Here is a 72089-nt window from a genome sequence, read left to right on the forward strand (position 1 = left end):
TGATGAAAAATGCAAACCACGTTATCCTTGTCTCATTTGTGACGATGAACATTTTACAAGAGACTGCCCTCATCGTGCAGAGGTTGCGAAGATTGTCAAAGGTTCCTAAACGCCTGCTGTTTTGAAGGATCCTTTTCCAGCTCAAGACAGTAAGATGATAGGTTCTTCCTCGAGTGCCAATGAAGAACCCATACTGATGATGTCCCATGTTAGGATTGCGACTCGATCGCAAGATTATGGTAGTAAAAGTCCTGTTGATGGTAAAGAAGCAGAATCTTCTCATTCTAATCCATCAACCTCAGCTCCCGGTTCCGATCCACTACAGATCGAGAAACCTAATCCAGACTTGGTAATCAAACCGCCTGCCAAGGGTATACTTCGAAAGTCAGCTTTCAATCCACATGCGAGAGCGGCTCAGAACTATAACATTGTTGAGGATTTAGCTGTTTCACCCTCAGCAATGTTGGCTTTGGAGGTGCTGCAATCATGTCCAGCACAGCGTAAATTACTTTTGTCGGCTATAGGAGCTGTTGACATTCAGGACTCGAACCTAATGATTTTCGATCTAGAAAATAGTACACCACGTTTGCCTCATCAAATGGCTTTCCAGATCCCAGTGATAGTCAAAAACAGGCCCATTCATCGGACTGTGATTGATGAGGGAGCCTGAACGTGTATTATGTCGATACAGTGTTGGAGATCGCTTGGTTCTCCTTCGCTAAATCAATCTCCGACGATTCTAAAGGCCTTTGATGGCCATGGGTTTCATCCTTTTGGCATTCTACAGGATTTGCCTATAGGGGTTGAAGGAAAAACCGTTAATCTAGATGTGGAGGTGGTTGATGCCCCTCTAGATTACAACCTTCTCTTGGGTCGAAGTTGGTCTTACGCTATGACAGCGGTCGTTTCATCGGTCTTTCGGGTTATAAAGTTTCCTCATAATGAAATCGTAACCATAGACCAGCTGGCTTACTTTTCATTCGACCCAGCCTCTTCTGAAAGTATTCAGCATGTCGGTAAAACGACTATCCCGTATAAGGATGTTGGAGTAGGACTAGTTAAAGATGCCGGTTTACTGGGAACTTTTCCTTTTCCTCCGATCATCGCATCGTCTTCGTTTGCAACCATTCATATGATTACGTCAGACACCATTGTTTATGATGATCCTTGGATCATTCCTTCCGAATCTGAGATAGACTCATTTGGTGATGTCATGCCTTTGAGTCCATATGAAATTGCGTATCAGGCCGTGCAATCGTTTACCGACCCATTTTCAACTGAAATTGACCTAATGAATGTGGTCCGTGAAGAATCACTTTTCACATCAAGCTCGGATTCGATCACATTTTCTGAACTTGTTCACTCTAATGAGCAAATTCGTGAAATCCTATGTGTAGATGATTTACCATGGGAAGATCTCCATCACAAATCTTCGTTTTTACTCGAGAATGATCGTTTCGAAAGTGATTTTTCATCAATTTTTACGACTGAATATGTCAAGGAACCTCAGAATCCAATGAAACATCCTAATTCCGAGTTAAATTTGGGGAACATCTCTCGAACTATTCCTATTGACATTTCGGTTAAGCCTGGAATTGTTGAGAACATTCATATAGGTGCCTCGTGTACAGATAACGAAATTCAAATATATAAGGCCCTATTTCAAGAATTCCGCGACGTGTTTGCCTGGTCCTATGAGGAAATGCCAAGAATTGATCCCGTGATTGTTGTTCATAAGATCAAGACTTACCCAGATGCTAAACCCGTCCGGCAACGTTTGCGTCAGATTCACCCAAGAAAAGCTGCTGCAATTAAAGCAGAAGTTGAAAAATTACTCAAAGCAGGTTTCATTTATCCGATCCCGTTAACGGATTGGGTATCGAATATTGTTCCGGTTAACAAAAAGCAAGGAACAATAAGAATATGTATCGATTATAGGGACATCAATCGAGCCTGTCCAAAGGAAAATTACCCAACTCCCTATATCGATCAAATCATTTATGATTGTGCCGGCAGCGAAATATTCTCCTTCATGGATGGTTTTTCCGGATACAATCAAATCAATATTCTACCTGCCGATCAACCAAAAATGGCTTTCATTTGTCCATGGGGGACATTTTCTTATTGCAAGTTACCTTTTGGGCTCAAGAATGCCGGAGCAACTTTTCAAAGGGCCATGTCTTATGCGTTTCATGACATCAAGCACATTGTGCAACCCTATCTCAATGACTTGCCTGCACATTCGTTACATCGAGTAGATCACCTCGTCCATTTACGAGCAATCTTTATGAGGTGTAGGCATTATCGGATTCGGTTGAACCCACACAAATGTGTCTTCTGTATAGAAACGGGTCGATTGCTGGGGTTTTTAGTTTTGAAAACCGGCATTCGCGTCGATCCCTCGAAGGTCGAAGCTATTGTAAAATTGCCTCCTCCTTCGAGTCTTCGCCAACTCCAAAGTTTGCAAGGGAAAGCAAACTTTTTACGACGATTCATTCCTAACTACGTCAAGGTTACAAAGGGTTTTACCCGGTTGTTGAAACAGAATACTCCATTCTATTGGGATGAGATAGCTCAGAAATCTTTTGATGCACTCAAACACGCGTTGACCCATGCACCGTTATTGCATCCTCCCAACTACAACCAGGATTACTTCTTGTATCTCGCCGCCTCTCATTCCACCATTGGAATGGTCTTAGTTCAGGAAGATGAATTCGGAACTAAGCATGTGATATATTACCTTAGTCGAACTTTAAATCCAACTGAGCTAAAATACTCACATGTGGAAAAATTAGCGTTGGCAGCTGTTCAAGCTGTCCAACGTTTTCGTCACTACATTTTACTACGTAAAACTACAGTAATTTCTGATTGCAACCCTATGATCTACATTTTGACCAAGCAATTGCTAGGGGGCAAGTACTTTAAATGGATTGTCATCCTGTAGGAGTTCGACTTGGAATTTGAGAAATCTAAGTCTAAGAAATCTTTAGTTTTTACGGAATTAATGTGTGATTTCCCGCGTGCTGATACGAAAACTGTGGCGGAGGAGCCCATTGTGGACGAATCCTTGTTTCTAATCAGCACTTTAGATCCATGGTATGGGGATATCATCGTTTATCTCCAGACCCAATCCTTTCAGCCAGAAATTTCAAGGTCAGAACATCGGAAAATACGACTCCAGTCCCAACAATTCAGGATTATTGGAGATACTCTTTATTGCCGTGGGGCGGACTCTGTTTTTCGATGTTGCTTAACTCACGAAGAGGCTGAAAGGGTTCTAAATGACTGTCATTCTGGAGCATGTGGCGGTCATATGTCTGGGTATGCCACAGCCCAAAAGATATTGCGCGCTGGCTACTTCTGGCCGTCTTTGTTTAAAGATTGTATTACTGCGGTCCAAAAATGCCACAACTGCCAAATTTTTGATCGAAAGATGCGCGCTCCACCTGCTCCTCTCCACCCTATAATTGCCGTTGGTCCTTTTGCCAAATGGGGTATCGATTTTAGTACATGTAACCCTCACTCGGCCGGGGGAATGCGTATATCATCCTTGCGGTAGATTATTTTACCAAGTGGGCCGAGGCGATGCCTACATTTGAGGCAGACGGTAAGACAACTGCAATTTTCGTGTTCAATCATATAATTCCTAGGTTTGGTGTCCCACAAGTGATAATCACTGATCATGGGCATCATTTTCGAAACGTTATGATGACCGAACTTACAGGCCAGCTTGGTTTGTGTCACGATAGTTCAACCCCTTATTATCCACAAGCTAATGGTCTGGTTGAATCCATCAACAAAGTTTTAGTCATCATGATTCGACGAATAATTGGGATTCATCGGTCGAATTGGCATAACATGCTATTTTCAGCGCTTTGGGCGTACCGAACTTCAGTAAAAACATCAACAGGGTTCACTCCTTTTCAACTAGTCTATGGTCTGGAAGCTGTGTTACCCATTGAATGCGAAATCCCGTCACTGCAAATGGCCATCGAGTTACTTCTAGCCACTTCTGAAGAGGAAAATCGTTTGTTATACTTGGCGCAATTAGATGAGAATCGACGTAATGCTACATTGGCAATCGAAACTCACGCAAAACGTATGAAAGCTCAGTATGATCGAAATGTGACCCCTCGAAATTTTTCGGAAGGAGATCTAGTCTTAGTTTACGATCAAGGTAATGATAAATTAGAAGCTGGAAAATTCGTTCCTATGTGGCATGGTCCCTATGTTGTCAAGCGAAAGCTAGCAAAAGGGGCCTATGAATTGGTAGACTTTGACGGGGACTCTTTAGGTAAACCCAGAAATGGTCTTTACTTGAAGAGGTATTATGCTTAAAGAATGGGTATGGAGATTTTTAGTTAGGATAACTTTTCTTTCTAGCTAGTGTGTTTTAGTTTAAACAGCGTGCTTAGCTTAGAGAGTGTTGTTTCGTCATTATTCCTGCTTATCTTGGTTTTACTCTTGATATTGCAGATGTCGATGCCTCTCCAAACATACATTGGTTTCGCTGATGGTGCTTGTCGTAATACACGGAACATTTCTTCCGCAGCTTGGGTTGTCTATTCGCCCTCTGACGAGTTAGTATCTATGCATGGGGTAAGCCTCGGTCAAACAAAGAACAACATTGCCGAGTATAGTGCAGTGATTGAGTTATTATTTGAATCTATTTCATTTGGGATTCGGAGTTTGATAGTGAGGTTAGATTCTGAACTCGTTGTATTACAGCTTAATAGAGTGTATGCCATTAGAAATCCAGTGTTACTAAGATTATTTTTGAGAGTGCGTCTCTTGGAACGTGAATTTGATTATATTGAATATCAGCATATTCCAAGATCTTTAAATACATTAGCATATGCAATTGCTTCTCGAATGTTAAGTAGACATTTGCAATAATCATACATGTAAATTTAAAACCATTCCATAACATGATTTACAAGATAAGCCGATAATAGTGATATATATATATATATAGGAGTGTGTCAAAAAAGACATCGTCCTTGATCATAGGATGAAAAACACCTTATGATAGGCAAAAATGATAAGTACAAAAAACAAAAATGTCATATGTGCCCACAATAGGTGATCATCCTATCACTGGTGATGATCTCGATAAGGAACCACTGCACGGGCCACCTTGCAAAGGAACCTCCTAAAAGGTCCTGGGACCCCAATCACATAGCGCTGAAGTCGACGAGGAATGTCATCTATAGTGGTCTCCGGAATATATCCTGTCAAGCGCTCGAGATGACCCTCCAACTCGGCCAAAACCTCTGCTGATTCGTCCTGTGGGGCTGGCGCGGCTGCAACTGGTTGTTTCCTCTCGTAAGGCCGAAGAGTGGCTGGTCGCTGTGGACCCACGTCTGCATTTGAAACTTTTGCTATCAATTTTTGGACGATGGAAAAATAACAATAAAAATTAAAATAAGGAAAATGTTGAAAATGTTTTTACCTGAGTCATCCCACTGCTCTCCTGGTGGAAGAGCCATGTCTGGGTCACCACAAAAATCTACTCCAGCGTAAGGGAAGTCCTGAATAGAAAAAAACGGGTTTTCCAACCATTGGAAATACTCAGGTTTGAATCGAGCAACCTCTGTCCTCTCGTCCGAATGACGGGCCATAACTGCGACCCATCGCATCAGTTTGGGCTCTCGAGGAAGCCCAGCTCCAACAGTAAGGTGCTGCGGGATCAACATGGGAACCCTCTCCAGACCAAAACTCACAACCAAAGCCCCATAACCAAAGGTCTTTAGTTGTCTGTTCTTGGCCCTGGTCAGTTGGCCTTTCACATTAGCCAACACAGCATCGCACCAGTTGAAGATGGTGCCTCGAAAGCAATCAATTGCCATACGCATCTGGGATCTGGTGGCAATATGTAATGCGGCACTCCCGCAAATTCTGGTGACAGTAAACGTGATCACCATGAGTTCAGGACGGGATATGGTTTTTATGTCTATCCCTTTGTCTCTAGCCTGGCTATTGCAGAACTCTAGCTGGAGGCTATCGACAGACTGGCCACCTAGCCTAGCCCCGAATTGAGTCAAGTCTTCGCCTCTCTTAGGCAAACCAGTCAAGAAATATATGTCCGCCGGCTTGATTTCGAGCTGGTGGCCACCAATGAAGAAGCACTGGTCCTGTATGCTCCATCTGTCAACCAGCCACTGTAAGAAATCCACCTGAGCCCTCATGCCAGGAATGGCCCAGAATTTGTACAGGCTGCACGCCTTCAAAGCATCAATCGAAGGTTGATGATTCCATGCGGCAGAATCCATGTCCTCATACTCTCGTTCACGCCAATCTAGCATGATGTACTCTCTGCATCAAGTAAAAAGATAAATTAGAATGCTAGAAATTATTTTGTTTGGGCCAATTTTGAGAAATTTTGGGTTAAAAACCCTTGCGGCGGGGACCGCACCCTCCGGGTTAGACACAGTGCGTGGGACCGCACCTTGTCTACATGGAAGGTGCGGACCCCTGACTTTTTCCCAATGGAGAAAAAGTCGGGGTCTGCGGGTCAGCAGTGGTACACCTGCAGGCCCCCGCGCGCGGGTTTTAAGCCTAAAAACCCTCCAAAAAATGAAATGAAAGCCTAAAACAAGAAATGAAACGGTTAAAAATGAAGAGTAGGATGATGTGGATTACCTGGAGAAGACGGCGTTTGATTCCGACGGTTGGATTTTCCGCAATCTTCACGGGAAGTTTTCTGGACAAAAGCACTATTTTCTCACCCAAAACTCAAACGGTAAAAATGAATTGACGAAGACCCTTTTTATAAGTTTTTTGAGTAAATAAATTGCAAATTTGTTTATGTTTCACTTTGGAAAGGTATTTTTGCAACATTTTTATCCATTTCAAACAGCTATGAGTAATGTTTGCATTTTTGTTCAGGATAACGAATTATTCCGACGAAATCTATCATTTTCGACGGAAAAACATTTAGAGTCACCTTTAAGCTCTTTTCTGACTCCTAAAACATGAAAAGATCGCTGAGTTTTTCTTTTAAACTCGTTAAAACGGAATTAAAAGACGGTCCACTTATAGCTCTTTTCTGACCGTAAAAACATGAAAAGATTGCCGGATTTTTGTCGTTTCAAATTCGATATTGGTTATAAAATGACGCGTCGTTGATTGCTTTTTTACTTTTTCGGATCAAGGGCACTAATTACGAAAAGTACTCCTTGGTCGTAAAAGATCAAGCGGTTCTCTCAAGTATTATTTTATACTTTTTCGGGCTTGGGAGACACGAATTTACGAAAAAGGTCAACCCTGGAGTTTTCTTAAGTTTTTTCAGACTCTCTAAAATTGAAAAACGTCGAGTTTCTCCTATACTGGACTCGTTAAAATTTCACAGTAAAGGACCTGTTCAATTACAAACAGGAACGAACCACTCCTTCTTAGGGTTCGAATTTAAACTAAGTTGGACTCATCCGAAGGATGATCTTATAATCAAGCAAATGTTATCCTCCTCAAGCTTGTCAAAAAATAAAGAGGTACTCGCCAAAAATGGTGGGGGAAAAGAGAGAAAAATGAGCCTGTTTGTCATACTTTGTAACCACTCTTGAACACGACACTTTTATTCACCTGGGTTGGGAAATCCTTTGCCTAACAGTTGATCAAACCACAATGAAAGTCTTCAGCCGGTTTCTGGGTATTAACTTTGGGTCAATTGTCACCAACCCATCTGTCGTGTCGTTATGTGTTCAAGAGGTCACTACCAATAAGCCATTCATCTGCAAAATATTTGTCATCCATCTTGACCATCCCTGAGTCAGTCCTTGCAACTAAATTTCTTCAACTTGATCTATGATTTCGTGTTGTGGGCTTGCCTGCGACGGATCGCTTTCTATCGACTTCAGCTCATTATCTAGAAAGATGATCTAGAAATCGTCAGTACCTTGGATCTGCATGCCTCAATGGCAGGTTTCTCGCCTTTGACGACAGGTTGCATCATTGACCTTCGATCAAAGGATTCCGTGACATGTTCGACTTCAACACATTTATTCGCATGGATAGAATCGTACTATGTCGAGAAGTAGAAATGAAGACCCTGGATCTAGTTTCCACAATCCAGGCTGCGAGGAATTCTGTATTCATTATATAATGGACTATTCATAAACAGATGGCTGCATCCATACTGTGTCCACATGAGTCTATACTTGTGATGTTTTACAAGATCATTCCTGTATCAGAGCAGTAGTTAGTTTTGATTTGAGTATGGGAATGCCTACCTTAGCGATGATATGATCTCATATATATATCTTGCATTGAATGTTTTTACAGGTTCCAACCGGGCTCTCCACAAGATGATCCTCGAAATGATAAAGTACTTCACTCTTCCTAAATGATAAATGAAATCCTCATCTACTACAGACTTCGCACTTTAGGGGGCAATCTGTTACACAAAAATATCATCACCATGATTATTTGCAGTCAGTATGGGTCTATCATCACTTGTACTGTCCTCCTAAGCAAGTCTCAGACCTCAGCTCTTCAAGTCAAGCTTTAAAAATGAGAGAAAGACATTGAAAATCAATAAAACTCTGGTTCCGCACTTTCTCTCACTGTTACCTGCGATCCCGCACCTTCTGTTTACAAAAACTACGGACCTGCCCGCTCTGTCCCTAAAGGTGTGGGTGCGGACCCCTGTGAAAGTCAAAAAGGCGCAAGTTTATTCTAAAAAACTCACTTTGGGTTAATTCTAGATGATTCTAGAAGGAATTTTGATGTGGATTTGCCGCTCTTAGGTGGTTCATGCATCCCAAAAGAGAAGGAGCTAATCCCTTGATGAGAGGAGCTATCCCTTTGAAGGAGGGCTTTATCCCTTTGAAGGAGGACTTGGTAACTTCCCTCCATTGCACTATAAATTCAGGCATTGGGCTGGTTGCTAGAGAGGTTAGAAGCTGAACATTTTTTAGGGTAAATGCTGGTGAAATTAATACTTCCTAGTTGAGCTTGAGAGGAGAGATCACATACCTTTTTGGCTTCATTGGGAAGAGAGTGAAACTTGGCAAAGTAGAGGAGACTTCTTGCTGGACCCTGGGAGGAGCTTGTACAGCGTCAAGGCACAGGTTGTAAAGTTCTTCTTCTTTTGAATTAATACAATCAAACTCATTTTTCTCAACAAGTATCTCATGTTATTTGTTTCATGAACTCCTTGACTTTCATGTTAAATATGTTTTATGATATTGGCTTTTCAAGTGCTATTTAATTTGTTTGCTTGTTTGTGTTTGCAGATTCGCGACAAAGGAGCTCATTTGGATCGAAGGAGCAAAGGCTTCCACAAACTCGCGTTGGACCTAAGGTAGGCCCTAAAACACTTGTTTGCCTTTGTTTATAAAAGCGTATTTAGAGAAAGATAGTGTCTGGTTGGTTTGCTTGTCATTAGGTCTTCTTTAGATTCTAGGAAGGTCTATCTTGTCTGCAAGATCGACTTATTCCGTGTGACATGAGCATTGCAAACCTTGGTCAATGAGTTTTCGAACACTTTGTTGAATGCTTCCACTGTCCCGTTAGCCTGCAGGTGATAAGGTGTGCTTTTCTGGTGGTATACCTGAAATTCCTCCATCAGCATGCTGGTCATCTCATTCAAGAAGTGTGTACCATGATCACTCATCAAGATCTTTGGACAGCCAAATCACACGAGTACATGCTCAAAGAGGAATTTTGGAATAGTCACGCCTGTGAAATCCTTCATTGGCTGTGCCTCTGCCTAACAAGTCAAATATTTCGTCGCGGTGATAATGTACCTTGCTCCTATCTTTCCTTGGGGCTGAATGGGGCCCACAAAGTCTATCACCCATTTCTCAAAGGGCTGCAACGTCATCTGTGGATTCAAAGGCATCTCATCCCTCCGCGATGGCCTGCGATTCCTTTAACACACATCACATGCCTTGCAATATGCTTCTGAGTCCTAGTGGAGGGTTGGCCACCAAATCCCTGCTCGTAGAATCTTCTGCGTGGTTTCTCTTCCTGCCTAATTTCCTCTCACGACACCCGATGAGCATTCGCGAGGATGCTGCTTCTTTCACACTCAGGTACATACCGTCGCAATATCTCATCAGTCGTCATCTTGTACAGATGCCCAACAATGACAGAGAAATCTATTGCGCGCACCACTAATTCCTTCCTTTGCTAGATAGTGTATCCTTCCAGTGTAGTACCTGTCATTAGGAAATGTATTATATCCTCAAAATGACCATCCACGATGTGCACTGCAAATAGTTACGCATCAGGCAATCCCTCCTCCAAATTAGTGGGTTATTCTCATGTTTCGATGCGTGACAGATGTTCTGGTCTTGCGTTCAGTCGTTTAGGCTTCACAAAAACTTCAAAATCATACTCCTGGAACAATAAGAGCCACCTATAGATTCTCCCCCCCAACACAGGCTTATTGACCAAGTACTTTAGTGTGGAGTGATCTGTATACATTTTAAAATGGCCTCCCAACAAGTAGTGCCCAAAATTCTGGAGTGCATAAACCATAGGTAGCCATTTGCACTCGGTGGTGGAATATTTCTTCTCTGCTTTGGATAATCTTCAGCTTGTGAATGCGATAGGATGGTCCAAGCCTTCTCCACTAGCCTGTGTCAGTACTGCTCCTAGTGCGATACATGACGCATCGACACATACATGAAACTCCTTCTTCCAATCCAGGAATACTAGAATCAGCGTGTGACCATCTTTTCTTTCAATATATCCAAGCTCTTCTTACAATCATCATTCCAGCCAAATGTGACATCCTTCTTCAACAATTTCTCCATAGGCGCGGTGATCTGGGAATAACCTTTGATAAAGTTTCTGTAATATCCCATATGTCCCAGGGTAGCGCGCAGTTGTTTCACATTCCTCAGTGCTTCCAAGTTCAATATCACCATGATCTTCGCGGGGTCTACCATCAATCCCTGTATGCAAACCACATGCCCCAATAGGTTCCTAAAAGGAACACAAAATAGACACTTCTTGAGATTGAGTGCGATCTGGTATCTTCGACAGGTGTCTAGCATCAGGCGCAAGCTTTCTACATGGCGTTTAACCAACCCAAACATGGTCCCATCATCAAAATATACTTCCAGGAACTTATGAATAAATTCCTTGAATGCAGCCACAACTACGCGTGAGAAGATCGCAGGCGCATTCTTCAATCTAAACGGCATTATAGTGTATTGAAAACAACCCCACTCAGTTGCAATGATTGTCTTACTCCTATCCTCTGATGCGATTTTGATCTGGTGGTATCCTGAGAACCCATCGGTGAAGGAATATGCTTCCTAGACACCTACATTGTCCAACACTTCATCAGCAAACGAAGTTGGGAAAGGATCATGCACACAAGCGCCATTCAACTTTCTAAGATCCACACATATCCTTATTTCATCCTTTTGCTTCTTCTCCTATACCACCATTGGTCTTACCTAGTCAGATTCTTCCATAGGCTCAATGATGCCTACCATGAGCATCTTCTCTAGCTCTAAGCGGACCTTCTCCCTATATTTTAGATTGAGACGGTAATGTATTTGCTTAACTGGATTCGTGTCGAGCTTCAACGTAATCTTCATCATTCCTTGGTCCCCAATTATCCCCTTCAGATCCGTAAAATTGGTAGGGAATAAATCCTGGTATTCGCAGAGCAATTCAGTGACCTTGTCCACTTTCGCGTCATCCCAATAGTCTCCAATCTTCACAAATTTGGGTTCTTCCTCCGTACCAATGTTTAACTGTTTGGTTTTCAACAGCGCGGTTATATCAGAGTTCTCAATTTGCGGTCCTTCAACCTCGTGGAGACCCTCTATTTTCAGAATGTTAGTCTTCCACAGATCCTCCTCCTCTTCTTCAACAATTACATTATAACATTCTAGCACGTGACTCAGCTAAGTAGACCATTCAGGCCGAATCAGGTCTAAAGGATCCTAAGGTATCCTAAAGATTGCTTCTTTCACCTCTTGTAGCACTTCGTCAATACTATCAAACTTGTCCTCAAAATTGAATGTCATCATGAATCCCTCGTGCAGGATATGCCATTCACCTGTCCAATGGTGGAGCTTGGTTTCTACATTCCAGTTCATCAGGACAACATCCAGGGTGTGACAAAACAAGTGCACCCTTTTAGGTTGGGGCTTTTGTCCATAAGCTCAGGTCCATTTGGCCAAATGCGCATGCAGATCATCCTGCTCATAATACTTGTCTGTCATTCGCATCTTAGGCTTTCCAAATTGTGTTCTCGTCATCTTCCTACATTCGTGCCAATCATCAAAGATTCCCTTATGCGTACCCCACCATCTTGAGGGCATAGCGTGCAGTGCCCAGTCCAATGCCTGGAATCGCTGCTTTTCTGGTACCTCCCTTTCGAATGCATCCAGAAAGATATCTACCTCATTCATACCATCATAAGTAGGTAGATTTATTACCTTTGAGGACACACAATGCAGTGATTGGGTCATCATGTCGCAATGCAGCGTAGTCACTTCATGTAACAGGTTCTGCCAGTTCTCTAACTCTTCATCGGAGTTCGAAGTGTAGGAACTCTCACGATCCCATGTGATTCGTCCATCCACTATGGGATTCACCCAATCTTGGTCTTGCGCTGTTATCTTATAGATACAGTCCAAATCGTCATGACTCTCATAATTGCGAACTGGTTCAGTATAGCGCGATCCCTCAGCAGGATCTAGAGGTACTATTACGCGTAGTGATTTCTTCTCAAAGATCATCTTTCGCTTCTTTAGATTGATTACCCTATTCATATTAGTAGCCCAATAAATTCACAGGAGTGCAAGATAGGGATTGCTATCATCCACTATCTCTATTACTTCAAAGTCAGCCAGCGAACTCGCACCTTCAATATCCACAGTCACCCCTGCAACCATCCCATGGGGATGATCTTCTGCTGATTTTCCATCCTTAGCTAAATCAGAGACCATTGTAGCAGGGGTCTCCCCATCCGTTCCCAAGTCTGCTTTGGTAGGAAATTCGCGTCTGACCCTAGGTCCAAAATAACCTGATCCATTTCATACTCTCCTATCTACACGATCAGTCTCATCTCTCGTCTCGTTCTTGTTTTATGCTTGCTAATATTTCATACTATGCGCGGGTCACCTGACGGGGTTCCAGCGCATCTATTGATGAGATCTTGTAGCCCTTTCACAGCCTTACTATCATGCAGTAACTTCATACAAGTCTCCAGGAAAGTTGTGAGCATAGAGGGGTCCATCTCTTGCTCAGGCTTATCCTTGTTATCTGAGGTGGAGCCCTCAGCGAAGCTCTTCTTAGCTTCCATGAAGGTTTCACATGCGCACTCCAAATCGAACTCAGCCTCCATCATCAGAGCTTTGCAAAACCATGTACTATCTTCTGGCTGTTTTCCCTTGTCATCTGTTGTCACGATTCCACTTCTAAGCACTATATTTATATTTGGATACTCTTTGTGCGGCTCAAACATCATCATCTGCAGGTTCTGATTCGGCGGAGGTGGTAGCGACCATTTATCACGTATCCTAGCTATCAATGTAGGGCAGTCTTCCATTTCATGATCAAACAGCATGCAATACTTGTACGACAGACGTGTTGGGTTAGTGTAATCACGGTCACAGTGTCTTGGTCCTCTGCAATTGTAGAAAATCAACTATCCTCGACCTCTGCTTGGTCCTCCTCCACGTCAGCCTCGTCTGCACCCCTGAAATCATGTTCATGTCATCCCTGCGCTCTAGTCTAGGGGTCGCGTTTCTGCCTGAACCCTGTAGGCAGGAGTTCTATCCATCATTAATTCATAACTCCTACTATTATGCTCATCATGCCCTACCAACCTACAAAAGTTGCAGAAGAGCTGTTGCGTGCTTGTACAAACTTCTGCAGCAAATGCTAGTTATCCGTGGCATGTTTTCTTGATACCTCACACATACCGCACCATAATGCAGGCCCCACGCTAGGTCTTGCCTGAGCTTCTGGACTTAAAGATATCGGTCCCCCTCCTGCAATATAGTTCGCAAAGACTAGGAAATGGTCCTTGCCATGTCCCTGACTCTTGCATTTCAAGGACCACACCTCCTCGTGCACCTCTGGTCGAACCGTCGTCTACTGCGTCACACTTTGCATCTCAAGGCATAGGTTCTTCAGCCATGCATGGATCTGCTGAACCCCTAGGTTTGCATCTTGCATTGGAGTTTCATGTAGTCTCATGGAAATCTCTAAGGCCTCTACCTGAGTGGTTATCTTATGCTGCGACAGCGTGACCCTTAATTGTGGTAGTAGTGAAGCGACAAACCACTCGCGATGTTGTCCGTTTGTCAAATTCATGTTGGATTTGTGGATTGTACGCTTCAACCTCTGATCTAATTCCCAAGGCATCTCACTTGGTTTCATCGCGATTTCTTTGAATCCCACGATCGACTGTGCCTCAGATTTAGGCCTACTGAATTCTCTATTCAGTGTTGTCTGGATGTCTGTCACTCCAGCATTTGGGTTATCGTTAGAGTACTTAATATACTAGGTTAGCCCATGATCTTTCATAGCACTAACCAGTGTCACCTTCTTTATGTGATCATCTATAACACCTTGAGCTTCCCGTACAACCCTCACAATGAGCCAGAATTGGTCTGGGTCCTCACTTCCCAAGCCTTTGAACAAAGCCTTCTTTACTGTATTTGCCATACTGAACTATGGTGGAGGTGGAGGTGGTATGGGTGAAGTTGGGGGCGATGGTGGTGAGGTTAGAGGTGGTGTGGGCAGAGGTGGTATTCATGGGAATCCTTGTCTTATTAACTGAATAGCACTTCGCGGAGAAACCTTCGCTATCCCTTCTTTATCACATCGTGAAGGTGAAATCAAGGGACTATACTCTAGACCCTTTTTACCTTCATTTTTGTAAGTTTTTTTGCTTTGCGTATATCCGAACATCAAGGTAGCTGCATAACCCATTTTTTACACAATATCATTTTAATCCAATTATTCAAAGATTTTACATACTTACGTCATGGTACTTTGAAAAAGCGTCGCTCCGCCTCATTGTAGCTGACTAAGGTGTCGACCACGAACTCAATCACAAATCTTCCTATGATGCGATCGAGCTAATTATCAACAGCATGTACCATCTTGTCCTCAGATGCTTCCAATTTCTCTATTATCTCCGGGGTCCAAAAAATAGGGCCGTTAAGTTTCCACCTTCCTTGGCTATCTGCTAGCTTCGCGATCCACTCATATAGCTCAATAGGAAAGGAGTAGAAAAAGATCTCATGGATCTCTGTATATAGGTATCTATCCAACCACTGTTCCTTTATCAGTCACGGGTTTCTGTTCTCCTACGCTGCGAATTCATGGACCTTTCTATCCAACCAGTATCCAATCTCCTTGTTAGTTGGATTCCAGTGATACGACATCACATATCTCTTATGCATATTCTGGTCCCGGCAATAGAACCATTTGTTGGCTTGAGGGGGCATGACCCAGGTTCAACGTTAATTAGCCAAACAAATCCCTACACTACTGGCCCTTTCGGCATCAACTCATGGAGCGCAGACCAAAGTCTCACCCAAAGTAGTATGGGGGAATGCTGGAACCAAGTTTTTGCACCTTGAGATGGTTGTGATGTCATTTGTTCCCTTTATCCCCACCTTTGCGCAAGTTTCTTTGCTCTAGGGCTTGCAAGACAAGCCCTCTATTCTAACCTTTAATACCTCCGCGAAAGGGTATGGTCAACTTTTGCGCAACCTTAGCCTGCTACTCAGGTACTTTTGTGCTGCTACGGCAGCGAGCCGTGTAGATTCCCAAATTAATCTAAGTGACTTTCTTATCTTATCAAACAATTATAGTTAGCACCGCATAAATAGATATTCGTAATTGTATTCAATTATTCAATGTAATTGCATTCATTTGCGCATCACATAAGCATAATAAAGGAAATTCATTTATAACATATCGAGATGCATCAACAGAACAAAGACATAGAAATTTTAGAATATCTCTCCTTAGTAATATCTTCCAAGTGTTTACAAACTCTATCCACCCTGTGCACACAGCTGCAGGGGTTCGTGCACTCAGTTGCGGACTTCTACCCTAGGCCTCTGCGCACTCAGCTGCAGAGCCTCTACCTACGCTAGAATCCAAGACATAGACTTCTTGCTTCAAAGCTATGACTCTCTTACATGTTATGTCTATAAAACTACTTATTTGTTGGCTTGAGGGGGCCTAACTAAGGTTCAGCGTTAATTAGCCAAAAAAATCCCTACATTACTGGCCCTTTCAGCATCAGCCCGCGAAGCATGGACCGAAGTCTCACGCGAAGCAGTATGGGGGGATGTTGGAACCAAGTTTTTGCACCGTGAGATGGTTGTGATGTCTTTTGTTCCCTTTATCCCGACCTTCACACAGGTTGCTTCGCTCTAGGGCTTGCAAGACGACCCCTCTATTCCAGCCTTTAATACCTTTGCGAAAGGGTATGCTCGACCTTCGCGCAGCCTTAGCCTGTTGCTGAGGTACTCTCACGTTGCTACAACAGCGAGCCGTGCAGATTCCCCAATTAATCTAAGTGAATTTCTTATCTTATCAAATAATTATAGTTAACACCGCGTAAAGAGATATTCATAATTGTGTTCAGTTAGTCAATGTAATTGCATTCATTCGCGTATCACATAAGAATAATAAAGGAAATTCATATATAACATATCAGGATGCATCAACAGAACAAAGACACAGAAATTGCAAAATATCTCTCTTTATTAATATTTTTCAATTGTTTACAACTATGTCCACCCTACACACACAATTGTAGGGGTCTGCTCACTCAGCTGCAGACTTCTACCCTAAGCCTCTACACACTTAGCTGCAAAGCCTCTACCTATGCTACAACCTAAGACTTAGACTTCTTGCTTCAAAGCTATGACTCTCTTACATGTTATGTCTCTAAAAGTACTTAGAGATTAGCTCTTGTTATACAATCCCATGGTCCGCGGACCATGGGTAGATCTCTTACAGCCGACTTTACTTTACAAAACTAAGGGTAGACTACCCTTTATGACACATGACACCTTCGGGCTCTGCTACCACAAAATGTGGAGTCTTTACATTTTTATTACAAAATTTGACTCAAACATGGGATTTTAGCCCCAAAACTTCCCTTTGGGGGATCCTGCTCCCAACATAAGCACTCGACCAAGCCCTCTCTTGCAAGAATCTGTACACACCAGGGAAAATTTTAAGAACCCCCCTAAATTTATATGTATAATAAATGGGTGAATCCCATGATACATAGGAAAATAGAAGGTGATTTTATTAATAATATAATATGTAAATATAATTTTTTTGGTGAATATCTCACCAAATTATATTATCTTGTAAAATCATAGCGAATCACTAGTACAAAATGGCAAATCACTAGTATAAAATGGTGAATAGCTACGAAATACAAGGGTTGTTGCAATATCTTGGCACTAAGAGGGTATTCAAGAAGAAACCATAAAAGAACTTGACAAAATTGTTGGTGAATTAGATGAGCTTGACTAATTACCATCAAGCGCGCCACTCTAGTCACTAAATCATACAGATCTTGAACTAGCAGTTGTCGCCTAACAACTAATAGGCCGAAGTAAAGTAAGTTTTTGTTTTTAGTTAGCAAAGGTAGTTACAATAATCAGGATATAATCACTTATAACTTCAAAATGTAGTTTTTCATATTGAAAAGTTGAGAACCATGAGTATTTCTTTATTATGAGGTAAATTATCAACTTTGGAACCTTTATTCCCTTTGCTTTAGGTGGAGGTAGCTTCCTTGGCAACTCGACTTGATAATGAACTTATTCTCTTCCTTAATCTATCCTTCAAAGGAGACTATGATACCTCGGCTTCTTCTGCAGTGGAAAACACCCTTTCTTCACATGTATGGAGTAGATCAACCCAAAAGAAATTAAAAAATGACCTCAGTTATATTTTTCCTTCCTTTGCTTGGTTATAGGCTTCCTTGATGAACTTCGCACCTCCTATTGTAGACTTCTCCTTGACTGAAATTTTGTCTCTGAAATGAGGCTGAGATGCCCTATTTATAGTGGTTGGAGCATCCATAATAAGATGACTTGAACTGTGGGTGAGCTGACATATCTTTTGGAGCAAATTTATTATTTCATTTAAGGCCGACTTGAAGGAGATGCTTGAGCTTGGTCTTGGAGGGCTATTTGACTCTTTCATTGACTCATATACAAATGTAACATGCCCAAGAAGGGTCCTTCATACATGACATTGACTCAATTTGACTTTATGACCAATCATAAGGGCTCCCAATGGGAGACATTACTAAAAATAAAATTCCTTGCTCATGAAACCCATGAGACAAGCATTACAATAATAATTTTATTTTTCTTCTTTACATCAATTACATAAAATCACAAATACACATGTCATTATGAAGACTGAACCTAGTTACATTTTTCAATAGATAGAAGGGACTAGCATCCATAATGATGGTAAAAAATCACAAAAATTTTAATGTTTCTCTCCCTCCTAAAATTTCAGCCCTTCAAGGTAAACCACTAGGAGTAGGGCTTTAGGCCGAATTCAACTAGGTCATGCGTTGAGCTGGTTGGAGGTCGTTCTACCTTACTAAGCCTTAAAATACCAAAATCTAGCAATTTGCATGATTGGAAGTCCTTCCTTAGGGCTGACATCATCAACCCTAGGCAATTCTAGGGCTTGAAAAACACTAATTCTGCACTAAGGCTTCAACTTAGGGTCATTTTGAAGGTTTTCCTTTCCTATTGTTGATCATATCATTAAGCAAACCTTTTCCCTCTCTTGTATGCCTAGTTGGGCTAATTTTTAAAGTATGCATTAAAAAACCTAGGTTAGAAGTCCATCTTTATAGGCTACTTCATAAGTACACTACTCCTTATCCAATAGAATCGAGCCTTTTTCTTAGCCTGAGTACCTTGGGTAAGCTTATTGAAGTGTCACCTTTAAACCCTAGACCTAGAACATACTTTAGGTGACATAAACTGGGAAGCCTCCCGTGTGGTGAAATTTCACTAAAGAGAAAGAGGTGGATTGTTGAGGTGACAGTAGCATCCACCTCATTGTTGTGTCTTGGTCTGGCTTTTGCCTTGTGAGGCATCTCACAAGACCTAATAGATTTTGAGTCAACAGTGCTATCGTAGCATATTGTATGGGCCTTGACAAGACTGCTAGTTTGGGTGGTAATAGGTCCATGACTTGTTAAAATTGGCATATTTCACCCTCTTGTGCCTCTTATGTTGGAAAATATTATTTTTCTGAATTTGTTCTTTGATATTCTGAAATCCATGGTACTTCAAAATTAAATTTCAGGTTTCTGCAATTGCATGATGCAAGCTCTTACCAGTTGGAAGAGAGTGTTGGTAGGAGGCAACTGTTGTTGATTTTCATAAATTCAGTTTACATGGAATCTTAGCAGAATCAAAATGTTCCACTTTATATGGAAGGGGAAAATATTGGCATGCTTGATAATAACTCGGTGTGAGGATTGTTAAGTTGTAGTGACTATTTTTACATCATCTCCAGTTATGCTTTGCAAATCTAGAACCCAACTGAAATGTAGCTATGTGGCTTAGCCACCTAAGGATTTTGAATGGTGATTGAGAAAATTCCACTAGTACAAATAAGTATTGTCCTAGATGAGGGGACCTCCAAATGAATGGCATGCAGTCATAGCAACTCCCTGCAAAGCCACAGGGAAGTTTCCTTTGAAAAACAAAAAAGTAAAATGAATTTCAGTTGACTTAAAGTATGTATACCGTTTAAAAAGTCCTAAATACTCTTAAATTGTCCTTAAATATCATTACTAGGCCTCAAGTCACTTAATAAGGGCTTCATTAAAGGCCTTCTCTATTAATTAGTTTTAAATATCATTCTTAAAATGAAGTAGTTGAAAAATGTTATTTTGAAGTTTTATAACCCTGAAAGGGTGATAGCAATCTCTTAGGCTATTTAATCCCAATTTTCACCATGGTAAAGGCATCTTTTGTCTATACAATTGATATATTTTCAAGCGTGGGGAGTATTTTTCTTTCTTAAGGATGTCAAGTTTCTCTTCTATTTAAAAACCATAAAAATCACATAAAAGAAAACATAAAAAATTATTTCCTTTGTTATTCATTTGTGAAACAAGATCTCATAGAGTATATGCAAAAAACAGAAAATAATAGCAGAACTAAATTACCTTATGATAGAGTACCAGTTACATGAATGACTTCCATGGAATGCAAATATAGATCCTTTTATTGCCTTCTGATGATCAAATTACTGCTCCCTCTCAGAGTTATAAAATACTGCAAACTGGTGGAGAGAACTCGACACATTCAACCTGATTTTTTCCTTAAGGATATTCATTGACAACCTGTTTGTAAACAACACATATCTAAGGACATTGTACGAAAGCCATATATTTTCAGCATAATCTTCTTCAGAGAACTTATTCCCATTGGAATTAAGCCAGGATGCACCAAGCTTTAACATTAATTCAAGATCACTGGTACATTTTGCATCTCTTCAACTGAGGGAAATGATTGTATTAAGGAGTGCAAGAGTTGCAAATTTTTATTATCCACGTGCCCCTTCCCTGCATTTTCAATTCCCTGTGGGGTTCTAACGTCTGTTGAATTGCTTGCTTCTAGACTTCCTATGCTTCCACTAGATGTATAGTTGCTGAAAAATCCAGAGCACTTCCTAATTTCCCACATTCTTAGCAAAAAGGTTGGATATGGTTCAAAAACATCACGGTGGCTTGTTGTTGCATTTGCAACAAGGTTTAGCTCAAACTCAGTCAATTCTGGATTCTGCAGTTCTTGCAGTACTGATAATCCAATACCCAACTCTTCAAAGCTACATAGGCTGATTATGATAATCAAGAGCATGAAGTTAGTCCCAAGCTTTAGGAATAAAGAAAATAAGTACTAAACTAATTTGCCACAGCAATGTCAAATAAGGATTTTCATTTTAGTAATGACCATAGATATACTAGGCTATTAAAATAATTGGGTATTCAATATTTATATGTTTCTACGATTTCATTTTTTAGCTTATTATTAATTTTTACAATATCAAACCATTGAAGATATCATACTGCTAACATAGAATAATTATCCTGAACTAGAAGTAAGAATGATCCATAATGAATCGGGTCAGAAACAAGTTAGAAAGAGGCCATGTTGCATAAGACACATACCCCTAACCTAACTACCTTTGGGACTTTTTAAGTAGACAAAATCCAAGGAAAATGTGCAGAAGTGACAGAGATGGGGGAAGTAGCTGAAGGGAGAAAGCCATCACCAACCAAGACATAGATCAAGAGATTGAACACTTGTTGCCATGTATAGGTGCAAGAAATCTAGTACCTCTTTCTACTTTGTAACTTAAATTTTGTTTCATTACCCTCCCAAGTAATATATAAGTCTCATTTTTTTTTACCTGGAAAAGGTTTTTCTCCAGTTCAAACTTTGGATAATCACTGTAGTGTGTAAGTATTTACTTATGTTGTTGTTACTATTTCTCTCTTACAGTAACAGACAGTATGCACAACATTTACCCTTATATTGTAGAGATTTCCACCGACAAGATTTTTCTTTTCTCATACTTTGTTAGCTGTAGTGATTTTAATGGCAAAGAAGTGTTGCAACATTGTTATATCATGAAAACAAAAAGGAAATGTCAAAACTCATTTGAAATGTTAGTGCTCTTGCTTGAGTTTATGAGTTTATATCCAAAAAAAAATGGAGATCAATATTGTTGGAACACCAAGTTCCTGAATAACTATATCTAGGGCACATGTATTCTGAAGCTCTGTATGGAATCCGGAGAATTGATGGCAAAGGGAAAGCTATGAAGATCCAAAGTTTAAAGAATATGTGTGTTTTATTGTTTCTTAGGCACCAGGCAAGTATCTCAGGAAAATATTGAGTAGAGCGAGAGCCAGAGCAGAAGTTGAGCAAGAGCCTAGCCAAGAGCCAGAGACTAAGACTTAACAATAACCACAGTCCTCAAATTATTGAATTTTGGGGGCCAAAACCCTCCAAAGTGAGTAGGTTTGATGATTAAAGCATTGGGTCAGAAAGAAGTTAAGAATAGGCCACTTTGAGTCAGATAGATAGCCCTAACCTAAATACCTCTGGGGCCTTTTAAGGATAAAAGAGATAGGAAGGAAAAGATGGTGGGAAGAGGAGTGACAGACATAGGGGAATCAATGAAAGAGAGAATCCTTATATCATAGCCAACACGTAGGACATGAGATGGAAAAATCGCTGCCACAGTAGGGTGCTAGAAATATTGTACCTCCTTGGCCTTTGTAATTGAAACTTTGCTTCATTCTCCTCCCAAGTAATATATAACTCTAGAGTTATTTTTAACCCAAAAAAAATTTCCTCCAGTTCAAATTTTTTTGTGTGGCATGGATACATTTACTTATGCCGCCATTGCTATTTCTATCTAACATTAACAGAAATTATGGTCACTATTTAGCAGTATATAGCAAAGCTTTTCACCTATAAGTTTATTTTGGTTAGAATGAGTTAGCTGTAGCGATGTTAATGGCATATAAGTGTTACAACATAATTAGTTTGACAAAGACACACAAAAGAAATGTCAAAACTCCATTGAAATGTTGTGTGTGTTTTTGCTCCAGTTTCTGGGTTTATATCAAATATCAAATCAACGTCTGAACCCTCAAGATGATGATGTCCCCCAAGTCATTCTCCTGCTTATTTTTAGTCATCACTAGTGAGCTTCTCAAATATGTATAAATGGTTAAATTTCCTTGTAGGAGTAAAACAATAGATAAGTTATGTTTTATTACTGTAATATAGTACAACTAGTGCACCTTCTCTACCATACTTTGTTGCCTACTTACATTGGTATGAGTAGAGCCAACCCTTTCTTCCAGGCATGTAGAGGCAGATTAATGGTCTGTTACTATTCAGATACCCATCTGAGTTACATTATCAAATTATTTTGGAAAGAATGATTTGGAGAATGACTAAGCTCACTGGGACCACTATGAGCTACATCCTAAATGGGTAGACCATGATGATAAAAAAAATTAAGTGGATAGTATGGAACTCCCAAGACATAATGAGCATGCGAGCGCCTAATAAGCATAGAGTTAAGTTTGAGGCTTGAGTTTTGCCGACTCAAAATCAAAACCTACTTAATGAAGATCACATGTTCAAAACCTAATTAGTGAAGATCATATTTTCAAACAAGAAAAACAGAGAGGTTTCTTCTTTGAAAATAACTGGAATCTACAAATAACACCCCTAAGGATAAAGGAGGATAAAAGAGGATTGGGTGCTCTACACACCTGAATGAAAGCCTAGGATTTTTATGCCAAATGGGCCATTGTAGTAGTGGAAGGGAAGGAGGCATGGAAGAGACTACATGGGAAGTAATCACCTCAGAGGCTTTACTCTGCTACAAAATATGGAGTAATATAAATTTATAAACATTCACAAGCTATTGACCACCCGAACATCCATCCAACTGATTAGAACTTTGTAGCCAAAAGCACTCGAGAAGCTTGGGAGGTAAAATTGGTGTGGAAAAGTGACTTCCTTGAAGCGAGGATTTATTTCAAGGATCATTGTATAATGTTTCTGGATAGTTCTTGAACAAGGAAATCTGCTTGTGAACATCTCTTGGTTCTCAACCAAGAGACTGCACAAGAAAGGCATTTGGGTCCTAGTGACTTTATGACAAAAAAAATAGAGATTGGAAGGATTGGAAAACCTTATAGAAAAATTCAAGCTTAGTCTTACAAATAGAATTACGCTAGAAACAGTTCAGAGCTCAATCTTAAAAACCTTTTTCTTATGCTTGACCTTCTACAGTCGCTAACTTGGTGGAAAGATTGGAGATGGAACCAAAGAAAACGTTTTCTGAACAACAATTGAGTTGATGGTTACAAATGGTTTTGGAATTGGCATTGACCTAAGCAAAAAGGAAACATCTAGAGAATCAAATCTAAGGAGAAGATTTTTCTTTAATATTTGAAATCCATCTAAAACTAGCACTTACAGCCTAAAAAGCCCTACTTCAATTGGTATTAAATCCATCTCAAATATGCAGTTACAACCCAAAAATCCCTACTTCAATTGGTCTTTAACACATGATGACTTAGTCATAGGGAAATCCTTGAACACCTAGTAATTCTAAACCTTGAAAGTCAACTATGTGGCAATAATGAAACCTTGAAGCACTTGTTCTAGTTTTGAAAATATGTTCATTTTAAGCTTTGTCCCTCCTTTCTCTCATCTAATATTCCTTAGAAGATTTCCCTATTGGGATATTCTCCCCCCTGGACCATATATTTTCACACAACACAGTACTAGATTAGAATTGGTATCTTATATCATGTATGGAACACAAGAAAAATATGTGTATCAAGTTTCAACTAGTTCTTAGCGTGGTGCCAATGTACTTTGCAAGAGGGGTCTCTCATTTGTGTACATTTGAATATGCATATCCAAGTGCAAATGTGGGGTGTGGGGGGGGGGGGGGGGGGGGGGGAGATGGAACTAATCCACCCACATTAGCTAATGGGCTACTAGTAATTGCATAATGAATAAAGTGCCACCTCAAGGATATTATCTTGCCCACTCTACACATTCTCAACCTTCAAGCAATGTTAGAAACATAAATTAAGTTGAGTTGCAAGAGAATTTCAATAGAAGCAAAGGAATTGAGCCCCAACAAGATCCCCAAAGTGGTCTGTCACTTTGACAAATTTATTTTAATTCCTCTGGCCATCATGATTAACCCACACATGAAAATGATGGATAGTTGATCCTAAGCCCACAACTGTAGAGATATGTGTATCAACTAGTTCTTAGCGTGGTGCTAATTTACTTTGCAAGATGGGTCTCTCATTTATGTACATTTGAATCTGCATATCCAAGTGAAAATTTGGACTGGGAGATGGAAATAATCCACCCACATGAGCTAATGGGATACTAGACAATGCATAATGAATAAAGTTCCACCTCAAAGATATTATCTTTCCCACTTTACATACTCTCAACCTTCAAGAAATGCCATCAACATAAAGGAAGTCGAGTTGAAAGAGAATTTCAAGAGAAGCAAAGGCATTGACCCCCAAAAAGATTGCAAGGAGAAGCTCCATAAAAATCAATAAATAAAAAAACTCAAACTAAAACGTAAAAAAACTTGATGACTATCACATTCAATAGATAATCAAACCTTCACCCACCTCCCACAAGAAAAACAAAGTGGAAAACAAAATGGAACAAGAAAATAGAACCAAGAAAAGCATTAGAATTTAGAATGGACATCAGATAAACAATATATGTTTTATTGTTGAGGATTTCCTATTCTCATTAGTTGCAACAAAAAAATGTTGCATGCAGAGGAAAACATTACCAGCGATGTTGGTTCATTGTAGATTCCTTATGAGGAGGTCAGAGAAAACCAACCAACACAAAGTGAAAATATGAGTGCTCAATTCAGATATACTTGTTAGAATTTCAATTTTCGCCTACCCAATTCTCACAACTACTAGGGATTACCAATACTCAACTTTCTAAAAGTTATAAAGAATAATAAACCACAAGAATGACAATAAAAACAAGCACAAATTATATTGAAACCCTTGCGAATAAGGTTGTATCAAAATGAAAACTCAAAAACTAAAATGAACCAGATAAAAGACACAAAAGCTAATCTACACTCTTTTCATGGTAGGCAGAGGCAGCACTAGACCTGCCTGAACAACTTCCAAAATCCTTTTGATCAAGAAGATTCAAAGAGTGCCTCAACTCCATCATTCAGGCTATAATCATTGAAAATTCATAAGTGATCAATATGAACCATTTTCCAGGGTGATAATGTGGATCCTAATAAATATTGGATAGGATTTGAACCATGATCTGTCTACCTACTTGAAATAAAAAACCAGTCCACAACCCCTCCCCCAATATTACCTCCCAAATCACAAAAGACAAAGAAAGAAATAATTATGCTCATTGGCATTGAAAACAAACCCAACTTCAAAAGGTTGACCACCCCACAAGCCAATTAGAAACATAGACAAAACATACAGTATCAAATTCACAAAAATAGAGGGAATCCCAACCCAAAATAAAATAAAAATATCATACCATTGCTGAGAAATGTATATAAACCCCAAAAAATAAATACACATACATATTAAAATAAAAAATGCCAAATCCTGAAGGCAAGATTTGCAGAACTCACTCGAGCTGCCACATAGGAAAAATATGATGACTCTTGCTCTGATCTGGCGTGGCTCCCAAAAATGCATTGTTAACCATTCCCACCCCTAATGTAGGGGTCAAGGTGATATTCCCATGAATGTTGGACAAAACACATTGCCCCAACACCATCAACTTCCCATCCATGATAGAAATACCAGGAGTAACAGTCATTTTCACACCTCTTAGAGTTCTCTCTACATGTAAATTTATATGTTTATGTGAGATATAAAAATGAAATTCTCATGAAATTACAGACACCCCTTCAATGAAGTATTGGGTGTGAATTGCAGAGAAAATACACCCCCTTCCTACTAAAGGAATTTTATTGCTGAGAGGACCTGCAGAGCATAACACAACAATGAAGATGAATTTGATTGAATATAGGGGTGAGGTTTATATGGATTTCCTTTATGGTCTCCTTGGAGTTGCTCTGCTATGATATATTGTCTATAAACCAAAGTCTCTTGCTTGAAAATGAGTCACGACCTATGTAAAACTCACAAAGGCGATGCTCTGCTCTAATATATTATCTATAAACTAAAGTCTCTTGCTTGAAAACGAGTCACGACCTACACGAATGGAGACTAGGTCTCTTGATAAAACATGAGTCATGAATTACACGAATGGAGACTCAGTCTCTTGCTCTAAAACAAGTCATGACTTGCACGAATTGAGACTGAGTCTCTTGCTTGAAAACAAGTCATGACCTGCACGAATGGAGATTGAGTCTCTTGCTAAAAAACGAGTCACGACCTGCACGAATGGAGACTGTATAATTTATGCAGGAGAATCCCCCAAATTCAACCATGCCCTCGATTTGAAAACCAGGAAATTGGGGCGATTGGAACTAGATCCAACCTCCAACCCAAGAAATCAAGCGATTGCAAGGAAAGCCAACCTCCTAAACCAGGTGAATCGGGCTTTGCATTGTTTATCTTCTTTATTTTTTTTGGCTAAAATGTAATAAATATTTATTTTTTAAATAAATTTTTCATTGTTTATCCGCTTTATTTCATTGTTATCATAATTCTATCCCTTGATCAATGTATCGAGGGCTTCATTACTACTACACCATTCTTGAATCATCATTGAAGCTTAGCTGGAATCATCATCATGTTGACTATGAGTACCAGAGAGCATACGTTATAACATAATTTTTGAAACAATGAGACTGAGGCTATATGAAGACATCCAGGATTCTGAGGTTCTTTCACCACATACATCCACTGTCATGGAACAGTTCCACCCAGATTGTGATTATACTCTTGCCCTGAGATCCTTACCCTCTATGTAAGCCGAGACTGTGAGTGATGTTTCTTCTCCTTGTTATGCCGAGAATGCGATATACATATATACATATGCCAAGATTCAGATAGCATGATCACAATGAACCTGAGACTGTAATAGATATGTAGTCCTCTTTGTCCATCCGAGATCTACTAGCATGAGGTCCCTTCTTCATCAATCCGAGTATTGATTCATAGATATGCTAAGAGTATTTAGCCCAATACATTGACCAGTTCTGTGTCCACATTATACCTCCAAGTTCTTGTCATAACTGCACCTAATACCCTAGCCGAGGTGTAGTTAGACACTAGTGCAGACCTGCATCTCCATACGAGATTTCAGAGTGAGATCTTCTTCCTTGATTGTGTGCTCTATGCCTCCTTCACTGCGGCTCCTTCACCTAAAAATTCAGAAAGATAAAAATGTGGAATTTCTTATGATCTTTTTGTTGACCCTTTCGTGGGTATTTATAGTAATTTTCCAATATATGCAAGTCGATATCAGTTTGTCAGCTGTCATGACTCTTTCTTGAGCCAACGCGACTTTCATTTTCTTAATTAATTTTATATTGGATCCGACATGAATATCTTCTTCTTGATTTCACTTGCAGAATTTTTTGGAGGATTATGCTTGGTCATTGGAGGGCTTCTACACAACTTTGTGGAATTGATTATATTTGCATAAACTCATGAAGCTTTTCTATACACATAACATGACTTTTTGACACATAAATAAATCCTAAAGACATCAAGAAGAACTCTTTCACCTAGTGACACTTCTTTCTAGTGAAACCCATGTAGCAAGATTACAAAAATAATTTATTTCTTTTGTCATGCGGAAAGAGTCGATAATGCGGACAAAACCGACCGCCCTAGAAGCAAAGGCTTTCTAGTGACAAACAAGACAAATAAACACTACCTTTCTCTAAACATGCATTGAGAATACAAGTAATCAAGTGATTTTAACATACCTTTAGTCCAACGCTTTGTAGTAGACCAGCCTCGCCGATCCGGATGAGCTCCTCCTTCTCTTCGAAACCTGCATTCACTAACAAGCCAAAAGATTAAATAGCACCTGATAAACTCATAAAACAATACATATCCATCATACAGAGCAAGGAGTATATGAAACAAATCATGAATAACAATCTGTTGAGAAAAATGAGTTCATTTGTATTAAGTGGAAACAAAAGAAACCATTACAACCTGAGCCTTGGTGTTGTGCAGGTCCCTCCTAGGGTCCAACAAGAGTTTTCCTTTACTTTGATCAGCTCACCCACTCTCAAATAAGGCTAGGAAAGGATGGGAATCTCTCCTCTCAAGCTTTACAAGGGAGTCCTAATTCCAGCAGCATCTACCCTTAGGAATGTTCAGCTTTCAACCTCCCCTCCCTCTGGCCCAATGCCTGTATTTATAGTGCTCTAGAGGAAGTTATTCAGGTCCACCATCAATGGGATAAGCCCCTCTTTGGATGGGATAGCTCCCCTCTTGATGGGATAAGTTCCTCTTTGGTAGGGATACATGAACCATCTGGAGGCGCTCCATACACGTCAAACAAGCTTCTAGAATGCTCTAGAAATGACCACAAGTAACTTTTTTGGAGTGAAACTTGCGCCTTTTGACCTTTACAGGAGTACGCACCCATTTCTTTACAGACAGAGCGTACAAGTACGCAGGTATTGTGAACTTGGGTTGCGTACACGCAGGTAAGGCTGAGAGAAACTGCGTACCCAGAGATATATAGATTTTTAATGACTTTCTCTCTTTCTTGGAGTTTGACATGAGGAGCAGAGGTATGAGACTTGCCAAGGAGGATAGTATGACAGTTGATGGAGCCATACTAACTGCAAATAGTCATGGTGACAAATTTTAGTGTAACAAATTGCCCCCTAAAGTGCGAAGCCTGTAGTAGATAAGGGTTTCATATCATCTAGGAAGGGTGAAGTACTTTATCATTTCAAGGATTATCTTGTGGAGAGCCCAGTCGGAACCTGCAAATTTTCAACACAAAATACATATACAAGATCATATCATCGCTGAGGTAGGCATTCCCATACTCAGATTGAAAACTTTAACTAACAAACTAACTACTCCTCTGATACAGGAATGATTTTGCAGTACATCATAATTATAGACTTGTGTAGACACAGTATGGACGCAGCCATCTGTTTATAGTTGGTCTACTATACAATGAATACAAAACTCCTCGCAGCCTGGATGGTGGAAACTAGATCCAGGGTCTTCATTTCTACTTCCCGAAATAGTACGATTCTATCCATGCGAATAAATGAGTTGATGTTGAGCATGGTAGAAACCACTTGATTACCAGTCAATGATGTAAACTGTTAACAAGTGTGAGAGAGACCACCAGTGATGTCAATGGTTCTCAAAGTACCTAGTACAATCCATGAGATGTGAATGAATGAGTTGATGTCGAACATTTCACGGAATCCTTCGATCGAAAGTCAATGATGTAAACCGTCGTTAAAGGCGAGAAACCTGCCATTGATGCATGCAGACTTCAAGGTACTGACGATTCCTAGGTCATCTTTCTAGATAATGTGCTGATGTCGATAGAAAGCGACCCGTTGCAGGCAAGCCCACAACACGAAATCATAGATCAAGTTGAAGAAATATAGCTGTAAGGACTGACTCAGGGATGGTCAAGATGGATGACAGGTATTTTGCAGATGAATGTTTTATTGCAGAGACCTCTTGAACACATAACGACACAACAGATGGCTTGGTGACATTTGACCCAAAGTTAATACCCGGCTGAAGACTTTCAATGTGGTTTGATCAACTGTGAGGCAAAGGATTTCCCAACCCAGGTGAATGAAAAGTGTCATGTTCAAGAGTGGTAATAAGGCCTCTTCTGAGACAAAGGATAACAAATAGGCTCATTTTTCTCTCTTTTCCCCCACCATTTCTGGCAAGTACCTATTTATTTTTTACAAGCTTGAGGAGGATAACATATGCTTGATTATAAGCTCATCCTTTGGATGAGTCCAACTTAGTTTTGATTCGAACCCTAAGAAGGAGTGGTTCGTTCCTGTTTGTAATCGAACAGGTCCTTTACTGTGAAATTTTAACGAGTCCAGTATAGGAGAAACTCGGTGTTTTTCATTTTTAGAGAGTCTGAAAAAACTTAAGAAAACTCCAGGTTGAACTTTTTCGTAAAGTTGTGTCTCTCAAGCCCGAAAAAGTATAAAATAATACTTGAGAGAACCGCTTGATCTTGCGACCAAGGAGTACTTTCATAATTAGTGCCTCTGATCTGAAAAGTAAAAAGCGATCAAGGACACGTCATTTTATTTCCAGTATCGAGTTTGAAACGACAAAAACCTGGCAATCTTTTCCTGTTTTTACGGTCAGAAAAGGGCTATAAGGGGACCATCTTTTAATTCCGTTTTAACGAGTGTAAAAGAAACGCTCGGCAATCTTTTCATGTTTTAGGAGTCAGAAAAGGGCTTAAAAGATGACTCTGATGTTTTGGTTCATGAAAAATGATAATTTTCCTTGAAAGTCCTTTTGTCCTGCACAAAAAGGACACATTACTCATACCTGTTTAAGATAGGCAAAAATACATTGAAAAATATCCTTCCATGGTAAAAAATAAACAAACTTAGCATTCATTTATCCAAAAAACCTATAAAAAGACCTTTTACCATGTCATTTTAACCATTTTACTGTTGAGGGAGAGAAAAGGGCTTTTGGCAAGAAACTTCCCGTGGACATTGCGGAGAATCCGACCGTCGGAATCGAGCGCCGCCTCTTTCAGGTATTTCACAACATCCTCCTCTTTGTTTTTATCCATTTAGAATTTCATTTTAGGCCCTAGTTTGATTTTTTGGGGGCTTTAGGGTTTCAAGATCCGCTTTTCGGGGTACGCAGGTGCCCCATGGGCGACCTGCGTACCCCGACATTTTCTCCATTGGGAAAATGGCAGGTGTACGCGACCTACCTTCAGAGAAGTTGCGTACCCACGCTCTGTTTCTGAACGCGGGGTGCGTACTCCGCGCAAAGCATTTTTAAACCCCCAAATCTCAAATTTGAACTATTAATTTTTGATTTAGTGAATTCTAATGGATGTTTTCTGGTGTGTAGATTGCCCACCATGCTTGATTGGCGCGAAAGAGAACACGAAGATGTCGATTTGGCCGCAATAAATCATCAACCTTCCATTGATGCTTTGAAGGCATGTGGTCTCTACAAATACTGGGCCATACCTGGCATGAGGGCCCAGGTGCGATTCTTAGAGTGGCTGGTTGAAAGGTGGAACGTTCAGGATCAATGTTTTTACATCGGAGGGCACCAGCTCGAGATAGAGCCCTCAGACATATATTTTCTCACTGGTTTGCCTAATAGGGGCGAGCAACTGTCTCTGTTCGGGACTAGGCCGGGTGGCCAATCCCTTGCTAGTCTCCGGCTAGAGTGGTGCAATAATCAGAACCAGGAGAAGGGGATAGAAATCAAATACATATCCCGACCTGAACTTATGGTAATTGCCTTTACAGTTACCAGACTTTGCGGGGCTGCCGCTTTGCACATTGCCACTGGATCCCAGATGCGGATGGCGATTGATTGCTTCCGAGGCACCATTTTCAACTGGTGCGACGCTGTGTTGGCCAATATGAAGGGCCAACTGACTAGGGCAAAGAACGGGCAATTAAAGACCTTTGGGTATGGGCCTTTAGTTGTGAGCTTTGCCCTAGAGAGAGTTCCGATGCTGATCCCGCATCATCTCACTGTTGAGGTTGGGCCTCCTCGGGAGCCAAAGTTGATGCGATGGGTTGCGGTGATGGCCCGGCATCCTGATGAGGGAGCGGGAGTTGTCCGATTTCCTGTGGGTTACTTTCACTGGTTGGAGGACCAGGTCTTTGCGATCCAGGATTTTCCTTATGCCGGAGTGGATTTTCGCGGTGATCCGGACATGGTTCTTCCACAGGGAGAACAATGGGATGACAGAGGTACTTCATTTTTCACAAGTTTTTAAATTATCTATATTTTTTAGTTTTTATATATCGTCTCAAAACTGACAGTAAAAATTTTCAAAATGCAGATGTAGGTCCACGGCGTCCAGCCAATCTCCAGCCTTTTGAGAGGAGACAACCAGCTACACCGGCACCGGTCCCACAGGACGAGGCTGCAGAGACCTTAGCTGAGTTGGAGCAGGATCTAGAGCGTCTGACGGCGGATATACCAGAGACTACTATAGATGATATTCCTATCAGACTTCAGCGCTATGTAGTCGCAGTCCCAGGACCTTTTAGGAGGTTCTTGTGTAGGGTAGCCCGTGCAGTGGTGTCATATAGGGATCATCACCAGTGATTGGTTGATCATTTTTGTAGACACATGTGACATTTTGGTTTTTTGTACTTATCATTTTTGCCGATCATAAGGTGTTTTGCAACCTATGATCGAAGACGATGTATTTTTTGACACACTCCTATCTATATATATCATTATTACCGGCTTATCTTGTTAAACATGTGTGATGAAATGTTTTTAAATTTACATGTATGATTATCGCAACTGTCTGTCTAACATTCGAGAAGCAATTGCATCTGCTAATGTATTTAAAGACCTTGGAATATGCTGATATTCAATGTAATCAAATTCACGTTCCAAGAGACGGACTCTCAAAAATAACCTTAATAACACTGGATTTCTAATGGCATAAACTCTATTAAGCTGTAATACAACGAGTTCAGAATCTAACCTCACTATCAAACTCCGAATCCAAAATGAAATAGATTTAGACAATAATTCAATCACTGCACTGTATTCTGCAATGTTGTTTGTTGTTTGACCGAGGCTCACCCCATGCATAGAAACTAACTCGTCAGAGGGCGAATAGATAACCCAAGCTGCGGAAGAGATATTCCGTGTACTACGACAAGCACCATCAGCGAATCCAATGTACGTTTGGAGAGGCGTCGACATCTGCAATATCAAGAGTAAAACCAAGATAAGCCAGAATAACGACGAAAAACACACTCTCTAAGCTAAGCACACTGTCTATACTAACAAACACACCAGCTAGAAAGAAAAAACTAACCTAACTAAATCTCCATACCCATCATTTTAAGCATAATACCTCTTTCGGTAAAGTCCATTTCTGGGTTTACCCAAAGAGTCCCCGTCAAATTCAACCAGCTCATAGGCCCCTTTTGCTAGCTTTCGCTTAACAATGTAGGGCCCATGCCACATAGGAACGAATTTTCCAGCACCTAATTTATCGTTAGCTTGATCATACAATAGCACTAGGTCTCCTTCCGAAAAATTTCGAGGGGTCACATTTCGATCATACTGAGCTTTCATTCGTTTTGCATGAGTCTCGATTGCCAGTGCAGCATCGCGTCGAGTCTCATCTAATTGAGCTAAGTATAATAAACGCTTCTCCTCTTCGGAAGTAGCTGGAAGTAATTCGACAGCCATTTGAAGTGATGGGATTTCGCATTCAATGGGCAACACGGCTTCCAAACCATAAACTAGTTCGAAAGGAGTGAACCCTGTTGATGTTTTCACTGAGGTTCGGTACGCCCAAAGTGCGGAAAATAACATGTTGTGCCAATTCGACCGATGAATACCAATGATTCGTCGGATCATGATAACTAAAACTTTGTTAATAGACTCAACCAGGCCATTGGCTTGTGGATAATAAGGAGTTGAGCTATCGTGACGCAAACCAAGTTGGCCTGTAAGTTCTGTCATCATAATGTTTCGAAAATGGCGCCCATGGTCAGTGATTATCGCTTGTGGGACACCAAACCTAGCAATAATGTGATTGAATACGAAAATCTCAGCTGTCTTGCCATCTGCCTCGAATGTAGGCATCGCCTCGGCCCACTTAGTAAAATAGTCAACCGCAAGGATGATATACGCATGCCCCCCGGCCGAGTGAGGGTTACATGTAATAAAGTCGATACCCCATTTGGCATAAGGACCAACGAAAATTATAGGGTGGAGAGGAGCTGGTGGTGCGTGCATCTTGCGATCAAACACTTGACAGTTGTGGCATTTTCGGACCGCAATGATACAATCTTTAAACATGGACGGCCAGAAGTAGCCAGCACGCAACACCTTCTGAGCTGTGGCGTACCCAGACATATGACCGCCACACGCCCCAGAGTGACAGTCATTCAAAACCCTTTCTGCCTCTTCGTGAGTTAAGCAACGTCGGAAAACCAAATCTGCCCCATGGCGATAAAGAGTATCTCCAATGATTTTGTACTGTTGGGACTGGAATCGAATTTTCCGACGTTCCGACTTTGAAGCTTCAGGCCGAAAGGATTGGGTTTGGAGATAGACGATTATATCCCCATACCACGGATCTAAAGTGCTGATGAGAAACAAAGATTCGTCCGCAATGGGTTCCTCTGCCACACTTTCCGTGTCAGCACGCGAGAAGTCACACATCAAATCTGCAAAGACTAAAGATTTCTTAGACTTAGATTTTTCAAACTCTAAGTCGAACTCTTGCAGGATAACGATCCATTTAGAGTACTTGCCCCCTAGCAATTGTTTAGTCAAAATGTAGATCATAGGGTTGCAATCCGAAATAACTATAGTTTTACGGAGAAGAATGTAATGACGAAAACGTTGGACAGCCTGAACGGCTGCCAGGGCCAATTTCTCCACATGCGAATATTTTAGCTCAGTGGGATTTAACGTCCTACTAAGATAATATATCACATGTTCCGTTGCGAATTCGTCTTCCTGAACTAACACCATTCTAATAGTGGAATGAGAGGCGGCGAGGTACAAAAAGTAGTCTTGGTTGTAGTTGGGAGGATGCAACAACGGTGCATGGGTCAACGCGTGTTTGAGTGCATCAAAAGATTGCTGAGCTATCTCATCCCAAGAGAATTGAGCATTCTATTTCAACAACCGTGTAAAACCTTTTGTAACCTCGGCGTAGTTAGGAATGAATCGGCGTAGAAAGTTTGCTTTCCCCTGCAAACTTTGGAGTTGGCGAAGACTCGAAGGAGGAGGCAACTTGATGATAGCTTCTACCTTCGAGGGATCGACGCGAATGCCGGCTTTTGAAACTACAAACCCCAGCAATCGTCCCACTTCTATACAGAAGACACATTTGTGTGGGTTCAAACGTATACGATAATGCCTACACCTCATGAAGATTGCGCGTAAATGGACAAGGTGATCAGCTCGATGTAATGAATGAGCAGGCAAATCATCGAGGTACGGTTGCACAATGTGTTTGATGTCATGAAACGCATAAGACATCGCCCTTTGAAAAGTGGCTCCGGCATTCTTAAGCCCAAAAGGTAATTTGCAATAAGCAAACGTCCCCCATGGACAAATGAAAGCCGTTTTTGGTTGATCGGCAGGTAGAATATTGATTTGATTGTAACCGGAAAAACCGTCCATAAAGGAAAATATTTCACTGCCGGCACAATCATCAATTATTTGATCGATATAGGGTGTTGGATAGTTGTCTTTGGGACAAGCACGATTGATATCCCTATAGTCGATACATATTCTTATTGTTCCCTGTTTTTTGTTAACCGGAACAATATTCGATACCCAATCCGTTAATGGGATCGGATAAATGAAACCTGCTTTCAACAACTTCTCAACTTCTGCTTTAATCGCAACCGCTTTTTGTGGGTGAATCTGACGCAAACGTTGCCGGACGGGTTTAGCGTCCGGGTAAGTCTTAATCTCATGGACAACAATTGCGGGATCAATTCCTGGCATTTCCTCATAGGACCAGGCAAACACGTCGCTGAATTCTTGAAATAGGGCCTTGTATGTCTGAATCTCATCATCTGAACACGAGGCACCTATATGAATGTTTTCAATGATCCCGGACTTGACTGAAATGTCGATGGGAACAGTGCGAGAGATGTTTCCCAAATTCAGCTCTGAATCAGGATGTTTCATTGGACTCTGAGCTTCCTTGACATATTCAGCTGTAAAAACTGATGAGAAATCGTTTTCAAAACGATCATCCTCGGGCAAAAACGAAGATCGATGATGGAGATCTTCCCATGGTAAATCGTCTACACACAGGACTTCACAAAGTTGTTCGTCAGATGACACAACTTCGGGAAACGCTATTAACTCCGAGGTTGAAGTGAAAAGTGACTCCTCACGGACCACATTCATTTGGTCGATTTTGGTTGAACTTGGGTCGGAAAAAGACTGCACGGCTTCATAGGCAATTTCATATGGACTCAAAGGCATTGCATCACCGAATGAGTCTATCTCAGATTCAGAAGGAACGATCCAAGGATCGTCATAAATAATAGTGTCTGAAGTAATCATATGAATAGATGCAAACGAAGACACGGCGTTGATTGGAGGAAAAGGAAAAGTTCCCAGTAAACCAGCATCTTTAACTAATCCTATGCCAACATCCTTATAAGGGATAGTCGTTTTACCGACATGCTGGATACTCTCTGAAGAGGCTGGGTCAGATGAAAAATAAGCCAGCTGGTCTATGGTTACGATCTTGCCATTGTGTGGAAATTTTATTACTCTGAAGACCGATGAAACGACCGCTGTCATAGCGTAAGACCAACTTCGACCCAAAAGAAGGTTGTAGTCTAGAGGGGCATCAACCACCTCCACATCTAGACTAACGGTTTTTCCTTCAACCCCTATAGGCAAATCCTGTAGAATGCCAAACGGATGGAACCCACGGCCATCAAAGGCCTTAAGAATTGTCGGGGATTGATTTAGTGAAGGAGAACCAAGCGATCTCCAACATTGTATCGACATAATACACGTGGAAGCTCCCTCATCAATTACAGTCCGATGAATAGGCCTGTTTTTTACTATCACTGGGATCTGGAAAGCCATCTGATGAGGCAAACGCGGTGTACTATTTTCTAGATCAAAGATTATTAGGTTCGGGTCCTGAACATCAACAGCTCCTATAGCCGACAAAAGTAATTTTCGCTATGCTGGGCATGATTGCAGCACCTCTAAAGCCGACATTGCTGAGGGTGAAACAGCTAAATCCTCAACAATGTTGTAATTCTGGGCCACTCTCGCATGTGGATTGAAAGTAGACCTTCGAAGTACACCCTTGGCGGGCGGTTTGATTACCAAGTCAGGGTTAGGTTTCTCGATCTGTAGTGGATCGGAACCGGGAGCTGAGGTTGATGGATTTGAATGAGAAGATTCTGCTTCTTTCGATCCATCAACAGGACTTTTACTACCATAATCTTGCGATCGAGTCGCAATCCTTACATGAGACATCATCAATATGGGTTCTTCACTGGCACTCGAGGAAGAACCTATCATCTTACTCTCCTGCTTTGGAAATGGATCTTTCAAAACAGCAGGAGTTGGGGAACCCTTGACGATTTTCACAACCTCGGCCCGATGAGGGCAATCTCTTGTAAAATGGTCCTCTTCACAAATAAGACAAGGATATCGAGGTTTGCGCTTTTCGTCATTGGTTTCCGACTTTTCTGTTTTCTCCTTTGGAGTCTTGTCTGCTTTACCCTTCTTCTTACCTTTCTTCTTCCCACCATTTTTTGATTTAGTCGTAGATGACTCTACAGCGTGAATATCAGCGGAAATTTCAGGAGAAGACTCTCCTGTCGGGGAATCTGGTAAGGTTATAATGGGCGAAGAATTCTTTGAAGATTTCTTCTTGCTTTTAGTATTTACCGTACCAATCATGCCATCAGCAGCATGAGATCCCGAAGGAGTAGCAGCGATTTGATTTGACTTTGGAAGATCTGGGATCTTTTCGTGTAACGTACCTGACTGAGTGTAAACTAAGTCAAGGTACTGCGCTTGAGCAATTACTTGCTCCTCAGTAACTACTCCGACCTTAGCTACATCTTCAGTAATCTTCGGTAATAATGATTTAACAAACCATTCAGCTAAGATTTGGTCCGGGATAAAAACTTTCACTAATCGCCGTCGACGTCTCCATTCATGTATGTGATCGGAAATATAAGTGGACGTCGACTGTTTTAGTGAAGTTAGTAGCTCCGTGCCATTATCATATCTGACCGGCAACTGAAAATGAGTTAGGAACGAGGTAGCTAACTGACTAAAATTGTAAAAAGAGGCCCGTGGTAACTCAATGTACCACTTGGCCGCGAGACCAATGAGCGTACGCTGAAAAAGACGTAAGCGGATTGAATCATCCGAGATGGAATTTGAAGCACACTAGAGGTGGTAAGTCATCACATGATTTGACGGATCCTCTCCAGACTTACCTTCGAACTTGGGTATATCACTGGGCAACTTATTTGGCATTGGCGGCCAGAACGGAAGATAATTTATTGGATCGTTCGTTAGGCGCGACAAGTCTGGTAAATCCAAAGTTGCAATAAACGGTAATTGCCGATTAGGATCCCTAAAACTTTGGGTCACAAGACCAGTCCCAGGAGGAGGATATCCAGGATAACTTGGAATAGGAATCGCATTTGGGATATTATATCCTCCTGGAAAACCAGGATTAACCGGACCGTAGTGGGGTTGCTGAGGTTGTTGATAAGTGTACCCAGGATACGGTTGATACTGGTAAACCGGTTGTTGGATAGCAGGCCCGTATTGGTACTGTCCCTGGTACGGTTGATAAGTGAATTGTGGTTGACTAGTGACAACCGTACTTAAACCAGGTTGTCCTACAAGCATCTGAACCGTAGTTTGAATCGTAGATCCAGACAATGGTAAAGATGTCTGAGGAGTAGTTGCAGAGACAGTAGAAACCGGAGCTGTCGATACTCCAGAAGCAAGTGTGGTGGAAGGAACAGATGTTGCGGTAGTTGCAGCAGTCGTTTGAGATGGAGTACTAGGTGTAATTGGCGACTGAGTAACTACCGAGGGTACAGAAGTTTGAACATTAGACTGGACTGGTTGCTGGGATGGACCAGCAACTAAGGGTTGTCCAGCTTGAGATGACAACTGTACGCTTGGATGCAATACCTGTTGAACTTGCGATGGATCCCACACTATGTTCATTCCGGGGTATTGACCCATGACAGGTTGAGGATACTGAGATCCGTAACCGGATTGAGGGTAGGATTGATAATTGAAAGGTACATTTCCCGTACCTTGAACATAAGATTGACCTTGAGGTGGTTGATAACCTTGACTCGAGTATTGACCTTGAGGTTGATAACCTTGAGGTAAATACTGATACTGGGGTTGACCTTGAGCTATAAATTGATACTGAGGTTGACCTTGGGGTACATATTGAGGCTGGGGTTGACCTTGAGGAATGTATTGTACTATGGGTACATACTGTCCTTGAGGTTGCCCCCAGACGCAATTTGTGTACCTTGAGGTTGCCCCCCAGGCGTTAATTGAGGCTGCCCCCCAGGCGGTAATTGGCCACCTTGAGGTTGAGAACCGGGAACTGAACCTGACATCATGTAAATGTCTCCTACACCCAACGGTTTATTACCATTGTTTCCAGCTAATAACCCATGTTCAATGGGTTGAGGAGATGCTCCCGCAAAAGTACCAGAAAGTGACTGATACCCGGAGGGAACAGAAGGACCGCCGTACAAGAAAGATTCAGGAGATTGAGTGAATACGGACGACTGACCAGACATATTTACAGGAGTATATATACCTCCAGGTGGAAAAGGAGTACGAGGTGGAGAAAAACTTATCCCTGAGTTGTCTAAATAATTAGTTAACGAAAGGTACCAAGTAGTACTTCTAGGAGGACTGTAAAAGATAGATTCACGCTCCCTTAGATCAATAGTAGGTTGATCTTCAAGGATAGAGACGCCAAATTCTTCCTCTGGAGCAAGTTCTTCAATAGCTATCAAACCAGCAGGGAGATTTTCAGTGATAACTCTTTCTACCCTAGGTGAATCAGGAGCACTAGAAGTTGGAGTAATAGGTTCAGATATTTCAGGTTCTTCGCCTATATCACTAGCAGATGAAAAACTACCAGCAAGCTCAGAAACTGCAACAGCTTCGGGATTATAACCTGTTTCTAGACCTTGGTAATCTGGATGGACTACCAACGACGATTCTCCTTCTTCAGGTGAACCTACTTTATTGCCACTAGGAGTTACAAGGACTTTCAAACCCTCGTAATGACTCGGAACCTCTTCAGGAGGTTCGCCCCGAAGTCTACGGGACTTCCTCAACAAATCGGCCACGGTAACAATCTCAGGAGACTTGCCCCGAAGTCTACGGGACTGTCTCGGTAATTCAGCCACAGTTAAAAACTTTTAACTACTGCACACGCAAACAAAGTAAAATCTCAAAGCAAACCACCTAAAGTCTCTAAAGAACCAAACAAATTCGAATCACACGCCTAAAGAATCTAGGGCGTCAAACCATACACAAACAGTAGCCTTCCGGACCGAAAACACTAGTTGGAGATGAAACCCAACATCACCGAATTCAGTACAGAAGTGGTGGGCGGAACAGTTACCCCAACAACCTGCTTAATGAATAGACCGGCACAAGTTCCTCCACTTTAACCGTCTCGAGTGAAGTGAAACCCCCGGAAAATCCAAGTGAGTCTAGCCGACGTCTGCTCCAGGTACAGTGGGATCTTCCCTCCACCGTCACCTCGGTAGAATCCTAAAGATAATGGTCACTAAGGTTACCAACAACAACAAATATACCTGGGGGAACAGTCTACGACCCGATAGCACGCAAGGGCAAAGTAACAAGCTCAATCCCCTTGCCGGCTCCTTGACAATAATCCAAGGTTTACCGACAAGTGACCCCAGGCTCCTCGACAATAATCCGAGGTTTACCGTTTTTAGTACATGCATATCTGGCGTCTTTCCCAATGAAGGAGGATTGATCCCCTCACTGGTTCGGACACGGTCTCGTGCTTCTCCTTTAAGAGGAGCTTTCCCAGAGTACAAATGAAACAGTTGGATTTATCCTACCACAAGATGAGCTACTTGTTTGGTTTTGCTGTCTTGGAGAGTTAATTACTCTCCTACTCCAAGACACTAGCCTGATCTATATTGGTGTTTCAGAGCCCTAGTAAATAAAAAGTTACTAAGTTGATTTTACTTTAAGCGTTAATTTTATGGCTTTTCTTTAAGACAAAAGGTAATGGAGATGAAACTGATGGTGTGTAGACTCGACCGAAATCCACTAAAAAGATGCACTTAGGATGATTTATACTAATTTTTCCTTTTTCAATGAATTCCCTAGCTAAGAGAGTTGGAGAATGCAAAATTGATATAAAGACAACTTTCTTGGCAATGAAAATCAAAGAAACAAACTCTTTATCTTTTCCAAAACATACAACACATGACCACTAATTACTTCACGAAAATTCCTTTTCCTTTCAAAGACTCAAATGCTAGCAAAGCAAACTTTCCTTCAAAAGATATTTTTTTTATTTTGTCCTAATTAATAAAGCATGTAAAACTTACTTTAACAAAAATCAAAGTTAAAAAATCTATGACAATCAAATCAACTCAATTTCACTCAAAAGCAAAACTAAGAGAAATAAATCTAAAAACAAATCTAACGAGGCAAAAGCCTACTAAGGATGATTCCTGGATGTTTTACTCAGTCAAAATGTAACTAAGGACTAGTTAATGCAGAACCAAAAACCAGTCAAAAACAAAAATCAAAATCTTTTGTTCTTTTTCTCAAGAATAAAATTCAAAGTTCAACCAACAAACATTTTCGAGATTCGCAAAGAGAAGACACAAAGGTAGGTTTCTCACAAGGGTGGATTCTATGAAAGGCTCGACTCCTAAGAGGACTGAACAAAACCAGGGAGATCCAAAGTTTGACAACCTCTAAAGCCAAAGTCACTACAGGACCAGTGCAAAAATCAAACCCTAGGGAAAAATCTCTATGAATTTCACTAAAACTCTCGACACTGACGAAACAAGCTTAGGTGAAGATTTATGGTAGAAAACCAGTGGATCTGGGTAGAAAAAACAAATGAAAAACAAAATCTAAAAGGCAAAAAAGGAGAAAATTGGAATTTTCTTAATTTTTGACAGGGTACGCAGGCGACCTGTTTGCACAGGTGCGTGTACGCTCTGTGCACAAAGCTGCAGTGCGTACAGGTACGCACTGTGCTCAACGCAGAGGCTGCATACTTCTAGAAAAACAAAGAAAAACTAAAATCTAATTTAACCTAAGCTAGCCCACCCAAAAACACAGTCAGACAGCCAAAAACCAGAAAACAAACGACTCTTCTCAGATCAAAATTTCATACAAAGGAAAAAACATTCACATCAATGGATTCCCCAGTGGAGTCGCCATTTTTTCATGCGGAAAGAGTCGATAATGCGGACAAAACCGACCTCCCTAGAAGCAAAGGCTTTCTAGTGACAAACAAGACAAATAAACACTACTTTTCTCTAAACATGCATTGAGAATACAAGTAATCAAGTGATTTTAACATACCTTTAGTCCAACGCTTTGTAGTAGTCCAGCCTCGCCGATCCGGATGAGCTCCTCCTTCTCTTCGAAACCTGCATTCACTAACAAGCCAAAAGATTAAATAGCACCTGATAAACTCATAAAACAATACATATCCATCATACAGACCAAGGAGTATATGAAACAAATCATGAATAACAATCTGTTGAGAAAAATGAGTTCATTTGTATTAAGTGGAAACAAAAGAAACCATTACAACCTGAGCCTTGGTGTTGTGCAGGTCCCTCCTAGGGTCCAACAAGAGTTTTCCTTTACTTTGATCAGCTCACCCACTCTCAAATAAGGCTAGGAAAGGATGGGAATCTCTCCTCTCAAGCTTTACAAGGGAGTCCTAATTCCAACAGCATCTACCCTTAGGAATGTTCAACTTTCAACCTCCCCTCCCTCTGGCCCAATGCCTGTATTTATAGTGCTCTAGAGGAAGTTATTCAGGTTCACCATCAATGGGATAAGCCCCTCTTTGGATGGGATAGCTCCCCTCTTGATGGGATAAGTTCCTCTTTGGTAGGGATACATGAACCATCTGGAGGCGCTCCATACACGTCAAACAAGCTTCTAGAATGCTCTAGAAATGACCACAAGTAACTTTTTTGGAGTGAAACTTGCGCCTTTTGACCTTTACAGGAGTACGCACCCATTGCTTTACAGACAGAGCATACAAGTACGTAGGTATTGTGAACTTGGGTTGCGTACACGCAGGTAAGGCTGAGAGAAACTGCGTACCCAGAGATATATAGATTTTTAATGACTTTCTCTCTTTCTTGGAGTTTGACATGAGGAGCAGAGGTATGAGACTTGCCAAGGAGGATAGTATGACAGTTGATGGAGCCATACTAACTGCAAATAGTCACGGTGACAAATTTTAGTGTAACACCTTTTATTACAACAAATACAAATATCATCTCATTATGAATGCCAGACCTAGTTACACTTTCTTCAACACTCCCCCTTAACTAGGGAGGTATTCATAATGGTACTTGGTCATTCTCAATTTGAATAATTTCTCATAAGAAGAATTGGATTTGAAATCCATCTGTTATAGCATCATTTCAACCAAGATTGTTTCCATTTAGCAAGGCCTTGAATAACAACTCCATATCTCACTTAGATTATAGCACAATGTTGGCGGGACCAATGACTGATAGACACACATCATCAATGTCTCTCTTTGGGTCATACCCACCCGGGTGTTATCCGAGTATGTCCTACTAGGACTATTCTCATCTTGGGTTCCCAAAACTCAAGAATATCGGTCCTCTTGCCCACTCTTGTCTTCGATTCCCTACCACATCCCCAAAGAGTGTCGGATGCCAGATAATTACACAATCCTCCATTCTCTCTTCCAAACTAAAGACAAGAATGTCGTGTCTAACTCTTCCTCTTAACAAGGGACGAGTTCCAAGTTTATCTTTAATCAGAAACTTGCTCGAGTTCCTTTGCTCATAGGAACTTCCCAGATCTCCCTCTTACCCAGGGACTCTACCATTAGTGCTTTATAGGGTCTTCTAGTTGACTGACAATTCAAGACTTCAATGTCATAAATTTCTTCATATGTAGGGTTCAGCCATCCATCACATTCCTTCATCATGTCATTCCTTCTTTCCCGGAAAGTATCCTTCTTGGATTTACATTTGGGGCTTCCTTCATAAGCTCATTTTTATTCACTTTCCTTCAACAATGATTCCACTGGTTCATAAGGTACATAGTTGTGACATATTTCACAACTCTCCTTTTCCTAATCCTGCACACATACACATACTTTTTCCAAGAGGTCAGATACCAAACACAAATTACATATTACCTTTTGGTGATGGCCTTCTTCCAGTGACATCTTCTTGTAGGTATCAATCATCCTACATATATGTTGACACATATACCAATGATATCTATTGTCAAGGGTTCTCATCCTTTGAGACATCCCTCAAAGTCTTCACATCTTTTCGGGAGGTTTCCTGGTCAAGTCTTCCTGATCTTTTGGATGTTGATTGCCTTCATCAAGGTTTCATACTTCACGATCTCTTCCATCCTCATATCTTTCATTCCCAAGAGCTCTTAGATTTCTTCAAGTGTAGTCAAATACCTCATACTTCATATGAGGACATATTATGCTGATTTCATCTAGTTAGACGTATGTCTTTCTGCATCCTTTCAGAGGAGGAGATCTTTTCCATTTTGATCATGCTTGATCCATTTTATCTGTAACCATATATCATGACATTACAATATCAAATGCAAATACAAATACAATCATAGTCATACATACCTCATTTATCCTTTAGGTATCTTTAAACAACTTTCTTGACTGAACAGATCTTCAATCCCTTGATCTGCTTCATCATGTCATTAATCCTTTGTCTCATGATTTCCATAAGTTGGAAATCTTGATGAAACTCTTGCTGCCTTTCCAGACTAGGGGATCCTCCACTGAGGTTTCTATCAAAGACTCTTCAACATTTAGAATATCCATATCTGGCAAATGTTCCCTTTGACATGGATGACTTCTTCCTTTCCTTTGATATTCAATGAGATTCCCAAGATCTATGTTCTCCATGATTCATATGAGCTCTTGTTTCCATGATGCCACGATGCATATTCTTACCATGATCATATCTACAAGGACTTCTAATAGGATCCTTTTGAGAGGAACACCATCTCATTCATAATGGAGATCTATTACTCCCTTTTCCCTAATCCTTTCTTCAACTTCCTTCACCCTTCCAGCAATATAGTATTGTTCTATCTTGTCAACCTTCCCTTTCCTTTCTGCACATATTTGAGTCCTTTCAACTTGTCTTTCTCTATGTGGCATAGAGACCTCAAATTGTTGCACAAGGAAATTTCCATATCCCAAGCACATCTGACATCTTTCTTATTAAAAACGTAGATGATTATTTTCATATCATCTTTCTTAGATCTCCCAAATGAGATCTCATCTAGATATTTCTTCTTTACTACATGTTAGTGATTGCCTTTCCTAATTTTTATATATCTCTTATCTATCTCCTTTCTTTCTACATAGAGATGAGAGGACTTTTAAGATTTCCTTCTCATGATTTTAAAGGAGACTTGTTCACTAACTTCCCTTCTCTATAATGATTTTGTCAATCCCTTTTATTCCATGCAACATAACTCATCTATCCTATAGATCTCCTTTAAGTGACACAGAACTCACATTTTCTTTAAGTGACACAGAACTCACATTCTGTGTCATTCAAATGTATACAAATATTCAACTGAATGTAATAGCCCTTCAAGACCAAGAACGATCCTCCAAATTCAAGAACGCTTCTCCAAATGCAAGAACACTGAAGTCTGCAAGAAGAATAATGAAGATCTCCATGTCAGCTCAAAAATGAATTAAATTAAATTAATGGAAGTAACGTCAACTCAATAAAATATTCACAAGGTTAATGAGTTTATGTCAGCTTGCATATATGGAGATAACCACTATAAATTCCCATTTAGGGTCAGCGAAAATACACAAAGAAAAAATCTCCCATGCCTCTGAAATTTCGCATATAGGAGTAGAGCCGAAATAGGGTTTGATTGCACCTCGTTTGGGTTTTAGGTGCAGTCATGATCCTAGGTATGTAGAGTAGGAAGGAGGAATCTCAAACAAGTCTATAGCTCCGGGTGAGGATAGGATATCGGCATATCTCTGATACCCTTCGCATGACTGTAAGGTTCAATTCTCGGATCACTACAATCTCGGATGGAACAGGAATGACTTCGGGTGACATAGTAAGCCGTTATAGTGACTGTAAAGCCCTCACATATATTCCTGTAGTTTTGATTTAAGCATATATATGTGTATCTTGGTGATGTCACACTATTACAGTCTCAGCATAATAAGGAGAAATAGTAATCATTACAGTCTCGACTTAAATGGAAAGTAAGATCTCAGTGTAGGAAAGAAAGTAATCACAATTTCGATGAACGTAATTCATGGCAGTCAATGCACATATGTGATGGAATGAATCTTGGAATTCTTACCGTCTTCATATAGCCTCAGTCTGATTGTCTCAGCTTAAGAAGCATCACATTGATCCTATCATTTCCCTCACTGTCTTGGCACTTTTTTCATAAAGTACATTCTCTGCCGCTCAGAGTCAGCATGATGATGTTTCCATATAGGGTACAGTGATGATCCAACTATGGTCTAGCAGCAATGAAGCCCTCGGTGCATTGAACAAGGATGAAAATCAAGGTCACGATAATAATCTCAATGAAAAGGCCGAGATCATATGTGTTGAAATCTCAAGAGACAATCATGGTGCAGTAATGATGTCAACAATAATGAAGATCTCAGTGAGGCAGAGGTGCAGCAAGGATGATGATCCTAGCAACGATGAAGAAGAGGATCGATGTCTTGGTCTTGGAGAGGAAAATTGTCTTAAGGGTCATGGTTTTGGTATTTGTCAGTGGAATCTCTATAAGAATAATTTTTCATGGGTTTTCCTCTCCAAGAGGGAGAGGTTTTGGCCCTGGCAGAAAGCCAAATATTTGTGTTCTTGTCTCTTTTGTTTTTGGTAGCAGTTTGATGAAGTAAACACACCCACTAATAATGGATGGAACATTAAGTTAAGATAAATTGTATAAATGCTTCACAAATTGTTATCATAGTAAAGAAGAATCACCTTATTATGTTTGCCCTAGATTCTTCAACATGGTATCAGCTTCCTTCATAGAGAATATGATCTTCTAAACTAATAATTACTTTCCAATGATTTTTTTAACCAAGTTCACTTATGTCACATACATCATTAAGTAATTATACATAGAAAATCTCAACAGTAATGCAATAATGATATTAGGATCATAAAGAGACAACCAAGCACAAACGAGACAAAATTTTACACTATGAAAACCCAAACTCAGGAAAAAGCCAACAATCTTTTCTTAGGAGAAATTGTTCAATTAAGCAAAAGTACAATATAATTTTCTAGTCAAATTGACTATAGAATCTGCACAGGAAAAGTTTGGCTTACTACTGCTGCTAAGAATTTCGGTCAACCTCAGTCAACGAGACCGAAACTCATCCTACTGCAGCTGCCCAGAAACTCAGTCAACTACCCAGGAAAATTGGTCAAACTACCCCGACAGAGGTCAGTCAACTGCTTCAGAAATTCTGGCAAACAGTGCCTCAGAAATTTTGGTGAAAGAGTGGTCAACACTAGTCAAACTTCTTTCTTCTTCTCTCTCTTCTTCACACATGTGAACTAAAAGCAAATGATTTTTGCATGATCTAAATTTATGCTAAAAACATGGAGGTCGAGTTTGTATTTATAGTGGTCATGGGGTGCCCAAGGGGAACATCTCTTTGTACTAGACCGACTTTAATTTTTTTTGAGGCAAATTTGAATTAAATTTCTTCTTCTTACTTTTTCTTTTAGGGTCAAGACTTGAGTAGCTAGGAATACTGACCGCAACTACCCAAAAAAATCAACATAGGCTATACTATAATCTAGGAGAAAAGGGAAAAAAAAGAGGAAGTTGAGTTAGTGTGGGTCCATTGCATGTAAGCTAAGACTGACTGACTGAAAGAGAGCAAGGTGCAAACAAAATGGTAAGAAGATTATTTTTTTAGCCCAATTAAGCCAAATAAGAGATAGTGTGAGAAGGTAATATCCAAGGCCACCAATTCAAGAATGTTATGGTTGTTTGGGAGGTCATGAAATCACCAAAAAATCATAGGCCTAAGGGAAATTATTATTAGCATTGATCTGTAGATTGATAACATGCTAGATTTTTATTCATGTGAGGGTTCCTATGGCTTAAAAAGTTTCTATGCATTGTGCAATGTTGTAAGTGTTGTTGCACATTTATCTGTCTAGCTTTGCCTGGGTTGCATAGAACAGAGAGATCCATATAAGCATGCATGCATGGATATTTTCTTCCCATAGTAGTTCAATGAAATCTATAGTGAGATACATTCTGACTCATCCACTGGAATACAGATCATAAATTCATCCTTTGGTGAACATAGTTAACCTTAATAAAAGCACAATTTGAAGTTAATACAACAGTTTGGGCCAAGAAGAGGATAAAATCTTGGCAGGGTTAAACTCATTGTTAGTTTGATACAGTACTTGTTTATGAAAATAAATCCATTTAAATGAATTCATTGAGACTTTAGAAAATTTAATGTTGGAAAACTAAGCTCCGCAAGGGCAAAGTTTAAGAGTTCAACTCAAACTTGGAAAAAACATTGTCGCAAAATAATTAAAAGTAATGTCATTTCCTTCAATTTTTGGCATTTATTTTATACCCTAACAATTTTTTCCATTCACTGATGAGTTTCACTCATTAGGGAGAAAATAACCCACGAGTACTCATAAAATCAACTCACTTCTAGCAGGTTTGAATCATGGATAGAGAGTTAGACTCAGGACAAAGCTAAGCTGGCTTGACAACAAGCCCAAGTATGGTTTGGCTTGGGAGCAGACTCAGTGATTTTTTTCACCTATTAAGAAAATCTGAAAAAAGAGCTTTTTATGTAAATATAAGAAGTAATCTCAAAATTGTATACATTTGTTCACCAACTGTGCATGAGTGTGTATCAAACGTTAAGACTTATATTTCATATACAAATTGACTAAACATGTCAAACAAAATAACTTCAAGAAGTATGAACATAAAATAACCCCTAGATGGGAAGAGTACATTATCCTTTACTATTGGCCTTCACACATTTGACTGTGCAGGCATTGGTTGCAAATTCAATTGACACTTTTAACGTTTCCAGCTACGTTTCTACACTTACATTCCACTACGTTTTTTGATAGATTTTGCCAACATTTCACTGCAGTTGAACCTTCAGATTTTGGCCAAATACCATGCAATCTTTGCACATAGTAGAGCAAGTGAAAATACATGCATGGTATGAACATATGGCATCAAAGTGTGTGAGAGAGAGAGAGAGATCCAAAAAACAAATCAGGTAAGACAGGAGTTAAACTATTACTAAACATACTTCTCAATCAATAGAGGTACAACAATCAGGATATGAGAATATAAACAAGTTTGTTACATGCCTCGGTGTCTAGAATGTGTAATCTACCTCCAAAGCAACCTCCAGTGCCCATAATTCAAAGGGAAAATCATCTTCAGATGAACCACTATAAAGTTCAGCATCACTAATTGATTTTTTTTGGCTAGATTGTGCGTTGCTAGACATGGCATCATCCCTCAGTTCTTGTCTACTTGACACTAGTGAAAATCTTGATCTTCCTTGTTCTCTAGAATGTCGTGTATTGTTAACCATGTCATTTCTAACATTCAAACACCTCTGTAGTTCTGCCACATATTGTAGAACATAGTTATCCAATGAATTCAACAACAATACTTCATGAGTTGTGATTATACACCTTATATGTTTTAAATTCACAACAATTACTCTCTCTCATCCGAGAATAGTGGAAGTATATACAAATAGTGGATCCAAAAGACGGAGATCCCTAGCCAAAAAGTCACAACACTTCATCATTGTTAATTTATCTACCTCCAAAACTTGAGAACTCCCATTTTTATCTATTATTATCCATGACCGAATCCTCTGCCATCTCTTTTTAACTCCCAAAAGGTCTAGTCCTTGAAACAGAGGCCTGCCAGGCATGGTTGATTGACAAGGAGCTTCATGCGCCACAAAAATAGAAGGCCGAGGAGGAAGAAGGGGCTCTTTCAAATTTTCCATATAATACTGCTTTTCAGGTTCTGAGAATTTGTTTTCATGCGATCAAAGTCTCCAAACCTTTGTCTATAGTTATTGATAAGTGATATGTGCCTCTGAACAATATATTTCCTTCTGAGGTTTTATATTTATTTTGAAAGAAAGGCTTCACAAGCCCCAATTCCAAAAGCATATAAAGATCATTGCCTTACATTGCTATAGGTGAACCTTGCATTGAGCACTCCAACTCTACTAGCTCATAACTGCAAGAATCCTTGAACATAGATAAAGAGAATTGACCAATGCCATTTTAATAGATCAAAAGATCACAACCATTTCCAAAATGTGTCCTCATTTCATGAAAGTATATGTAGATTAACTCTGGGAAACAAATAAAAATCTCTGGCTCTTGAACTCTAAACAAGTAAATGTCCAAAGTGAACCTCCAGTTGGTTCCCAAATGTTGTGAGCTTGAAGTGTAATTCTTGAAAGGTGGTGTCCCTTGATATTCAAAACAAAATTCAGAGTCATCTCAAAGCAAAACTTCATAGAAGTTTATCCTAAATTCCCAATTTCAACTTTCAATCCCCACATACGGCAATCCCAACTTGCTTAACATTTGATCTTGAGAATAAATAAAAGAACCTACGAAGATTCATCTGTGGAAGAATCGATGAGTAGGAAGAGAAACTAGGGCTCCAAGATTTGAGTAGCGAAGGGGATGGATGTATGAAAGCCAATAAACTATTTTTTCAGATTGTTCCCAATGGAGAAGTGGAAATAGACACCCAAATTACTTGAATTTGTTAATGCTGATGTAATCAAGTAACTCATATATATGTATATGTTGATCGTCCCAATATCTCCCAATCTGTCTAAATTATCCACATCGACATCTAGTTCATCTTTCTCGGCTCCTCTCACGTCTGCAAGCACTTATTGTAACCCATCATCCATAATGGCAAGCGCTAACCACTAACCCAATCTCTTTTCTACCATTGCAACCAAATACAACTTGAAAACCAGGAAATCAGGGCTAGTGCAAGTAGATCAAACCTCCAAACTGGAAATTGGGGCAATTTCAATCAAATCCAACTTCTCCAAACTGGAAATCCGGGCGATAACAATCAAATCCAACTTCGAAATGAGGCGAATAGGTTTTTTGGGACTATCTCTACCTTATTTTTTAGGGCTAACATATAATAATTGTTTATTTTTTAAATAAATTTTGGGCTAACTATAGAAAATGTGTGTAATATAAAAATTTTCCCTTAAAAAATATAAAACCCCTTAAATTTCGCCTTTGGGCTAATATTCACCCCTAAAATTTTCTATGGTACACACTACAAACTCTTTGTCTGGATCTGCAATCTGTAGGACTAGTCCATGTGTCAGTAACTCCTTAAGCTACTCAAAGCCAGTCTCACACTCTATGGTCCATTCAAACTTCTTACCTTTCCTCTACAATGATGTAATAGGATAAGAAATCTGTGAGAAGTTCTTGATGAACCTCCTATAATAGCTTTCCAGGCCCATGAAAGATGTCACCTCATCGACATTCTTAGGAGCTACCCACTCCATGATGGCCCTTATCATCTTTGGATCTATTGTAATACCTTCCTTGGAGACAACATGTCCTAAGTAGTGCACCTTAGTTTGAAGGAAAATACACTTGCTGAGCTTAGCATACAACTGATGCTCTCTCAACAACCTTAATACTACTGCTAAATGCTCAACATGCTCTTCCTCATTTTTAGAATATACCAGTATATCATTGATGAAAACAATAGAAAACTTATCTAAATATGGATGAAACACACTATTCATTAAACACATGAATGTAGCTGGAGCATTAGTTAAGCCAAATGGAACAAAAACAAACTCATAATGCCCATACCTAGTCCTAAACGCAGTCTTGTATATGTCCTCCTCTTTGATGTGTAACTGATGGTATCTGGATCTCAGATCAATCTTCAAGAACACTACTGCTCCCTTCAGCTGATCGAACAAGTCATCAATCCTTGGAAAAGGGTATCTGTTCTTGATAGTCACTTTCTTCAACTGCCTGTAGTCAATACATAATCTGAGGGTACCATCTTCCTTCCTAAAACACAAGATCGGTGCACCCCAAGGTGATACACTTGGCCTAATGTATCCCTTGTCCAACATCTCCTTCAGCTGCAACTTTAACTCAACTAACCCAGGTGTACTCATCCTATAAGGTGCTCTCGATGCTTGAGCTTCCCCTAGCACTAACTCAATAGAAGATTCTACCTCCCTATGAGGTGGAAACTCTGTAATATCCTTAGGAAATACATCCCTGAACTGCTTTAAAACCAGGTACTTGTTCAACACATCTGCATCCTCAACCTCCTTACCCTTATCACTATAAATATGCACTGCAAATAGCTTGCACCCTTTCCTGACGCTACGCTTGGCTTGCATAGCTATCACCATCCTAACTGATGTGGCTTTCTTCTTACCTTGCAAAACTCTTGGTTCCCCATTGTCATCAACACATTCAATAACTTTGTCATAATAGTCAACCTTGTTTCTATGTAGATACAACCAATCCATGCCCAATAACATACTGCATGAACATCTTCTAGTGGCTACAACCACCCTCCAAAATGATTCCCTAGCTTCATTTTGGATCCTCCATACAAACCATCCTTAGCAGCATGTCTTGCATTGTCAAGCACACAAGCTTTTGATGGCTCTCAGTGGCTTGCCGGCCTGTGCATCTCAGCTTGTTTGTCTCCCTCCCATAGATCGAAATTCTAGACTTAGACTATTTTCTAGTTGAGAGACTCCCCAGAAAATTGCGCAATTCTGGAGGGGAACCAACCTTCCCTCCAGAAATTGTGCAAATCAGCTGGGTAGCCTGTTGGGCTCCAGAATTTCATAGAGCAGTCAAGTAGCCCTCCTTCAAGAAACTATGCAATCAGACCCAACACTGGGCCTCAGCCCATAAATCGCACAATTCTAGGAGGTAGTGACCCGCTTAGCCTAGAAATTGCACAATTCTGGGAGGCAATGACCTGCTCAGCCTAGAAATTATGCAATGGCTAATCGACAACCATCTCTGCTCAGCTTAGAAATTGCGCAAATTTTCATCCCAAGCTTGCAGACCGATGCATGTGCCTTAAGGTTGACCGGTTCCCTTCGGGACCGAGAAAAAATGATTTGCATGCATGGGGTGATTTTCCTAAAATAGAAAAAGGTAGCATGTAAAAGGAATCCATAGATTTTAGGGATCTATTTTTAGAAACTGGAGGTTACATGCAAAGATCGTTTTAGAAACCTCCCGCCAAGTGTTGCTTTTTCCTAGATTTGTGGCATGTGCATCATAACCTAAATCTTATCAAAACTTATGAACCAGGCACTGCAGATCTCATTCCTCACATCGATCTTGTAGCTATGAAATCCCACATCACATCGAGGAGTCTTCGGCACTTTCAACTTATCTGTTTTAGGGTAAGTCTGCTTCTCATGTCTTGCACTGCATTTCTATCGCTTTTTTTGTTTTGCTTTGTGTAAGTGTTGTCTTCTTGATTTCAATGAGTGCTTTCCGTCGTTTTAATGTATGTTAGCTTGTAGAAGTATTGTTTCAGTTTTTGTTTGAATCTCACTGCTATCACATGCATGACACTGCTTTTGCACTAACGGTCGCCATTGCGGTGACCCACTTCACACACATGCATGCTTTCTTGTTTTCTGAATCTTGCACTTACCATTTGCATGCATGATCATTCACTCTTGTTTACACTCAGTTTCACCATGCATTCAGACTTCTCATGTTTTCAGCCACACGCTGGTGGGTCTGGGATGCCTTGGCCCAAACCTTGCCTTGCCCGGCTAGCATTGCGCATTTATGGAACTAAAGGCTTTGCCTTCCCTAAAAAAATTGCACAATTCTAGCCCAACACTGCCCTCTAGGCTTGCACTACGCAATTCAGGAAGGTAGTGCCTTGCTGGCCCCAAAAACTATGCAATGCAGTTTGTTGGTTTGCATGTCACTGCTAACTGAAATTTTGCATTGTGTAGTTTTAGTCCTCAGCAGGCCATGCTAGACTATGAATTTCATAGTTCCAATAGTCAGTTAGCCTCCCAATAGCCCAAACTGTGCATTGCATAGTTTTGGCAGTTAGTCTCCCAACCCCTTGGTGAAAATTGCGCAGTCTTCACAGACAATCACACAGGTATGTTACATGTCAGTCCTCCAGTTTATTTTGGTTTTCAACTGACAAGTTTCTTTCCATGACTGTTTCTATGTCTCGAGGTATCACACGTGTTTGTCTGCCTCTCAACAGTATAGGTACAATAGCCCTAGAAAGCACAGTCAAATGACATCACTGAGAGCGCAACGGGGGATGCAGTCGGTCAAATGTCTATGAACTTGCCTATCTGTGAAGACATCAAGTTGTTCATGGAAAAGGATATCAAGATCAAATGGAAGTGGTATCACACCGAGCAACACCATCAGTAGTAGCAGAAGGTAGAAGACCTGTGTGTGGAAAATGCAAGAGGAAGGTTGTTGACAACGCAGAGGTGGAGCAAAGTTGCAAGTTCAAGCATATCTACTTGTGATGAAAGAAGCTTCAGAGATTGAGGCTATGAGGTGATAGCGTGACAAGAGGATTGCGTGAAGGCAGAGAAAGAAATAGAGAAGGAATTGTAGTTGCTAAAGTGGAAACTCAAGGAAGAATAAGAGCCGCACATACGAGAGAAGGAGTTGTAGCAGGAACAGGTACAGAAGGAGGCGCAACATGTGAAAACTAATGAAACTGTGCCCATGCATGTTATATACCTAGCCAAACAGTTGGCACGAAGCCGCTAGCGTGACCAGTGTTATCGATCACATGCAAGGTTGTTCAGGAGTATGGTTGTCATTATAAGCATGCATGCGATCGCACCCATTGGCACACTCATCAAGGCGAATATAAGAACCAAGTCCGACTGGAGCTGAAAATATATTTCAACAAGTTGATGTGCATAATCACCAACACACACTTGAAGATCAGTGTAGACACTATGCATCAGTACGATTGTTGGTCTAGCTACACTCAAGACGATGATGTGCATGTTATTAGATTATTTGGACAAATGATCCATATTAGTGTACCCGGATGCAACGGAGGCAAGAGTTTGCTTTCAAGAGGATGTCACCATTGAACACATGGACACCATCATGGATGACCAAGCTTAGCTTCAGTTCACCACCGTCGATCATCGTGAGGATGTCAAAGAGTTGCTCTTCCCACAACTGTCTGAGTCTTAGTGATAGCTTGCATGGCTTGCTCAAGCCTATTTTGTCTCACATGGGTACATGTGCAAATTGTATGTAACATCTTGTAAAGTGAAAGTCCAAGTGTCGATAGTTGAATGTAACAATCATGTAGTAGGTGAAGAGTCATGAGGGTAGGCGAAGAGTCACAAAGGGGAATGTGAAGGGTCACCCCACCCTTTTCTATTTATAGAACCTCATAATTCATTATAAGGGATTTTGGGTAGCCAAGCTTCCGATAGGAGTATCTTAGAGAACACTGAGCCTTGACTTCTCCATAGTGCAGAGCTAGTATATCTTTTTGGAGGAGTAGGTGATAGTGACTGTAATGTTCCATTATCGAGGCTATTGGTTGGTCATGGTTGTACTGTATGATTGGAACTTTCACTTCTTAATATAACAGAGCCAACATGTTTCATGCATATGTTGTTATTGTATTTTAGTTATCTTGGTTACTCTAATGATATATGTATCTATTTTCTTACGCATGTATGTATAGACTCTTTCTGTATATGTATGTATGAATCTTACTGAGATGTATTATTGGTTTAACCATCACTTTGGATTGTTGGTTCACCTGCCTTCTAGTTTGTGATGCATCTTTGCGTGTGTGATCCCTTCGAAGCCGCATGTTTCCACGGGTTTCCAAAGGGGCGCACTCATCCCACTTTCTATGTGTTATAACTATTCATGCACCTTCCTTGGCTTGTTGCACATGTCACACCGTTGCTACCAACAAGGAAATCTTACTTACCTCCGCGCGCAACCATCGTCAAGGCGATACTATACAACCCATTGTTCAAAATCATACACCAAATGGTCTGAGGTCTAGTTGGGACTTGTTACCAGGGAGATCCCCTAACATGTTAATGGGTCCAACATTGTCAACAGAACCCAACATAAAACATTCACATGTGATACGGTAGGCATATCATTTAATTCAAATGCGCAAGCACTTACCCAATGATGAACTCACTTCTTTGTACATGTAGAAAACTGAACTAACCAAGACTTTGCATTCAATTCCTTACTAAAACCACACTTATCCACCAAGTCAAGACTAACATAGCTACAATTAGATCTAGAGTCAATCAAAATAGAAATAACTTGATCACAAAGCTTACTGTCTATCTCAATGATAGATTCCTAGTGTTCTGCCTGCCTGTTGTCCACGACTGCATAGATACAAGGAATACTCTCGCCAACATCTCCAACAATGTGTGCATCCTATGAACTATATATATATGGTCTACCACCCTGATTCTATGGACAATATCTCCTACGATGGTGTTTGCCACAAGTCCAACACTCTATGGGCTTCCAGCCTCCATCCTTGTTCTTCTCTTCAGCTCTATATTCTTGTCCTCTATCTGATGCATTGAACCTCTTAGGTGGTGCAACATTCTCTTTGTTATCTATACTCTATGGCCTTGCCCTCTTTTTATCCCATTTGCCTTTGTTCCTTTCATTTTCTCTCCAAACTAGCTTAGTCTCTATTTTGCGCTTCGATTGCTCATATAAATGGTTTAGCTTCTGAATGGCCTCCTCCAATGTTCCAGGGTCATTGAATTCAATCCTATCTTTGAAAGAAATTGGTAACCCACTAAAAAATCTCTGAATCTTAGCTTTCGCCTCCTTGAGGTAAGGCACATACCTCAACAGTTCCAAGAACTTATTTTTGTACTTGTCATCTGTCATGGATCCCATCTTTAGCTCATAAAATTATTTTTCTCTCTCATCAAAGTACCTTTCACATAAATACTTCTTCTTGAATAGCCTCTCGAATTCACTCCAAGTCATATCGTCCTCATCTATGTCTCTGACATTCTTCACATCTTCCCACCAGATGTCTTCTTTACCTGTAAGACTGAAAGTAGCCACTCTAGCTTTCACGTTCTTTGAATAATCATGCAACCTGAAGAATTTCCTCATTCCAAGCAACCATGACTCTACGTCATGTGATCTATTTATCTCTCCATCAAAAGTAGGTGCATTTTCCTTCTTAAAATTCATTCAGCAAATACCCCCTACCACTCCTCCTGTAAGGATGATGCTGATGATAATTGTAGTGCCTATCTGAATCAGAACTACAATCAAACCTGTGCCTATCCCTTCTCCTCTCCAAACTATCCAACAATCTTCCATCCTGGGTTGTTTCCTCTTTATCTAATCAATGATCACCATGTGATTTACTACCATATTCCCCACTAGTTTTATCATCATGCTCATGACTGATCCGTAGTGGTCGTTGTCACTGCAAATCTGACAAGCTTTGAAGTATTATTGCATTCACCTCTGCTAAATTTTCCTATGGCTATATGATTCTGTCATTATCTACCTTACAACTCCTTATCTCCTCCTTTAAACTTCTAAATGTAACTACCAAGTTAGAGGGGTTCCCAACACCATACTGCTCTTCGAATTCGTAGGGAGAGTCTCTATAGTCAACCATATTGCTAGCCATTTGATATTTCTTCCTACAAGGCATAATATGTCAGATAAACCAAATCATAATAAACCAACATACCTTAGTATAGCTCAGGGAGGATACCTATCTACAAGATCACCAAATCAATGTTATACATGTATAGAATAATCATAACATCATATAGACATACGCAAGTAAATGTATCAAATCATAAACATCACTCTAACTAGAGTCAAGTCATTAATGTAAGGCCATATCAACAATGCATTCTATGACCTCATGCATCACAACACCATTGTTCCATCATACACATTACTACATGCAACCAACAATATGCATAAGCAATGCCAAACCAACTAACAATAAGCATAACCACATGTAGTCAAACATAATCAGTTAGTTCTTGTAATCAACATACAACACTGATGCATGTAATCAAAATATTTAAAATGTAACTTAACATACAAGGATGTAAGTAGGTATCATGAAATGAACATGTAAGTGACATATAATCCATACGCAGTCAGTCACATACTGATTTCAAATACATTTCATGAATGAATAATAAATTCTCCATGATCACCATACTACAATCCTAATCCAAAAGTAAGTAATTATAACAAGTATGTAAGTGTAAAAGACACACATGCAATTGACATGCATGCATGACCAACACACATTAAATCCATTTTGTTTGAGAGTTGGACCATGCCATGATACCACTTTGTAACACCCTCATCCCACATCTACCCAAGCAATCAGCCAACTAGGGCAAACATGTGACGAGAGGTAACTATGATAAGATTCAGCCTCCTTGGTGACTTTAAGGAAATGGAATTGACGAACAATCACACACAAACATCCAACATCATTCACATCAACTTCAGGCAACAAGTTAGCCACTCAGACAACCTATCCCTAGGTCCTACTGTTGTTTGATAAACTTAGTCAAGTGTAACACTCCCCAGACACTATCGAGGTGAGTTATGACACTCCTCAGACACTTCCTAGGTGAGTTTTAATGCTCCCCAGACACTGCCTAGGTGATTTAGTCTTAACACTCTGTTTGCTAGCATTCCAGGAATTGAGTGACTGTTTTCAGCCCAGAGCCTAGGACACAGCGCAGAATGGAATGATCACTTAAAACTTTTAAGAATACAAGGAAACAAGGATGCAAAATAAATAAGCTGAACAAGACCATAACTAGACCCCTACTATCCATCACATGCATTTTGTCAAACATACCATCAAAATGTAACCAATAGGTGTAAACAACATAATTAAGTGTAGGGATCACATACTTATCTGAGAATTGCTATGAATCGTTGTTCCCTCATGCCATTTGTTTCATTATCCTCCATTAAGTCATTGACACATTATCAATTCACATACAAGTAAAAAAATTCTTAGAGCCATACATAGTTGTTGTCATAAATTGTGCATATAACCAGCATACTAGGAACATAAATACAATAAACATATCAGACCTCAAATCCATAAATACATTAGTACCCTTACACATAAAAATCAAGGGAATGGATTTCTCATTAAGGAATGCAATGAACCAATTAGATATGGGACTACCACATTCCACCCGACCATAGAATGGTTGAGCCAAATCTCTCTTTAGCCATTCACCCCCATGCCATATTCCAAGCATGAATGTGGGATCTTATAGAACATATCAATCAAAACTCATCTAGGGCTTCCAGAGGCCATCCACCTCAACCCATTAAACAATGATTCCACCTCACAGCCAGACATCACCAAAAACCATCATCAGATTGGTCTCCATCCAAGCCTTCTAGGGCTTCCAGAGCATTTTTCCAATCAAGGCTTCCAAAACTAGTAACTCAACCCACAACTTATACAGGGCTTCCAGAGCATTTACCCAAACAAGGCTTCCAGGAGTAGTAACTCAACCCACCAAGGTCTTCCAGGGCATTTTTCCAACCAAGGCTTCCAGGGCTAGTAACTCAACCCAAGCTGCTACAGGGATTCCAGAGCATTTGTTCAACCAGGGCTTTGAGGACTAATAACTCAACCCAAGCCAAGGAAACATGAGAACGGACAAAAAAAAAAATGAAAGTAAACCCACAATCACCATGGATATCCAAGAAATGGAAAGGCTAGACAATCCACTATTGATCGAGGAAATCCTCCATGCAAATGACATATCACAACCAAGAAACCACATGCATATACCATGCATGTCGAAAATAGTGAACAAACCATACATGCAACTTGGTACCTACAAGAAAATATGATGTAGCTACTGATGTCGATTCCTTCTTGTGCTTTCCTGCTCTTCCTTTTCCCTCTTTCACCAAGAATCCAAGTATGCCACACCATCCAAGAGTGCTCCAAGAAAAATCTAAGTATCTAAGTGTATGTGAGAGAGATAGAATAATGAGGGAGAGCTCCAACACTGAACTAACAAAAGGTTACCAACTGATCCTTACAAGCCTTTTTATGAATGAGACCTCTATTTTCTCCATTTTCCATTATTTTCCTTCATTTTCCTCCTCACATGCAACGTGTGACCTTTCACCTATTTTTTCTCCTAATTTCCATTGTTTTCATAAATAAATGTGCCAAAATTCCATTTTAATTCCTTAGCCATTGCCTTTGCCATTTTACTTAGCCATAAACAATCAAATGAACACCCCCTAGGATGTCTTGCCCAACATTCAACTTGGAATAAGTGTCCCAGTCATCGTGGTTATTATTTTTAACATTTATTACATGGATTTTTCACTAGGATGGTTACATCCATAAGAACTCTTGTTTTTACTTAGTGAAGGAGCCACAACTTCCATATGAATGTATTTCATGTATTCAAAACTATAATCGAAATTTGAATTGTGTTGTTCCCATTTACTCTGTTTTACTCTGTTTTGTTGTGCATAAATTTTTTGAGTTTTTAACCCTGTATTAGTTGCGGAAGCCAAACTCTAATTTAATCTCCACAACTATTGTCTTGAGTAAACTCCTTTTCATCATATTTTAGGTCACTATGCAGGACCAAGTTATGTTCTTGGGGAAAATTTTGTACGTTTCTGTTGTTCATTGTGTATTAACAAATGCCAAGTATGTAGGTGGACCAGACTGGAACTTGTAACTAGATATATAGTTTGTTGTAAAGTCTATTTCCAAATATAACTATTGTGTGAAGGCTCCTTCTTCCTTATATATTTTTTTGAGTTTATGCTAAGTAAAGAAATCTGAAGCCTATGTACGAAAGTTGAAATCTAGGGTTAATATTTGATGCTAAGGTGCTAACTTTGTTGATGAAAAGTTGAATTAGTGTATTGTTGTGACTTGTTAGAGATAATTACGTTCATCCGACAAATAAACCTTTCATTGATGTAATTCCTCCACCTCCTGAACTGCCTCACCATTTCAACACTTCCATAACTCTTTCAAATTGAAGGAACAATTAACTGACATAATTTTTGTATAAATCTAGGTGAGATAGATAGAAGATATACACAGTCTAAGTTATAATGTAGTTGTAGTTGCTTTGAAATTTCATCATTATCTAAATTATGTATTTTTTGTTAGAAATTTTTGCTGCGTCTTGTTCTCTATGTCTTTCTATCTGTATTAGAGCCAAATGAGCCCAAAAACAATAATGTATTGAGTGAGTGTGAACATGTGTTGCAGGAATGTAGAGTTGTGCATTGTGTGCTATTTGAATGCTAAGAATTGTTTTGGTGGGTCTAGGTCATGTTATGTTCCTAAGTGTGAAGATTGACTTGTGAGATTTTCTTAGTGAGGTTGTGAGAGCCATCACCGAGCCTTTTTCATAGAAGGCCTAGAATATTGTTGCGAATCATTATGTAGTTGTTAAAAATATGGAGATAGGGTTGTATGGAAATTATGCAAACAAGAGCGCCCTAGGGATGGACGAATATGTGTCCAACATGTGGAGAAAACATGGTGTGGATCTCTTTCTCTTTTGAAAAGCAGTGAATCAATTGTCCAACATTTTTTTATTGAAGAGTACCCAACTTATTTTTAATTGAAGCTGAGAAGTGGCCAAGATAGAGCATCAAACAACCAGTGTCAATTTTCTTGCATGTGTGAGAATGTTTGTACTATGGAATGTTAAACATGGTGAAGTTGGAGAACATGTTTTCTAAGTTTGAAACTTCATGGAGGGTGTCTAAGTATGGAGCTTAGACATGTGAACATTGTAGACCCCCGTTGAGCATATAATTGAAGTCATGAGCTAACCATGGTGATTTGTGAGCCTATGCCACGGAACAATGGCACACATTAAAGTGTGGAGTGTTATCATTTTTTTTTCAAAGTAAGAAAGAACACTGCATCTAGCATTTGGGATCAAATTCTCCCATTTGGAGTCTCTTTCTCAAGTGTGAATTTTAGTAATTCATTATTTCATCATCCATTGAACCAGGAGGGTCCCGTGCTATCAATGACCATCTTTGGCATAGGAAGAGAGTTGTAGTTGGACTTTCATTGCAATTGTAACTATCACAGAACCCACCATGATTCTATCTTAGCTTGAATAGCTATAATTACACAATCATAGTATACTTCCTCTTTAAAGTCTGGGTCATCCTCCACGCTATGAGCGCTTGAAAGTAATCGCTTGCATAAGGTAGCCTCATTGTGTATTGGTATTGTGTGTTATTTGAAGTTGCTTATTTTTATTTGTTGAGTTATTTTCCTTTGTTCTAGTGGATTTATAAATGATCAGTCCTTTGGATTAAATATAGTTTCAATAGATAGAAATTCATGTCATGATTTTCATTGACTGGATTCATCCTTTTAGTTTAAGGTGGACACACAAAGTTTAGATGCGTGGAATTATAAAGTTCATTATGAAGTATTTTTCTTTTATGTGACAAAATTTTTGTCTAGAGATTTTCTTAGATGTGATACAAATTATCTTGGCCTGTTGAGAAATCCATGAGCCTGTAGAGCTACGACCATATTGAAAAGGATCATTGAGGCATATTGTTTGTCACCATGAATTGAGCCAAGAAAGAGTTAAGTTTATTTGGAGAAGCAGTGTTATGAAGAATTACACAATTGGAGAAAGAAGGAATATGAGCTTTGGATTCATTTGGAAGTGGAAGTGGTGATGACATAAAAGGTGCTGGATCTGCAGTGTTCAACTCATATGTGAAGCAAAGAAAACGTATAAATTTGGTGAATAGTCCAAGAGGAAAATGTCTAAGAAAATCTATGGTTTTATAATGTCATTTTCATTTAATGAGTGTTGTAAAGTATAGGGTGACTAAAAAAAATGGGAAAAGCCAAGGGGTTGATGAATTCAAAGCACCATCAAGAGTTTTTTTATGTCTATTTGAAAGAGTTACAAGTTAAAAGGAAAAAGAATGCCTTGGCATTAAAATGCATAAAGGAATGTGTAGATGACAATATTCTTCATCTCATTACAGATGCAAAGACAACAAAGGAGGCTTGGGATATACTTGACAGGATTTTTGGTGTAAGGGGGAGTAATCAAGATGAAGATAATATTATTATACAACTTGTTGTATCAGTGCTTGAAGATGAAAATGAAGGTAGATTTGTACCAGCAAATCTATAGAAATACAAAGAGTTTGGTGATCCCACTTGAAAGTGGATCATAATGTTGATGGTATGTTACTGGTAGGAGTTTCTTTTGGTATAGATAAAGCTACCAGTGGGGAAACAAGTGGTTTGGTGGATCCAACAATTGAAATTTTTTATGTTAGCTTTGACGAAAAAAAATTAACTAGTGATGAGTGGTTGCATGTGATGCAACCAAAACATCTTATTGATATGATGTAATTTGGTGAGGGAAGCCCACTTGCGTCTGGAAGCCAAGTGGATGAAAACCTATTTGCAGCAGCAGAGGTTGGTAAAGAAGTGGAAAATGAAGATTATGATGCAAAAATAGAAGCAAATAAAGAAGTGACAAAGGAAGAGAAGAAAGAACAAGAGGAGAAAGCTCTCATTGCAGAGCAGAATGAACATAACCAATATGGTTATGAAGATGTTTTTTCATATAAACTTAACATTTATTTTTCGTGTGCAGATTTTAGAAGCAAACGAGAAGAAGATTTTTTTTAAGAATAAGCTAAGTTCCTTGAAGCATGGCTTGAAACACCATGTGTTGATGAATTCTGCATATAAGTTGCAACAATGAATGTTGAAGGAAACATGGACAATGTAGAAAATGAAAATGTCAATGAAATTTTCATGTATTGGAGTCCTGAAGAGATAAAATTTTACTATGGACTTGTGTTGCAGCAAATTGATAAGAAAAATATTGATGATAAAGAAAAAACTATAGAAGATGACATGTGGCAACAATGCACATACAAGCAGTTTCTTGAAGAATTAGAGGATATGCATGGGAAACCTGGAACAAGTTTCTATGGTTTTATGATAAAAATATATATAAAAATGGAACATATGAAATGGAAAATGAAGAAGCTGAAATTTGGAGCCTACAACAAAAGGAAAAAGATTAAGCGATTAAGAGGATATAGGATCTAGAAGAAGTGGAAAAAGAAATCCAGCACAAGAGTTGATGTCAAAGTTCTGAGTCATTGTAATCCTAGTTGAGACTTAGACTAGAAGGTATGTTTAAGTTATGTTGAGTCATGGTTAAGTTGCCATTCGTAATCAAGGGGGAGTGCTAGAGATAATTATTCCTGCCATATTAAAAAATTATTCATCGATGCACTCCCTCCACCTCCTGCACTGACCCACTGTCTCAACACTGTCTTAGCTTGTTCAACTTTGAAGGGGTGTCACCACCATAACTCTTTTGAATTAAAGTAATAATTAGCTCACATATTTTTTGTAGAAATATAGGTGATCATATATAGAAGAGGTACACAGTTTAAGTCCTAACACATTTGTAGCTGCTTTGATCTTTCATTGTTATGTAAAGTATGTAGTTTTTGTCAGCAGTTGTAGTTGTGTGTTGTTCTCTGGGTCTTTCATTACTGGAATTGATTTTGTGATAAAACTATGTGCTAAATAAGAGAATGAGAATATTGATATGTTTAGTCATTGAACATTGTGAGAGTTTTTGTTTGAAAGGAATGTTGTATGTTCTGAGAAATATTGTCTATGAGTGTTGTTGAGGATGATGACTGTATACTACCAAGGATGACCAAAATTGTAAGAAAGTCAGAGCGAATGGTTAAAATTAGGAGTTATTTGAATTATAATGTCAGTATTGTGAGTTGAGTGATTTAATGTTCTTTCAAGTTTGCTACTAAGAGTGACTGCATTGCAGAGTTTTGAGACAATGTACTATTGAATATGATAAAGTTTTGTTGTTATGATGACTGTTGTATTTCAGGGAATGTATTGTAGGATATGTTTAGAGTTCTATTATCCAGGGTGTGTGTTGCAAATGTTGATTACAAGATAACTACTTACTTATGAAGATGTTGGTGATTATGCCTTTATTGTTGAGCATGATGATGACAATATTTTTATAAAGCTACTGAGTATGTTAAGATTGAGTATATTGCCAATGACTAAGGATGTATTGGTGAAGAGTAAATGTATTTCTAATGATAGAAGACAAGTGTGGTTGATTTGTAGGAAAAGGTTCATTTGAAGTTATTATTAAAAGTAGTGGATCTAGTTTGAAAATGGCATGAAATGGATATCTATAGTGATTTGGGGGTCAGTGCTTCCATATGGTCATTTGTAGCAAAATTGAATTGAGGGAGGGAACTTCTTGCTAATGGGTGCCATAAAAACATTGCAAAGGAAGTGAGAGGTTCCTATTGGTGGCTTCCAGCAAAATTTTATAAGGGTGTGGGTGCTTCTTGCTAGTGGGAGATAGCAATACTTTTCAAGGTAATGGGTGCTTCCCACTAGTTGGTGCCAAGGAATTTATGTAAGAAAAAGTTAAATAGAAAGAATATAAGAAGCATGGTTGTTTTCTCCATTTTCGGGTTTAAACAAAAAATCATGTTCACGTGTATGATGTTTATGACTTGATTGTGTCTTCCCTAATGGTGCTTATATAATTAGATGTTGAATGTAATTGAAAATATACATTTATAATTATTGTTCAAATTATTGATATATGATTCACCCATGCACCACCCCCTCCCCGCCCCCCCCTCTCCTCATTCCTAGTATTTCAATGCTCATGATGAGTGGAAATAAGTAATGCAAAAGGAGTATGATATTGTCATCAATAATGGAACATGGAAATTAATGGATCCTAAAAAGACCAAGTGGATGAAGGAAAGTTTATGAGAACAAGTATAAATCATATCGGTCACTTTTCAAGTACAATCCAAGGCTTGCACAAAAAGTATATGCACAAAAAGAAGACAATTTTTATGAGGATATTTTTTTTTCCATAGAAGAATGGCTTGCCATTTATACTATATTTTCCTTGGCAACATCTATTAATGGATGGAAAATTCATAAAATTGATGTGAAAAATACTTTATTGAATATAGAATTCAAATAGAGTGCCTTTATGTCTCAACCATAAGGTTTTTGTGTGAAGAGAGAAGAAAAAAAGGAAAGTAAAGTCATCAATCCTTATATGGGCTGAAGAAACCACAACAAGCTTGATATGAATAGTTAATTGAGTGTCTTCTGAAATTGAATTTCAAGCAATTTAATCTTGATGATGAAACTTTGTTTTTCAATAAAGTTGAAAAACTGTTATAATCTTGTAGCGTTGTAGACGAGTTTTCGATGCTAATGAAAAATGAAAGCTATAATACATCCATAAATAAATATTTTGAGAAATTATTTGAGATGACATATTTGGGACATCTTCACTACAATTTGGGCATTGACATGACTCAACATCCAAAATACATATTGATTTTCCAAAAGTAGTACATTGAAAAAGTATTGAACAGGTTTTCCATGGCTGAGTATAGCCTCTTTGTACTCCAATGTAATCTAATTTGAACCTCACACCAAAAGGAGGGAATGAATTTGAGGATGACACCAAGTACAAATAGCTTGTGGGAAGTCTTATATGCCTTACCATCACTAGTGTAGATATTTCATTTATTGCTAGAATTTTTTCGAGGTTAATGCAAAAACCTTGTGAAGGATATTTGTTTGCTACAAAATAAGTGGTGAAATACTTGAAGTGAACTCAAGACCACAAAATTTTAAGTAATGCCAGGTGGATGAATTTAGTGAGATTGGATATTCTGATTGAATTGAAGGGAATAAATAAAATAGAGTGTTGACTTGAGATTATATTATGAGCCTTCGATCAAAAGTTTTCTCCCAAAGGTGACATAAGTAGTTACTTCTACTAGATTCCAAGAAGCAAAGGAGATCTTGTATGTCATGAAATTATTTGAAAAATTGTAGGGGAAACTAATAATTTTTTCTCCTCTTCTATATAACAATAATTTTGCAATCAAGTTGGCTATGAATTCTAGATTCCATGATTTTACCATCCACCTCAACACAAAGTACCATCTAATTTGATATCATGTAGAGGCCAAAACTATTATTTTATGACATTCTTCTATAAATGAGAAAATTGTTGACATCTTAATTAATGGACTTGGAAGAAAAAGTTTGAAAAGTTGAGGATGATTTCTGAATAGAAAACAACCTTTTAGATTAAAGGGGGAACTGTTTGATACATTATCCTTCAAGATTATTGTATTATTATACATAATAGGTAGGTAGATTAAATGATGACTCGTGATGAAGAACAAGAGTCTGATGAAGTAAATAGCCATCTCCTTTGTTTATACATATATTCTTTGAGTTAATAAAATTAAACAACCAAGAAAAATCCTTACTTAACCTAATAGGTTGAATGATATTGGATATGGAATGATGTAAATACATAAGGTAGACTAATGTCTACTACAACAAGTTCTAAACATTATGATGAGGAATTCCATACTTGGGAAATATGAAATATATTTGAGTGTATAAGTGGATTTATTCATATGAAATCTCTTGATGACTAGATGTGCATGATTTTTTCATATGACATCCCTTGATGACTGGCTGTGTGTGACACAAATGAGATCATGATTATTTAAAATGGAAATCTTATGAAGAAGGCCATTATTAGGACATTATGTTTGCACAAATTTTACTCTAGAGAGAAGAAACTATTTTCCCATAGATCCCCATCAACATCTACCAAATAGTGTATAGATGATTAAATTAAGATTCCCTAAGATCTACATGCACAAAATTCCATTCATAAAAGAGTAGAGGAAAAGGAAGGATACAACTTGGTTATCCTTGCATGTTGGTGTAGATTGTTAGCATGATACAACAACTAAATACCTTTCTCCTCACTTAGAGATCTTACTCATGCACCAAAAATTTATCACCTACACATTTTTTTTGTATCTAGCGGAATTAGCAACTGGGTTGATCTCGTATTCACATCAAATGGGTTTGATTCCAAAAACTATTACTATAACCTCTAAGTTCCTACGTATTCCCCTTCCACAAGCACAAGTGAATAGGGGGGATTTGAACCTTGAACCTCCTCACACATAAGACTTCATTTTCATGGTCATCACCAATTGAGGTTCTCCCTGAGATATGTCACCTACACACATTTACAAATAAATGGAGAGAATATTTTACTCTAATATCTATCATAACATATAGAATCCTATCATTTTCTCATATACCACAATGTGTAAGAGACAAAAATGGCTCAGTAATCTATATAAATGAATTCTATAACAAGAACAACATACCTTAGTAGTCGTGTTCTATTATTTGTCCCTCGATCCTCTTTCTTCCTTGAATAACACACATAGACTAGGCTCATCTATGTATCAAGGAAGGGTCGCATGGAAACAATTCTCCAATATAAACTACAATATGCTTATTCTTTCTTTTCCCGCCACCCATGAAAAGGTATGATTATATGGGATCTTCTTAGGTTTGGTAGGATGTATTTGGTCACCTAGGATCAAGAGGAGTTAGGATATTTATCCAATTATTTACATCAAGCCAAGTCATGAAACCCTCACTCAAGTTGATCATCTTGGGAAGGCCGACCTCTAGAACCTTAGGGCATCATTTCTCCACACATAGAGGTACCCTATGTAGTTTCAAGAAGCCATGACATGATGCACACTAACAAGGTGTGATACTTTGTAGGATGAAAATTTATAGGGAGAAATGGAGTTCCTATTGAGAACAAACATATTTGAAAGAGGATTCATTCTAGCATGCAACTAATGTGACTAAACTAGGGTTTATTCTCATCATAATGAAGTGTAAACTTGAGTTATAATATATGCCCCATAAAGAATGACGTCAAAAGAGAAATTGATGGTTGAAATGCATTAAAACAAGGAATTAAATGTAAGAAAGTAGCCATGAATCAAGAAAATATATTGGATCAACCTCAAAAACAAAGTCCCAATCATAGATAGATAATCCTTGAGGCATTGATATCACTCGATGTAAAGAAAAACAAAACATGGATGCCAAAACTATACATTGCAGATCCACGATGTGGATTGCTTTCACATGGACATGTTGAAATATACATTAGACACATGCAAAAAAAATATCATAGCCACTATAAAATAAAATTTGGATCTATGTCAAAATATACATCATTAAGAATATGTAAATGTTGGAATTATGAGTATACTAGTGGGGGGGATCAATACAATGGTCAATTTTAACAATATAAATAATTCTAACCACTTAACAGATAAATTAATATGAAACACATAAGAACACTAGACGTACATGCAACAAAACCTTTAAAGGGAGAAAACCACAATTTTTTTTCGAATATTATTATTGGAACCAACCTATGGTTGCATCAATTCACTAGCACCAACTAAAAGGACACACCCATCCCATGATTTAGAGTAGCTAACTTGAAGGTGACACAAATCACATGATTTACAAGCACCGACTTTAACGAGACACTAACCCATGATTTAAATTTACCACCCTAAAGGAAATACCAATCCCATGATTTATAGGCACCAACCAAAAGGACACAATTATCCCCTAATTCAGAATGATTTAATGTTTTGTATTGATTTGTTCACAACCCTTCTACTTTTTCCTCTTCTTCAAAATTATGCTACTTCTCTCTTATTTGTACTTTATTTCTTTTCACATAGTACTAACTATGATCTTCACAATACTAAGCACTTCTCTCTACTCTTTGCTTCACAATTTTGCACACGACATGACTGATCAGCTACATGAATTACAAGTTGTTCCTCTTACTTGTTGCAACACTCATTTTCACTTCAACACTTGCCTCAATTTGTTCACCTCAAATATTAGCTCTTTACTCAAACATATATGATCCTCATCCTAATCACCTCAAACCACATAATTTCATATTCAAGATAGCATTAAAAAGCTTAATTTTATGTTCATGCAACAAACCTCATTATGCAATTCGACGCTCTATTTGGATAAATTCCTTGCATAAGCAACACATTTTCTTCATAAATCATATTCAACCTTATAGACATTGAAATGTGTAGCTCTTCTTCTCTATGTTAGATCTTCTTTCTACCTCACGAAGACCCCCACAATTCACTTCATTACTCATTCACACCTTTCCAAATCAAGTTATTTATATGCAAGTACTTTCATGCAAGCTAAAACATCATAAAATTATGATATAGGTGGATGATGTGCCTTTTAACACCTTCTAGGGATAATACCATGGGATTCCTAAAAACCATTCGCCAAATCCATAAGCTTAAGAAAATTGGCACTCCAAACACAAATATCAATGGAGGGATGGATATTTAGATTACCTACATTATAAATTTTCAAAAGTAATTATCCCCAAGGGCTAATGTATAAGGATTGTTCCATGACCATGTCTTATAATGACAGATAAACCAATCTCTCTTGAAAATCCATAATCTAGGTCCCTTCTTAATGAGGACACTCTTGAAAATTCCTAGATTAGCTTGAGATGGGACCATATCTTATATGATAATCCATAATAGATCTAATGTTTAGATACCCAAAGAGGGTCCACTTCGATATAATCAAAAGTATGGATAGCCAAATGTGCCTTTTCATGAAAATTTAGCTAAAGGATCTAAACCATCAAGTAACTACGACCATGTGTTGTGATCATAGTCTAAACACACTGATTTAATATTATACAATGTCAGTTGTTTTGATCTAGTACGATAATATAATTTGATAAAAAAATCGTATGTTGAATATTTTTTCAATCTTTTCAATAATTAATGAAATTTTCCTTTTCATATTAGAACATCACATACCAAAGTGCTCTAGAATGTTTGTCCATTTTTGTGCTCTGGTACCCCGGGTACACTAGATGTTAAAATTAGGGTAGCTTTGGTACAAATATCTCTAAAATAAATCCAATTACCCCAAAGAGAAGCCTAGCTACCCCCAAGGAGAAACCATCTTACCCCTAAAGAGAATTCAAATTGATAAAAGGGAAATTATTATTATTGAGATTAGCATGGCTCTCCTCTCACTATTATTTAATATGGCATAAATTTATTTGGGAAAGCTCTCATGTCGACTTCAATTTTAAAAGAAAATTATAAGGTTCTTCCTCAAGTCAACCTAGATATATTCAAGTGGGCTTGACTCCTTTAGGTGCTTGTTTTGTCATAGGGTTGACTATAAATATAAGATCAATCCTCCTCCAAATTATGTAATTCAGATCACACAAATATTCATCTAATCTTGGTTCAATGATTTGATATTTTGATGGAAATGATGCTCACAACAAATATCCTATTTATATCTTTGTGGCAGCTCGTTTCTTTGTGGTAACTCATTCAAGTTCTTTGTGGCA

The sequence above is a fragment of the Pinus tabuliformis genome, chromosome 2_2 (genome assembly GCF_031772625.1).
Source record: "Pinus tabuliformis cultivar Carrire ecotype Pingquan chromosome 2_2, CPIR1, whole genome shotgun sequence".
Taxonomy (NCBI): domain Eukaryota; kingdom Viridiplantae; phylum Streptophyta; class Pinopsida; order Pinales; family Pinaceae; genus Pinus; species Pinus tabuliformis.